We start from the raw sequence: 72,089 nt of genomic DNA, 5'->3' as shown, positions 1-72,089 counted from the left end.
CCCCCTTGAGGATGTGAGGATAGGAACTCCAAAAGTACCAAAGGTTTAGTACCTCTAAGTCTCCACAAGGTTGATGGTGTGAAGATGAAATGGATTACCTAGAAAGAACATGATGCTAGTAAATCCTATAGGTAGGCTGGCTTCTTTGTAGAGAGAAAGAGAGAAAATGTTTCACTCTTTTACCTCAAAGAAACCCTAAAGAGGTTAAAGCTATAAAGATGCTTTTATACCCCTTTCTTAGGTGAATGGCAAACTTCCAATTAAGCCAAACTCACCATTTCCCTCACTATGGCTGGCCATATTTAATTGATTGGGGTATTTTTCCTATTTTGTTTTAGCTGTCATACAACTTAAACATAATGAGCCTAATGGACCAAAACCTTTTTGGGCCTCGAAGCCCGAAACTAACTTAAAAAGCCCAACACGAACCTTTTGTATAATTAATTTACTAATTAATTAATCTTGACCATTCTCAACTAAGCTATTTAATTACTTATCCATCTCATTCATATCTTCACATTCATCGTTACTTAGTGTATGATCCATTAGGTTCCAATTAGCGAGGCAGCGAGCGATTCTTACTCTTAACGATCAATTGTGAATTGAAATCACATTTCAATTCTCCCTTTGATGAAGATTAGTAATTGCTAATCTTCAGGGCTTCCACAAATCACAAGTGACACCTAATAGTATGTCATGGCTACCCAAGCTAAGTAGAAGTGGTTGGAGAACCTATCCAATTACAACTACAATGTAATACGATCATTCTCTAATACGATACTCTTGAACAAATTGTTTAAGTGATAGTTTGTTTCATGTATACTATCCAATGTGATACTTCTCTATATGATTCACTTGAATATGGTTTGGAACATGTTTTCTAAGTCATATTCATATGCTTTGGCCAAAGACTCCCGAATCATATCTTAAAGCATTCTCCTTCCTCCATGGAAAGTTAGAAATCCCTTGTTGTGCATTCACATGCCTACCTGACTAGATAGCTTGACCCCAACAATGCCATGGACACTCTCAATGGAATGCCTTTGACATAGTCAAAGATCAAGGACCTAACCATTAGACAAATGTGATACCTTAGGTCAAATGGCTACTTTGCATATTGCAACTTATAGGTTCTTACATGGCATGTATTTTCTGTACAATGTACTCAATTACCCTTTCAAGAACTTATGTGTTTGTCTTAGTGTCCAACACTCTTGAGACTGTCATACTCACGCTTGAGTCAACATAATACATACTAACCTTAGCGGATTGTCAATGCCCAATTGGCAATCTTATGGCTAGGAATGTTTTAGGAATGAACATAAGAGAAAGGTCTCGTTAATCTAACTTACTTAAATCACTTCTCTCTTAGAATGAATACATTCATTAGATTCCCTTATTGTTTAAACACATGATACAATAAAATAGTGATTGACAACACGTTTTACCCTTCATGAAACAACTAACAGTTTAATGATAAAATGGGAGTTTTTAAGAACCCATTCCCTAGTCACGCTCTAGTCTCAACATGCTAGGCCGAGGAAGTGTCTGATTTCCAACAGCCCCCCAAAATAAAACCTTTTTAGCCTCAGCAATAATCAGGGAATCTAAAGTGACCGGAGTGGCTTTTTTGCTGGATTTCTTTACTTAGAAATAGATCATTTGTATTCTAAAACACATTCTCTCACCAACATCTATGCTATGCCCAAAGCGCCAAAAAGGGATGATTCTCACCATCCAGGATTCCTGGTCTAGGATTGATCCCTCCAAAAGCTATTACATCAAATAAGTAGCTTTATAGGCATACTTCCAACAATCTGCCACTTGCACTTGAAGCCAACTTCTCATGTATCTAATACCTATTTTTTCCATATGGCGGTCAAGTTGGATTTAAGTGATTGGATTTGTCAGCGGATCTGCTACGTTATCGGTTAAGGCAACCTTGAGGATGTTGATTTTCCCCTCAACAACATATTTGTGAACACGAAAGTTCCTTGAAACAAGAAACAAGAATAACGTGTGCAACAATAATATTTTTGTGTTTAATGATTTTGGGGTTACGATCTCTCTCAAATTTGGTCCTCTGATTCTATCTCCGTAAGATGTAGATTTGTTGATCCAAGGGCCGTCGAGGCTTGATCTTGGATGAACAGTTGTAAGTTTCTTCAAGGGCCTTCGTGGCTTTGATCTTGAAGGTTGATGGAAGTTTCTTCAAGGGTCTTCGGGGCTTGATCTTGAAGGTTGATGGATGAGCGTTTCTTCAAGGGCTTTGGGCTTGATCTTGAAGAATGGATGTGTGGATTTGTTTGTTGATCCAAGGGCCGTTGGGGCTTGATCTTAGGATGAACGGATGATGAATGATGAACACTTTCTTCAAGGGGCCGTCGAGGCTTGATCTTGAAGGTTGATGGATGAGCGGATCTTCAAGAGCTTTTGGGCTTGATCTTGAAGAACGATTGGATGTGTGGATTTGTTGATGTTGTTGATCCAAAGGGCCGTTGGGGCTTGATCTTAGGATGAACGATGAACACTTTCTTCAAGGGCCGTCGGGGCTTGATCTTGAGTTGGTGGAAGTTCTTCAAGGGCCGTCGGGGCTTGATCTTGAAGGAGGATTTGACGAAGAACGAAGAGAGCTTTCTTGATCCTTCGAAATTCTTGGGAATTTGGATGGTTGGAAGCTTTGGAGTTTCAAAGCTTCAAGGATTTGGGGAATTCCTCTTCTAATTTTGGAGTAGAGAAATGTATTTGTGAATTCCTTGATGCTTGATACCTTGATGGAGAAGCCTATTTATAGGCTTTGAGAATGAATCACCACCACAAAATATTTTTTTCCTTTCCAAGCACCATTGCCTAATTTTCCCACTTAATGCAATATTGAAATTGAAGTGGTGTAACTTATGGCCTAATTTCCCACTTAATACCATTTTAAACTTGAAGTGGTGTAACTTATGGCCTAATTTCCCACTTAACACCATTTTAAACTTGAAATGTGTATGCTTTGTCATTGCCCAAATGAGAAAAACTTGCTTTGATCCGTAATGGATTGAAGTGTGCTTGCCTTGTCATTGCCCAACATGAGAAGAAAAACTTGTTTTGATCCTCAATGGATTGAAATGTACTTGCCTTGTCATTGCCCAAAATGAGAAGAAAAACTTGTTTAATCCTTCAAGGGTATTTCTTCCTATTTTGTTGAGTCACACGCCATGTGTACAATTTGTACAACACGTGGCGTATGCCATGTATGCCTTGACACGCCAAAACTTTAATGCATTGGTGAACATTTGTTTTACTGAAATTTCGATGTCTACAAATGCCCCCACTTCAAGGCGCGTCGTAGACATGTGCTTGACACGTGTAGAAGATGCGTTTTGAAGTCCCTTAATGTAGATGTCAACCCAAGGGCCGTCGAGGCTTGATCTTGAATTGGGCTGGAAATTTCTTCAAGGGCCATTGAGGCTTGATCTTGAGTTCGACTGGAAGATTTTCTGGTTTCCTTCAATCGTTGATTTTCCGCAGGCTTACTCTTGAACTGGGTGCAGGATTCTTTTGGTCTCCTCCAGTCGTTGATTTTCCTTTGTGCTACTCTTGAACTGGGCAGCAGGATTCTTTTGGTCTCCTCCGAAGGTCTGAGCTTACTCCTTTTTTTCTGTTTCTTTGTTCAATCTCTCCAATTCGTATTGAAGAGGGTTAGAGGATAGCTCAGCATATGCAGTTGTAGCTTGTCTCCACATGCTTCAATGTATCATTTTCACTTGCCTTACTTGCTCCCCTTTGCAGAAGTGGTATTTCCTTATGCAGGTTTAGCATCTTCTCTTGTAGTATTTGTTCCTGATGCAGGAGTTGAATGCAAACCTTGCATTTGAATGGACCATCACTTCTTGGTGGCAGCGCAAGTTTGAGTGGAGGTTCCGACATATTGCTTTCTCTGTCCTTGTCTTGGCAGGTGAGAACAAGGGCAAAGGAAAAGACAGGGAAAAAGCATGATATGAGATACCTTTGCTTTCGCCCTTGATGATATGAGATACTTTTGCTTTTGAAGAAGCAGCGAATGAATCAGCACATATATTTGTTGTACTTGTCTCCACATGCTTCGATTTACCGTTTCCTCCTGCCTCATCTGTATTCCAGGCATCTGGTATCTTCTTTGGGGGTACATCAATAGTTGAAGATGAGTACTTGAGAGCAGGGCTGGGAGTGCACCCTCAGAGGTGAGGAAGAGTTGGGCATTTTTTTTTTCAGGTCTGCCTTGCCATAAAAGATGAAGGTTGACATATATAGGGATTTCCCAATAGCAAGTGGTGGTACTGTTCCTTTACCATTGTCGACAACTGTTGGGTAATTGAACAGTAAGATTCACGCGTTCTCAACTTTGTCAGAAATCTTTGACAAAGTTGCCCGTGATTTCTGCAAAGCTGGGGTTGCATATGAAGGGTGATGACAAATCTGGAAGAGCCCAGTTTTTGAAATTCAGAGAGTGATGACTCTTCGATCCTTGAATAAGCGGCCCAGCTTTTGAGGTTCGGAGGGTGTTACCTCTTTGATTTCTGAACAAACGCTTCTTCGATTTTTGAGCAAGCGTCTCTTCGATTTCTGAATGGCAAACAGTAGTGCGGATGCGGCTTTGTCAGAGATGTTTTGACAAAGTTGAACGCGTTTTCTGAAAAGCCGAGAAAGCGTCGCCTAACTTACGCCTTTTATCTGGCTTTTGAGATTTTGAAGAGTGGTGTCTCTTCCATTTTTGAATCGGTGGTCGTATCGCCTCTCCTCTTTATAGAGGCATCGATTACCTCCAACATGCACATCTTGAAGGTTGCTCATTCCTGAAAATCATCTCCGGTGTATTTTGTTTTAACAGCCCCTTGAGACTTTTCTCCATCCGACCCTTCTCTTTTAACACCCTTTGAAAAATGGCCAACCCATCTAACATTTGCTTAGATTTGAGTCTCAGCAGTGCGCCACGTCAGGGTAAGGTATGGTGCCCGTCTTTTTTATCTTCTAATGGCCCTCTTACAGGGGAAGACTCCGTGATGACGGATGCAACAACAGCTACGATAGTAGCTAGGAACCTCCTTACTCCCAAAGATAGTAGGCTGCTTTCAGGACGGTCCGATGAGTTGGCCGTTCAAGAGTCCCTCGCTCTCAGTGTTCAGTGTGCGGGCTCTGTGTCCAACATGGGCCAACGCCTGCTTGCTCGATCCCGTCAAGTGGAATCATTGATGGCAGAAGTGGAAAATCTTAAGCAAGAGATCAAACAGCTTAAGTATGAAAATAGAAGTTTGCATGTGCTTGCAAATAACTATTCGACGGGCATGAAGAGGAAGCTTGATGAGCTGCAAGAATCTGAAGGTCGAATTCAAAGTGACCGTCAAAGGCTTGCGACTTATCTCCAGAGGCACCTTTTTCCTGGGTCATCTAGCGTTCCACCCAGTATTGAGGCCTCGAATGCTCTATCTTCAATGCCTCCCGCTCCGATGCCTTCTGCTCCGATGCCTTCCGCTTCTAGAGTTTTGCCACATAGTGGGTCTTCACATGAACAACCTTTGTGAAAGCTTCATCTTTTTTTTTTTTTTTTTTTTTTTTTTTTGTACGCACTTGTAATTTCTCGGAGATCAATGAACATGCTTTATTTTATCAGTGTATTGTGCTAAATACAGATAAAACATATACATCACCAAGATGTGTTATTTCCCCTTTTTTTTCCTTTTTTTTTTTTTTAATTTTTTATTTTGATGATGTGACTGTACTTGAAGTGTTGAAGTTTCAAATTGCCTACGTACCCTTGGTTGAGGAGGGATCAAGTCATGACGTAGTTCAAATGAGTGATGGTTTTGATGATGATTTTGCCGTACACAGTTTATGCTCTTGCAGGCCAGGAGCGTTTGGTGCCATTTGCAGTTTCAACTCGTGCAGGCAAGGAGCGTTTGGTTGTCACCTTTTAGGCTCGTGCGAACGAGGAACTTTTGTTGTCACCTTTTAGGCTCGTGCGAACGAGGAGCTTGTGGTGTCGTTTGCAGTTTTAGCTCGTGCAGACAAGGAGCTTTGGTTGTCGCCTTTTAGGCTCGTGCGAACGAGGAGCTTTGGTTGTCGCCTTTTAGGCTCGTGCGAACGAGGAGCTTGTGGTGTCGTTTGCAGTTTTAGCTCGTGCAGACAAGGAGCTTTGGTTGTCGCCTTTTAGGCTCGTGCGAACGAGGAGCTTTGGTTGTGAATTTGTCAAATGATCTTAGAGAAGCATTCCTTGCAATCTTTATAGCAAGGAATCTTGACTGAGTGATTGAAGAAGTCTTTGGGGAAGAAATCGCGCATCGTGATGGCAACGGACGATCTTTGTGTCATAACTTCATCATCCTCAACACTTTCATGTAGCTTTGAAGGTTGACGATAGCTGCTTTGCCCCCTTTCCGATTGGTGAACTTGTGGAGGAGACCTATGTTTCTTGTGCATTTTCTTTGGAGTGACATAAGTCCATCCTTCAACTTCACTTGACTTGATTGACATGGTTTTGGAGCATGCCCCCAGCGGTTGAGGTGAAGATTTTGAGTTCAAAGAACAAGAAGTGACGGTGGTATAGTTTGACTTCACCACATCATTAAGATCTAGCTCGATGATCCCTTTCTGAGCCAACTTCATGATGAGATCTTTTAGCACAAAGCACTTTTCCGTCGGATGACTAATGAAGCGGTGGAATTTACAGTACCTTGGACTGTCAGTACGGTTCATATCTTCTGGCCGTCTGCACTCAGGTAGGTCGATCACCTTTTTGTCAAGCAAGTCTTTCAACATGGCAACCACGTCAGAGTCGGGGAATGGATAAGTCTTCTCCTCAAGCTCCTTCAAAGTGCGTCTACGTATCTCTTGATCACGAAAAGCTTCGGTTTGAATCGCCTTGCTTCGTGTATGGATTTTGACTGGAGTTGTGTTGACCGTCATTGCTTCCTTGGTGGGTTTCCACGTAGCCTTATCCACCTTTGGCCCCAAAACTTTGTCATTCTTGTAGTCAGCGATCTGTTCTTTCTTCCCAAGACGGGTGATGCTTAACTCCATATCATGGGCGCGGGTGGCTAACTCCTCAAATGTCCGTGGTTTGATGCCTTGAAGGATGTAGTGTAGTCCCCACTGCATGCCTTGAACGCACATCTCAATGGCAGAGGTTTCAAAAAGCCGATCTTTGCAATCCAGACTTAAAGAACGCCATCTATTTATGTAGTCGATGACAGGTTCATCATTCCACTGTTTCGTATTGGTCAGCTCCAGCATGCTCACAGTATGACGAGTGCTGTAGAAACTGTTGAGGAATTCCCTTTCTAGCTGGTCCCAACTGTTGATAGACTCAGGTTCGAGGTCAGTGTACCAGTCAAAAGCGTTACTTTTCAGCGAACGCACGAACTGTTTGACGAGGTAGTCTCCCTCTGTCCCAGCATTGTTGCAAGTTTCAATGAAATGGGCGATATGTTGCTTCGGGTTGCCTTTTCCATCGAACTGCATGAACTTTGGGGGCTGATAACCCCTTGGCATTTTCAAAGCATCAATCTTCTTGGAGTAAGGCTTTGAGTACAGTACGGAGTCATGCGAGCTTCCTTCGTACTGTGTCTTGATAGTGCTTGCGATCATCTCCTGTAGCTGCTGGATAGAGAGAGATCCCATGAATGCCGTTGCTTGGTCTAGCTTCGGCTTCTCTTCAACTTTCTCCGCTGGAGGCTCTTCTTCTTCGTCGACTTCTTTCTTTAATGGACCAACATTTGGGTCGACTTTCACGTCGAGCCGCGCATCTAGTTGGTTGATGAGTGCGGCGATCTGCAAATCCTTCTCTTCCACAGTCCGTGTAAGCTTTGCAATTGCTTCGCTCATTTGAGCAAGTTGTTCTTCAACAGAGGTGACGCCGATGGTCATGACTTGTGCAACCAATAGACACGACTTTCCTTCAGACATCCATAGTGCTGATGAAGAACCCCATTGGCCATTTTGGGGTGTCATCTTGTGCGCCTCAATAGCATGCTTTGGTGCCCCCAGCATGGTCAGGTTGATGACCGACTCGCGCCTTTGGTGCTGCTCTTGCTTGCTTAGCGGTATCAACTTTGCAGCAGCATGTTGAGGAGTGGTTGTGGCACCAATGGATGCTCTATTCGTGGCGGAAGTGCTCATGCTTCTTCCCTTGGTGGTTGCAAGAATGACTTGTCCCTTGCTTGATGCCATTGATTTTGGAGGTGTGCTTTGGTTTTCTTGAACGGAGACAGAGATGAGAGGTAGAGATTGTCCCACTGGGCGTGCCAAATTTGTGAACACGAAAGTTCCTTGAAACAAGAAACAAGAATAACGTGTGCAACAATAATATTTTTGTGTTTAATGATTTTGGGGTTACGATCTCTCTCAAATTTGGTCCTCTGATTCTATCTCCGTAAGATGTAGATTTGTTGATCCAAGGGCCGTCGAGGCTTGATCTTGGATGAACAGTTGTAAGTTTCTTCAAGGGCCTTCGTGGCTTTGATCTTGAAGGTTGATGGAAGTTTCTTCAAGGGCCTTCGGGGCTTGATCTTGAAGGTTGATGGATGAGCGTTTCTTCAAAGGCTTTGGGCTTGATCTTGAAGAATGGATGTGTGGATTTGTTTGTTGATCCAAGGGCCGTTGGGGCTTGATCTTAGGATGAACGGATGATGAATGATGAACACTTTCTTCAAGGGGCCGTCGAGGCTTGATCTTGAAGGTTGATGGATGAGCGGATCTTCAAGAGCTTTTGGGCTTGATCTTGAAGAACGATTGGATGTGTGGATTTGTTGATGTTGTTGATCCAAAGGGTCGTTGGGGCTTGATCTTAGGATGAACGATGAACACTTTCTTCAAGGGCCGTCGGGGCTTGATCTTGAGTTGGTGGAAGTTCTTCAAGGGCCGTCGGGGCTTGATCTTGAAGGAGGATTTGACGAAGAACGAAGAGAGCTTTCTTGATCCTTCGGAATTCTTGGGAATTTGGATGGTTGGAAGCTTTGGAGTTTCAAAGCTTCAAGGATTTGGGGAATTCCTCTTCTAATTTTGGAGTAGAGAAATGTATTTGTGAATTCCTTGATGCTTGATACCTTGATGGAGAAGCCTATTTATAGGCTTTGAGAATGAATCACCACCACAAAATATTTTTTTCCTTTCCAAGCACCATTGCCTAATTTTCCCACTTAATGCAATATTGAAATTGAAGTGGTGTAACTTATGGCCTAATTTCCCACTTAATACCATTTTAAACTTGAAGTGGTGTAACTTATGGCCTAATTTCCCACTTAATACCATTTTAAACTTGAAGTGGTGTAACTTATGGCCTAATTTCCCACTTAACACCATTTTAAACTTGAAATGTGTATGCTTTGTCATTGCCCAAATGAGAAAAACTTGCTTTGATCCGTAATGGATTGAAGTGTGCTTGCCTTGTCATTGCCCAACATGAGAAGAAAAACTTGTTTTGATCCTCAATGGATTGAAATGTACTTGCCTTGTCATTGCCCAAAATGAGAAGAAAAACTTGTTTAATCCTTCAAGGGTATTTCTTCCTATTTTGTTGAGTCACACGCCATGTGTACAATTTGTACAACACGTGGCGTATGCCATGTATGCCTTGACACGCCAAAACTTTAATGCATTGGTGAACATTTGTTTTACTGAAATTTCGATGTCTACAATATTGTCTAATGATATTGAAGCGTCTATCAAAATGCTTGTTCTTTTGATGAGTCCTGGGTTCCCTGGCTTAAGCTATCCCCCCACTATTATCACAGTACAAGGTTATTGGTGATGTAATGGTTGGAATCACTCCAAGTACAGTGATGAACTTCTTTATCCAGAACGCTTCTTTGCTAGCTTCAACTATAGCGACATATTCCGCCTCTATCGTGGAATCCACAATTGCATCTTATTTCTTGCTCTTCCAGCTGACAGCTCTACCATTCAAAATGAATATATATCCGGAGTTGGAACTTATTTCATAGACATCAGATTGAAAATATGAGTCAATATAGCCTTCCACTCATAACTCTGATGCTCTTCCATAAACGAGGGACTTATCCTTAGTTTTTCTTAAGTACTTAAGGATTGTCTTGATGGTTGCTCAGTGTTTTGATCCTGGGTTAGATTGATAACGACTAGTAATGCTCACAACATAAGCGATATCAGACCTTGTGCATATCATGGCATACATGAGACTTCCTATTGTAGAAGCATAAGTGTCACGCCCTAAAAAATTTTTTTTTATTTTTTTATTTTTTTTAGAGCATGAATAAAAAGGGTAACTTAAGGGTAATAACAGGTGATTGTGTTGAACTAAAACATTTCATTAAACAAAATAATTTACATAGCCATTACACATAAAAGAAAACGACAACAACTCCTTAAAAAGTTTAAAACTATTTATAAGCAGTCTTTTTCTTTCAAGTCAGCCACTAGATTCCTGTCTCAGCTCCTGTAACACAACTAATAAGGGGTGAGCTAAAAGCTTAGTAGGGGCTTAAGGTCTCAAGTGATTAATATTATTAATGTTATGAATGTTTTATGAGCAATGTAATGCAAGAACAAAACTTCTTTTCTACCCAACCCGTTAATCTATATATTGAAGCAACCAGACCTGCATGTCCCATACCATGCATTTTACCACTGTGGTCCTGAGTGCTTTAATATATAGAATAACCCTCATCAACTAACCCAAGTTCATAACCCTTTTTGCTAGTCATCTCATCTGATTCATTGATCTCCAACCCAAATCACCCACATCGACAATTCCCATCTTTATCCTATTCTACTGTGCACGTTGGGCTCGCCTAGAACTGGTTTCACAATGAATATACTCAACTACACAAAAGCTAATTTCCACATTGATAGGAGCATATTTAGGCGACTTACTTAGCTTGTTTTCGTGCATCTATGTTGTTAATTCATAGTTGTTTTAGTAGTTTAAGCCATTTTCGTGTGTTTTTAGATTCATATGGCTAAGGGAGCAAAAAGATGCATTTTGGAGCATTTTGGAGCAAAATTGGGCTTGGAATGGATAGCATATGATTGGAGCCAAAGTGTTGGACGAATTTGAAGGCCTTGTATTCACTTTGGACATAAAACAAAGGGCCTAGCCCATTCTCTCTTAAACCAACCCCAAGGCCATGCATTTCCTTCCAATTCCAAAACCCACAATCACTTCAAAAGCCATGCAAATCCATATTCAACACCCTAAACTACAACCATGCATCATTACACCACCTTCTCCATCTTTATTCCACATGCATTCATCATCATAACCTAGCTATCATTCCACTCCTACCCATGCCATGCATAACCCACCTTCATCCCTTTAATTCACATGATTTCCCAACACACAAATCAGCCACTCACATGCATTCACACACACTTCACACAAACAACAAGTTTAATTCGTGCATTTCCCTTGCATTTCCAAGTTGTCCAATTCATCATTTCAGCCACATATCCACCCACATGCACCCTTTAATCATTCAACCATAAAGCCACATGCAATCTCATTCATCCACCACACATTGCACATGCTTTCACAAGCTTTAACCAACAACAACACACTACACAACACAAAGACCCATCTTGAAAACTCAATGCCGTGCACTTCACATTGACATTCCAACATCTTCACATGCCTTTCCAGCTTTCCCTTTCATTTCCAACCATCATTCTTCATCATTGCAGCCACCTACATGCATTATTCATTAACCTTTCATCATGTAGCCAGAAAATAAGCAAGAAAACATCAATGCCGTGGCATTCATTCCCATTTCCAGCACCTTCACATGCAATTCCAGCTTTCACATGCTTTCCTAGCTGTTTTTCCATCATTAATTAGCCACTTGCATCCTAAACAAACAGCCATATACACCTCCATTCCTCCTATAAAAACCCTTGCATTCTCATTCATTTGGCATTCAATTCACATCTCATTTCATACACAAACACACATCATCTTCACATCCTGAAATTCCCTTCCTTGCCGTGGGTTTCTTTCCATTTTCTATCTACCCTCTTCCATTTCCATCCCTCTCCACTCCATTCCACACTTCCATTCCACCCCAAACCAACTATTCTTAGACCTTGTGCCACAATAAAGAGGAAGAGAAGAGGGCCTAAACGTTCATACAATTCAAGTTTGAGTTGTTGGAATGTTTAGATGTTTCTTTGATTTCAATGTTTAATTTCAATTCTCTTTGTTTTGTAAGTATGAGGAACTAAACCCCCCTTAGCTAGGGGGTGATTCAAAATATATGTTTATGCTTGCAATATGATTTGATTACTTCTAATTACGTTTCATAAGTTGTGAATCCAATTTGTTTAACTGTTTGATTGATAACCTATTTATGTATGTTTATTGAGAATGAACGCTTAATTTTCATGCATGAATATGACGCTAGAATATAAGTGAGTTTCACGTAATAGTTATGAACTTATATTCACAAGTAGTGGAGGTTGCTTATAAACAATCGCGTTAAACAAATTCTTGGCATAAGTTTCACGCAGTCATAGTAACGAATGCCTCGTCAACACTTATAGTTTTCATGATGCTTAATGATTCTTGCTTGTATCTCTATTATGCAATTCATGTAGGGAACTTGTGAGGAATGTTTTGGGTTGTCGTATGCAATCATCCAATTCATTAACTTAAGGAAAACTTGACGGTTAATTTAAACGAACCTAATTAACCCGGGGTGTTGAGAATTCATGGTTTATTGAAAAGCAATTATAAATCGTTTTGTATGCAAGTATAACATGTGTGGAGATGAACCCCTTAGCTAGCTTCTCATCCATTCATTTCCGTCAAATTCGTATTCACAATTTGTTTTCTTTGCAATCTATCCATTTTAGTTTAATCTCGTCCAAACCTAAATTCCCCCCCCCCCCCAAATTTTGTTTAAGTCTTAGTCTTAATCTTTCTTACTTTTAGTTTTGCATTCTTCGAGTGAGTATAATGTTTTAAACTCGTTTTTACGTTTTTGAGTCAAATCCAAGTGATTAACAATCCCTCCTAATCCCCGGTCCAGAACGATCCCTACTTATACTTATACTACAGTTGACAAAAAGAGGGTTTAATTTGTGTGCGTATAATTCTCGCATCACACATTTTGCGACAACATAAGTAACTCCTTTACTTCGTTGACAAATGATAATGATCATGCCAGTATATAATATACCACATAATAAAGCACATCTAAGTCAATAGTTGAATATATCTCAAGTTCACATAACAATATTTCACATAATACAAGTAACAAATGTAATCAATTAATTCCCCAAATTCCCCACCTCGAATCCTCTCTTCTTACTCCACGAGTACTTCTTTTGCTTATCTCCTTCAACACTCTCTTACACACTTTCTACGTAGAGTACGTATTGCATTTTGCAAGAGGAAAAAACACACAAATGGAGCATTGCTCCTATTGATACCATAAGTAAGGCGGCAAAAGTTTTTCTCATTGGTTATAAGTTTCAACTTCACTTGCTAATCCACCATTCCACGTTAGCTATAGGCTTGATTAGTCATCAACCTAGGCTTTAATAGTCATCACCTTAAAGTGCTTACTAAGCACTCTAAAAGCCCTACGTGATAACACCTAAGCTACATACTTTTCACCACACAAGCTAATGATCAGATTAGTGTCCTTAGGTCGGCATGGTAAGTGAACTACATGGCAAACTTTGCCACTCCAAGAAAGCCATTTGACCTCACTTTCCTAGTTCAAATGGGTTAATAAAAATTGTATAAGGTTCGTAGTCAATTAATTTCAACCCAAACTTAGCTAACCTAAGCTAAATAAAAAAGTTCCCCTTTAAGCAAGACTAAATAAAAAGAGAAGTCTAAAAGTTTAACCTAATGAGCACGACTAGAAAAAGGTGTATAAAATTTAGAAATTATGGGACTCCACAATAAGGGACTCATATTCTGTATCTCTTCAAGAGTTTTCAATCCCATGGACTTAGAAAGGTGAATTCCATATCTTACAGGAAGAAGACATTTCTTCGATTGTTCTACATGGAACCTACTTAGCACCTTATCTATGTACATAGATTGGGATAATCCAATTAATTTTCTAGATCTACCACGATAAAGCTTTATCCCCAGTACATAAGATGCATCTCCCAAATCTTTCATATGGAAGGTTTTGGACAACCATTCTTTTACAAAAGAAAACATTGCAGTGTCATTCTCGAACAGTAATATGTCATCTACATATAACACTAGGAATACAACAGCATCCCAACAACCTTTAGATAAACACAATTGTCATCTTCGTTTTGAGTAAAACCAAACAATTTGATTTCAGTATCAAAACGAATGTTCTAGCTCCTCGAGGCTTGCTTAAGTCTATAAATAGACCTCTGAAGCTTGCATACCTTAGTCTTTTCAGACTTGGGGATGTAAAAATTAACTTGACACACAAATTAAACCCCTAATGTTAACAATTGTAGTATATATGTAAGTAGAGATCATTCTAGACCGGGGATTAACTAGGGATGTTAATTAACACAAATAAGACTTAAAAACACTAAATTAGACTCTATAGACTCAAAATTGACTCCAAACACTCAAAACAACAATAAACAATAAAAAAGACTCGATTCTAGACCTAACAATTTACAAAAATAAGACTTAACTTGACTTTTCAGACTAAAAGAAAATAAATTTTGACTCAAATAACAAGACTCAATGGAAGGGGAATTGTTTTTGACGAATTTAAAACTTAAAATAGAAACTTTGCATAAAACACTTTATAAAAATGAATTTGGTGAATTGAAAAGGGTGAAAGGCTAGTTAGAGGGTCTTTCTCCACACATGACATATGCATACAAACCAATTTCCAGTTATTATTCCTTTAGACTATGAATGACAACACCCCAAGTTAACCGTGATAGCACAAATTAACCATCAGATTTTCCTTAACTCATTGAATTGGATGGAATACGCATCGCAACCAAATTATCCTTATCAAGTTCCCTAACTATGAAAAGCATGATAGAAAGACATATCAAAGGTCATTAAGTTCTTTGAAAACCATAAGCATTGACGAGGCATTCGTAACTATGAAAAGCATGATACTCATGCCAAGAATTTACTTAACACAATCATGACTAGTGACTTCCACTACTTGTGAATATAAGTTCATAATGATTAGGTGAAACTCCCTTATACTCTAGCATCAAATTCATGCATGTGAATTAAGTGTCGACCCTCAATCAGCATACATAAACAAGTTTTGATTACTCAGATAAGCAAATCACATTCAAGACTCAAGAAACAATACCTGGACGTAATCAATTCATATAAAACATATAATCATGGCTTCTAATTCACCTCCAACTATAAAGAAATTAGTTCCTCATGTTCATCATAATTGAAAACCAAATTAAAATAAACATCAAACTAAAACTAAGGATAGAAAGAACTCAGAAACGCTCCAACACTCCAAAGTGGGCTGTGACACTCCTTTGGATGGTAGCAGGTGCGGCTCCAATCCTTCTTCTCCTTCCTTCCTTGCTACGGCACTAAAGAGAATTATATGTATGTGGTGTGAATTGTGGTGTGAATATATGGGTGGTGGTGGTTTGATATATGCGGCAAAGACATGTATTTATAGGCTAGGGTTTTGCACAATTTCTGAAGGGAAAAGGATTGCACAGTCCTAGGGGAAAATGACTAGGGTTACCCGGTAGAGACCAAGGAGGAAAGGGATTCAAAACCTACAGCAGAGAATAGGCCTTCTAGAAAGGGTATTGTGGTAGATTTTTAGAAGGAAAGGGATGAAAGGTGCGGCATCAATGTAGGAGAAGGATAGGGCTTCTAGAAACCTGATATTTAGGTGTTCTAATATCATTTGGATGTCCTCCTTGCTGCATGAATTAAGGTAGCAAAAGATTAGGATAGGATAAGATAAGACAAGGTTGGATAAGGTTTGGATAAGATAAGGTAGTTTGGATAATGTTCCATATTTCTTGCTCTTTCCTTATCTTCTTTGTCTTGAACTTGTTTCTCCAGATTTGTAGCATGTTCCTAGCCTCTTTTGACTTCAAATTCATCCATCCACCTTGCTCCATATGCAAGCTATCGATTCCAGCCCAAAATTGCACCAAAATGCATTTTCTTGCCTCTTTTGCCATTTAAACCTACAAACACACGAAAATAGCTTAAATCACTATAATAAATAGAAACTAACTATGTAAATGCAAGAAAATAAGCTAACTAAGTCACATAAATATGCTCATATCACTTGGACATAAAGCCTTCGGGTTGTGCCATATAGAGATCTTCCTCTAAGTAGCCATTTAGAAATGTTGTCTTCATATCCATATGACATATCTTATAATCGTGGTATCCAGCTATAACAAGCAAAATCCGAATGAACTTAATCATGGCTACAGAAGAGAAGGTTTTTTCATAGTCAATCCATTATCGTTGCCTACAACCCTTAGGTACTATTCTAGCCTTATAAGTCTCCACATTCCCATCAGCGCCTATCTTTCTCCTGAAAACCCATTTGTTTCCAACAGGTATTATACCTTTTGAAGGGTCTATAAGAGTCTAAACTTAATTTTGATACATAGAATCCATCTCGAATTTCATGCCCTTTTGCCATCCCTTTGAATTAATGTCAGACATTGCTTCACTGTAGTCTCTAAGGTCCTCATTTATGTCATTGCCACCTAGAAGGTGCAGTTCCTCAAAGTTATTTTCCAAGCCATACCGCTGAGGTAGCTTGCTAACCCTTTCAGATCTATGTGGAGCTAAGGGTTTAGGAACATGGTTGTCTAATTGTTGATTGCTTATTTGTGGTTCATTAGGAATTTCCTTTAATTCTATCGTTTTCTTACCAGTTCCATTGGGAATGAATTCATCCTCAAAGAACATGGCAGTTCTAGCAACAAAGACTTTCTGGTCGTCAAGGTGATATAACTCGTATCCTAAAGTCTGTTTGGAATACCCCATAAAATAGCACTTAACAAACGTTACTTCAAGCTTGTCAGCTTTAAGCTTCCTCACGTAAGCTGGGCAACCCCAAATCTTAATATGATTAATATTTGTTCTTTTGCCATGCCATATCTCATATGGCGCCTGTGGAAATGACTTGGAATGCATTTTATTTAGTAAATAAGCTATTGTTTGTAATGCATATCCCCATAACAAAACTGGTAAGTTAGCGGAACTCATCATAGAATGAACCATGTTCATCAAGGTTCAATTTTTCCATTTAGAAACTTCGTTATGTTAAAGGGTTCTTGGTGGAGTCCATTGTGATACTATTCCACACTCTTTGAGGTAACCTAGGAATTCATTATTCAAATATTCACCCCCTTGATCTAATCTTAGGGTCTTTATCTATTTCCCAGTTTAGTTCTCTACTTCATTCTTGAACTCTCTGAACTTTTCAAAGGATTCTGACTAGTACTTCATAAGATGCACAAGCCAATCCGAGAATGATCATCGGTGAATGATAAAGTAGGAGAACCTTTCTCGTGTTGTAGTGGACATAGGTCCATATACATCTATGTTGATTAACCCTAGTAGTTCTTTGGCTCGCTCTCCTTTCCCAGTGAATGGAGATTTATACATCTTCCTCAGTAAATAAGATTCACAAGTGCCCATTTGGTCGTTACCTAATCAGCCGAAATATCGATCTTTCAACATCAGCGAATCTTATCTTGCTTTACATGTCTAAGTTTAAGATGCCAAAGCTTAACTTGGTTAACTTATTTTCTAGCCCTTTTGGATTTTAAGGTATTCCCACTATCAATACAGTGTAAACATCTATTAGTCTCTAGGTGAAAAAGTCCCTCGATTGTATTATGATGAGAGATAATATGACCATTCAAGTATAAAGTGCAACTCATTTTGTCAAACAACACTGAAGGCCCATCTCATAAAAGCATAGAGATGGAAATCAAATTTTTTATACATGAAGGAAAATATAAACAATTTTTAAGTTCCATCATTTCCCTAGAGGGCAATTTGAGCATGTAGGTGCCTACTACTTTTGCATAGATTTTAGTGTTGTTCCTAACCTGCATAATCATTTCCCCATTGCGTAGTGTTATGCTTCCTATTAGTCCTTACAACTAATTGCAAATATGTTAACTAACGCATAAATCAAATATTTAGGAATTGGAGCTTACTATAAAAGAGCTCTCTATGAGAGAAATAATCCATTCGAAAGGGTCGTGTCATAAGGCTCATAATGTGCACCCTATATTTCTTCTTCCAACGTTCATCATTTCCACAATGAAAGCATGTTCCCTTGGATTTTCTTTACTTCTTCTTATGCAATCTTTTCCTTGTGATTGCATTCTCACTCTCACTGTCTATTTTGAAACTACGTTCAAACTCACAACACATGTCAAATCATCTCGAAAAGAGTATGATCAAATCTATTCACTTTATAGTTTACTATAAACTTAGTGAAATCATTCGAGAGAGATGCAAGGAAAAAGTCTTGGGCCATTTTCCCATGATGGGAGTTCCTAAACTCTCAAGATCTTGGAAGATCTTTTCCATCTTTTGTCCATCTGGTCCGATGTCCCCTTTGCAATTTTGGCATTCAACATACCACAAATATTTGAGAATTGTACATTACTAGTTTCAATGTCATGCATCTTATGCAAATTATCAACCATGGCACAACAAGAGAAGTGAGGATTAAGCATTTGGCTTGTAAGTCATCCTATAGTGTCTATCATAACTTTGACTATCCTCTTTTGAAGTAGTTTCGTAGGAGGTACATGAGGAGAGGATTGCTTTAGCACGTACGATATGTCATTCACCTTTGAGACATTCTTAATGTGACGATACCAAGTAAGGAAATGTTGGCCCCTAAGGCCTTCTTTCTCAAGTATAATGGTAGATGTTATTTTAGGCATGTCAATAACTACATAACACAACATAAATCATATTAGATTGTTGATTTTAAAACTACTTGATTGGGTCTTAAATCAAATAGTACCACCCACTATTTTTGGCAAATTCCACATCTTTCTAAATGGAATCCGAGAGTTATGTTGAACTCTTAGCGGGGTATGGGAGACTCACCATTACCAAGCCCACCTCAGAAGAATATCATATTGACTAGCAACAATAATGATGAGAGGATAACGCTTTAGCCATTTACAACTTTTGTAGTTACCCATCTAGTTTGGTCTCTAGAGGATGATGCCTCAGAAGAATATCATATTGGCACCATTGCACTTAGTTAAGTCATTCCCACCATGCTAGTTCGAGTAGGCGCTCAAGAATGGACCTCAAAAGAATATCACATTAACCATACTTTTTGCCTACCTTCACTTCATCATATGTTTATAGGTTGTTCCTGAATGTAAGCACATACTTTGTATACCCCAAAACTAGACGAATACGGTGCATAAGCACAAATGATTAGAGCCCACCATGGTGGAAGGCCCACGAAAACATGTTCAAAGCACCTCTCATTTATCAACTAAATATTTGTTTTGTTGAGGGAGTAGTGTTGGGCTACATCAATTCATTTTAATCTTATTACAAGGACTTGGGCCTATCACAACCCTTAGTCTAAGTTTGTATGAATTCCTAGTATGTAATACTCCCACTATTTTGATGAAACAAGTGAGACTATATGGAACTACTAACAAATGCATAACATCCTCATATGGACCATATAGTCATCTTAGGTTTTATGATGATTATGAACTGGTTGATTTGATCCAATACGATCCTTGTGTTGGACCTTGGGTCTAAGGTAGGTAGTTGTTGACTTTAGTTACACGTTTAATCTAATTAAACCTTTATTTCCTATTGCACGTTGGACCAAACTATTCCAATTTACATGCAAACAAACTAAAAGGAATACTTGAAATAAAGAGAAGGGCTTATGCCCTTTTACAACACATTTGAACTTATCAAATTACATTCAAATCTAAACTACTTAACCCATTCATTCATAATGTAAAGCGGTCAATCACATAGCTCAATTGTCAAGGCATTTGGTTCATGATCACCCTTTTCTTAATCAATCACATTAAATAACAAAGCAACTTAAACAATTGGTTTTCGGATTCATAGAATTGATTTAAATGGAGCTAAATGAAATGAAAATCAAGTTCTCATTAAAGAGACAACTATTTTGCGCTCTAGCTAATTTGGGCCTAAATGCAATAACCTCAACTATTGGGCTATTATGCAAAACACAAACTTTTGGGGTCACTTTGTAAAAGCACAAAAGTCCACAACTTCATGTAATTACAGCTTACAACCCAAAAAATTTCAACAATTACAAAACCTTCATTGAAGGAGCAAAACAATTTGTCCTTCAATGATTTTGAGCCTTTACGTAAAAATGTAAACTATTGGGTCAAAGTGCAAATATTCAAAAGTATCAAAACTTTCTGTAATTACATAAAAGCCCCAAAAGTACCTTACTTGTAGGGTGGCCGGTTTTGGGAAGAGCGATGGTGTCAAAAACTTTTGTAAATTTCAAAAACAAAAGTGATGTCCATGAAATAAGGTCCAATGAAACATGGAAAAAGTTTTTATATGAATAGTGATGTGTATAGTGCAAATCATCTCACATCAACTATTACAAACAAATCTTTAAACAATTCAAAAAAACAATTTCAAATCAAACACCCAAACTTTATGTTCTTCTTATGACCATGAAGAACACATCAAGAACAATGAAGAACATCCATGAAAACCCATAAGCTCCATGAACATTTTTGACCTAAAGACACCCCAAAACCCCCTCAAACTTAAGGTAAAAAACATATTAGCATACTATGGTACTTAGGGGTTCTTAATGTCACTTTAAAACAATTTTCACAAGATAAACATGAAACAAAATCCACCCTTTGGATTTGGCCGAATTTCCCCACAAACTGAAGGATATATTTGTGAAAATTAGTTCATTTGAGCAATATTTGTGTATGCAATTAATAATTAAAAGGCGGAATCATTCTTGTATGCACTCAAAAACAAAACTTTACCCATGAAATTCAAGGCCTAGTGAGTGTGGTGAACCAAGACTCACCACAAGAACAAAGTGAGTTGAGAAATATTATACCTTTGTTGATTCCTCTTTGCATAAGTAAAGGCTAATCACCTAAGAGATATGGCCTTCATTCCTTACTTCTTAGCTTCATGGATTTCTTGGATGAGGATGGTAGAATGAATTCTCCAAGTTCCCAAAATAGAGAACCTCTAAGTCTCCACACCAAGGAGAGCATTGATGAAGAGATGAGTGACCTAGAAGAAGGAAGATTGCTAGCTAAGTTCCTCTAGGGTGGCCGGCCTTCATTAGAGAAGAGAGAGCTTCGTGTTCTCTTTTCTTCCCTTAGAAAACCCTAAGGATGAAATGGCTATAAAGTTGCCTTTATACCATCTCACAATGGAGTGGCAAACTTGCAATTAAGGTAAGTTCACTATCCCTCTCTATATGGCTGGCCATTAAGGGTTCAATGGGCTTTCAAGCCCTTTTTCAAGCTATCATACAACTTGAGGTAATGGACTTGACATTCAAATCTCATTGGGCCTTGTGGCCCAAAACTAACCCGAGGTCTATAATGGACATATTCGTTTGATTAATTAACATATTAATTAATCCTAGCCATAAATAATTAAACTACTTAATTATCCTTACTCATCTCCGTTGTTTCTTCAATCTTTACCTTACTCGATGTACGATCCATTAGGTTCCTTTTAGTGAGGCAGTGGGCAATTAGAACTCTTCAAATCGATTGTGAATTGAAACTTACTTTCAAATTCTCCCTTTAGTGACTACTCACTTTTAGGGCTTGCACAAACCATGAGTGACACCTAACAGTATATCATGACTACCCAAGCTAATCAGAATAGGTGGAGAACATATTCAGTTTAGGATTACAATGCAATACGGTTTTTCTCTAACACAATACTCTTGACCACATTGTTTGGTTTGATAGTTTATTCATGTCTACTATCCAATGTGATTCTCTTACTTATATGATTACCTTAAATGTAATTTGGAACGACTTCCTAAATCTCATTCATACTATGGCCAGAGATTCTTAATCATATCATAGAGTATTCTCCATCAAACGGTTTGAAGGCTAGAGATCCCTTGTTGCGCATTCACTTGCCTCCGTGGCTAAGTGGCTTAACCCCAACTATGTCGTGGACAAACTCTAAGGGAGTGACTTTGACATAGTTAAAGATCAAGGACCTAACCACAAGACAACTATTATGCCTCAAGTCAAATGACTACTTTGCATTATCTCAACCATGAGTTCTCATGTGACATGAGTATGAGAACTCCTCATTGATCGTGTTCGGTAGACTCATTCCCTATTGAGCACCTACATGCTTGTCTTGGTGTCGGTCACACCAATGACTCGAGACCAGTCACTCTCCCTAAGAGAAGACATAGCACATACTAATCTTAACGGACTATCAATGCCCAATTGGCAATCTTATGATTAAGAACGTTTAGGATATGTATAAGAAAGAGAATGGTCTCTTGAATCTAACTTCTTTGGATCACATTCTCCCAATTACATATTCCTTGGACTTATCATTTAAGCATATAACATTTATATGAGACGGCTTAAAACAATAATCTTTGCCCCTTATATTAAACTAGATTAGTTTAACATGTGAAATGTCCGTAAAGTATCATCATATGATTGCTTTTAGGGCACATTTCCAACACAAGCATGGCACCAAATTTTATCTCCAAAATTCATGCTTAAATGAACTACATCTACAATATTTGAGATGGCAAATTTTCAAACAAAATTTACGTTCAAAGAAGCAAGAACAAAGCTATAACAATTACAACATTTAAATCACAAATCATGAAAAACACAAAACCCAAAAGGATTCACCATACACTAGACCTAGGCTCTAATACCACTTGAAGGAAAAATTTGTTCTAGCTAAAAACATGTCAAAATATTTGAACACCTAAGCAAACAAGTAACACTTTAAAGTAGGCATGCATTCAAAACAATTCCAAAAACCCATGACTTTCAAAGCCTAGTGAATGGTGAACCAGAAGACTCTTTAACAACATTAAAGAGAAGAAAGGATTTTGAGCTTCATTACATTTGAAACTCATCCTTGTTTATGCAAGGGATTCACCCAAGTTGATGGCCTTCAAGTCACCTGCCAACTCCTTGGATCTTCCTTGTAATTTTACTCCTTTTGATTCTCTTTTGCACCTTGAGGATGTGAGGAAAGGAACTCCAAAAGTACCAAAGGTTTGGTACCTCTAAGTCTCCACACCAAGGATGATGGTTTGAAGATGAAATGGATTACCTAGAAGGAATTTGATGCTAGTAAATCCTCCTAGGTAGGCCTGACCTCTTTGTAGAGTGAAAGAAAGAAAATGTTTCACTCTTTTGCCTCGAAGAAACCCTAAAGAGTTTAAAGCTATAAAGATGCTTTTATACCCCTTTCTTAGGTGAGTGGCAAACTTCCAATTAAGCCAAACTCACCATTTCCCTCACTATCGTCAGCCACCTTTAATTGCTTATCCATCTCATTCATATCTTCACATTCATCCTTACTCGGTGTATGATCCATTAGGTTCCAATTAGCGAGGCAATGGGCAATTGTTACTCTTAATGATTGATTTTTAATTGAAATCACATTTCAGTTCTCCTTTTGATAAAGATTAGTAATTGCTAATCTTCTGGGCTTCCACAAACAATAAATGACACCTAACAGTATGTCATGGCTACCCAAACTAAGTAGAAGTGGTTAGAGAACCTATCTAGTTACAACTACAATGCAATACGGTCATTCTCTAATACAATTCTCTTAATCACATTGTTTAAGTGATATTTTGTTTCGTGTCTACCATCCAATGTGATACTTTTCTATATGATTCACTTGAATATGATTTGGAACATGCTTCCTAGGTCATATTCGTATGCTTTGGCCAAAGACTCCCAAAGAGTATTCTCCTTCCACCATGGAAGGTTAGAGATCTCTTGTTGTACTTTCACATGCCTACATGACTAGATAGCTTGACCCCAACAATCTCGTCGACACTCTCAATGGAACACGTTTGACATAGCCAAAGATCAAAGACCTAATCATTAGACAACTATGATGCCTCAAGTCAAATGACCATTTTGCATATTGCAACTTATGAGTTCTTACATGACATGTATGTTCGAACTCTTTTTTGAACTCGTTTAGTATACTCGATTACCCTTTCCAGCACTTATGTGTTTGTTTTAGTGTCCAACACTAAATGAGTTGAGATTAGTTGTACTCACGCTTGAGTCAACATAACACATACTAACCTTAGCGGATTGTCAATGCTCAATTGGCAATCATATGGCTAACAACGTTTTAGGAATGAACATAAGAGAAAGCTCTCGGTAATCTAACTTACTTAGATCACTTCTCTCTTAGAATGAATACATTCATTGGATTCCCCTATTGCTTAAATACATGATACAATAAACAGTGATTAACAATAAGCTTTGCCCTTCTTTAGACAAATAATAATTTAACATAGTGAGTATTCCAAAAGCTATTACATCAAATAAGTGGCTTTGTGGGCATACTTCCAACAATTATTTTTTAGCACTGAAAGCAAAGAAACCAAATCTTTTCAATCCTCAAACTTATGCCACAAATGACTCTCACAATTCTAAAATGAGGAAGGAACTCTTAGTTAAAGATGATATTTTTACCTTTATTAAATTTTTTAATGTTTTTTTGTTTTTGAGTGGAGTGCATCAAAGGAAAACTAAGTCTAAAAAAGAAGGTTCCACATTAAGTAAACTCTTTTTGGAACTCGTTCATACACACATATGTAGTTCTTTTCCCAAGCAAACTACTAAAGGAAACAAATATTTCATCACCTTCATATATGTTATCTCAAGATTTTGTTATGTTTATTTGATCTCTGAAAAATCTAAAGTCCTAGAAGTTTTTTGAAATTTACATAAAGGAAGTTGAAAACCAATTAGAAAAGAGAATCAAGCTTGTAAGGTCCCAATAGGAGGTGAGTACTATGGAAGGCATGATCAAACAGGAAGACATCCAGGATCCTTTGCTTCTTTCTTGCAAAATCATAGTATAGTCTCCCAATATACTAATCCAGGAACATTCGAGCAAAATAGAGTGGCAAAGTGAAGAAATAGAACACTTCTTGACATGGTTCAAAGCATGATGAGTAAGGTAAAGCTCCTAGATTTTTTGTGGGAAGAAGCACTGAAGACGGCAAGCTATGTCCTTAATAGGGTTCCCACCAAAGCTGTGGAGGGAACTTCTTTCGAGTTATGGGCTGGGAGAAAGCCTAGCTTGAAACATATTCACGTTTGGAGTTTCCATGAAGAAGTAAAAGTCTACAATCCTAATGGTAAGAAATTAGATTCCAAGACCATTAGCTGTTACTTCGTGGGATATGCAGGTCAAAGGGCTACATATTATACTGCCCTAATTACAATATGAAAATTGTTGAGACTAGCCGAGCAATCTTCATGGAAAATATTCAAGGCAATGACGACTTTACTTCCAACCCAAGAAAGTTCGCATTTGAGGAAGGAAAAGATGCAGTTACTGAGAATGAAAATCAGAATGAGATGGTTGCTTTTTGGGGGCAAATGGACGATGTGGATGTTGATGACAATCATGAAGATCAGCTGCATGTTAATAATGAAGAAGGTGAATATGTACAAGTTCAACATGAGATTGAAGTGCATGCAGGTGTCACGAATGGAGCATACCCAATCATGCAGCAAGCACAACCTTAGTGCAGCATGCTAATGTTTCATTAAGAAAGTCAACTAGGGTAAGGAAGTCAAATACTATGGAAGATTTTGTATATCTTGCTGAAGGTGAGTCTTACTTGTAAAAGTTTGAAAACCCTATGTCATTTAAGAAGCTATGTCCAGTGACAATTGAAAAAAATGAATAGAAGCAATGAGAAACGAGTTGAGTTCTATGGAGGATAACAATGTATGGGAACTTATGGAACCACTTCAGGGAGTTTAACCAATAGGGTGTAAGTGGGTGTTGAAGACAAAAAGAGATTCGAAATGAAGCATTGAGAGGCATAAGGCGAGGTTAGTTGCAATGAATTTACCCAGAGGGAAGGGGATTGATTTCAAAGTTATTTTTAGTCTAGTATCAACAAAGGATGCATTTAGAGAGATCATGGCGTTGATGGCACATTTTGACTTGTTTTTAAATCAAATGATCGTCTCGAAAATGATTTAGAAGAAGACATATACATGCATGGCTCAACCAGAAGGTTTCAAGGAAGAAGGGGTGAAGGGATAGAACATTTGGTATGTATATTGAAGAAATCCATCTATGGATTGAAACAGGTATCAAGATCAATGATTGTGACAACAATGCAGCCATATTCTTTACCAAGAACAACAAAAGGGTCCAATGCTACCAAAAATTTGGATATCAAGTTCCTTGTTGCTCGTGAAAAGGTGGTGGAGGGTTTAGTTAAAATGGATTACATGGATACATCTCCTATGATAGTTGACCTCTTAACCAAAGCAGTCCTAGTAATGGTCTTTAAGAAGTATATGCATAAAATGGGGGTTTTACAGAATTTTGATTTCATGGAATAGTGGGAGCTTATGGTATGATTACATTATTTGTTTATCAACCATGTTTGTGTTTTATTCATGCATTAAGTTATTTGTTTTCAGTTTTCCGTAGCTAATAAAGAAATAAACTGCTGGTCGCACAAGTTTCTCATGTTTTTAGTTTATAGTTATGATACAATAGATTTTCAATGTGCTATTGGGAAAATCAATTCATGTTAATTGTTATTACAGGAGGCAACTTAAAGGTCTCAATGTGAGACAATGAAGAAGACTAGTTTACTAGTTTTATTAATGATGGACAATAGCACAAGGTGCATTACAGAAACATTCAAGTGTGCATGTTGTATTAATTGTTCACGTCTTGTTGGGGTTTCATGTCTATGACAGTTTCATGAAAGTGATTATGGGGATAGTGTTTATGAATTTTAAGGACCTGATTCCCTTTAGTCCTCCATGAATACTAGCTTATGACATAAACTTGTTGGGATTTTGTTGTTCCTATGCTCATGGCCACTCAAGTATGATTTCTTATATGGTGGCCTGTGTGAAAAGCGTTGGCTCTAGTGGGAGAATGTAAACTAATTGGAGCTGCACACTTAGTTTATCACATGCTTAAAGGATTGAAGTCATAAGAGATTAGGATAGACTAGTAAAGCTATCAGGGAATGTATTTGGACTAATATAAAGCTGAGAGTAATCCTAGTACGAATAGGTTTAACTATTTTGATATGAACACTTTGGTTTGTGGTGATAAGGTAATCTGTTTGGATGATTTGATTAGGACTACATGATGGAAGTAACCTAATCAAATACCACCACTAAGGATATATAATAGAGGTCCCTGTGTTCACACTAAATATGCAAAAGCAAAAGAACAAGCCCCATTGTTTGTTAATTGCATACAGTAGTGGCGGGTGTAGAAGAGCTCTATCTTTGCAGCAACAATGAGTTCTCAAGGTGAGTGGTTATTGGATTTGTGATTTATTTATTCTGCTATTAATTATCTTACACACGCTTCTAATTAATTGGTGTGTATTTGTATTAGTTTACCATCATATGACGGATGTATAAATCGCTTCAAACTTGGCATAATTTTTTTTTATTTTTTATTTTTACAAACTTGCATAGTAGTTATGAACAATGGTTGTGTGGAGATCTATACAATTACGCTGATCGAAATAAAGATAGTCTTATACTCTCACAAAACTGGATGCTTATGCTTTCAATAGGACTCAGCACACTATTAAGCTTATATTTGGAGAGCAAGGACCAACCTTTTATAGTCACATAAGGCCAATTGATATCCACCTATTAGGAACAATAGGTCTCTCAATAACTCATAATTAACTGCAATAAGTCCACTACATTATTATTTTGAATGTTTCATATAACCTACCGTTACAAAACTCTATTAACTTAATCAATACACTTCTATCAAAATAATGATTATGTCTACTCAAATTCTTATATTCTCCCACTTGAGTATGCATAATCACATAGTATTGAACTGTATAGAATTAAGTTAACAATGATCACTGAATTTATATAACAAGATTATCAACTTAAACATAGATGTAATCAACTAAATCAAACCTAGAACTATAGAAATGTTGATGCATATCAGCTGCATCATTACTCTATAATCACCGAAGCTTAACTCAACTGATCACAAAGCTACATGCCAAATAATGTAGTATTGGAAGTGTCATATCTTAATACTCACATACATGATTATCAACTAAAACATAAAATCACAATTAACCAGAATCAATACTAACACACAAAAATTGGACACACACGTGACTTGAGGATGAAGAAGACATGATGCTCAAAATAAAGATAATCTTCTACTCTCACAAAACTGGATGCTTATGCTTTCAATAGGACTCAGCACACTATTAAGCTTATATTTGGAGAGCATGGACCAGCCCTTTTATAGTCACATAAGGCCTATTGATATCCACCTATTAGGAAAACAATAGGTCTCTCAATAACTCGTAATTAACTGCAAATAAGTCCACTACATTTTTGTTTAGAATGTTTCATATAACCTACCGTTACAAAACTCTAGTAACTTAATCAATACACTTCTATCAAAAAAATGATTATGTCTACTCAAATTCTTACACTAAAAGATTGCAATTTAAGGTAAACAAATAGAAACTAGTAAACTAATTAATTTTGATTCAAATATTGGATATTTTTCTAGAATTTTGTTATTGTGATGTTGATTCTTGGAACAACATAAGAGGACCAGGTTATTGAATTTAATTACATTCAACAGTCAAGTTCTATTGTTCTTACTCCCTTAAAATCTTAAATACGAACTTTTTCATCAACAAGGAAAATAATTGAGCTTAAGACTGGAGTTGACAAATAAGGCGACGCACTAAGTTTTTTATTTCGAAATTTATAGAAAAGGAAAAGTACTTTTCAATTACTTATAAAAAAAAAAAAAGTAAGCTTAAATTATTAGGACATGTGCGCACAATCCTTTTGTTCTCTTTTCAAGTCTAAGAACAAGTTTTCGCTGATGCTGCAGGTCATCTGCTCCATGGTAACCCCATAATTGCACATGTTGGCAATAATTCTTGTGTATTGCATTCCATAATTTGAGAGTACTCCACAATATTTCTCGTAAGTTTTCACCTGCATGGAAGACGATCTCATTAACTAGCTAGCATCAAACTAGTTGGTTTTAACTAGGGTTTAGGTATTTGCTTAAACAAATAGATCATGTACTTGTAGTTCATAACTTTTCATATTACGTGTATATATAGTTGTTACTATACTAATTCGTAAAAGAAAGACTTACAAAAGTCTTAAAGCAGTTCCAGTCATCCACAAGAGCTTGCCTGTTACGCCAAATATTTTTCATTTTTGAGCTAGAATCAAATTGAAACACTAGTTGCGCGATTTGATTTATATTGTCGTCGATGCGCTCCCGACGATATATTTCACGAGATAGTTTCTGTTTAGCTTCATACTTCTCATGAGAGCCATCAGGAGCTTTACGTACCTGGATGAATATATGATATATGCTCAAAAATCACATTTTAAGATTTAGAACTAATCCCAAGTTTAAGAAACAATATTTATAAAGAAAAATTACGTTGAACAATTTTGTTCTACCTAGCTATCATTTAGGGTTTCTATAAGACCGACCAAAAAAGTTGATCAAAGAAATTAATAAATTTAAATTACAAAAACACTAAGGACTAGTTTGACATTGCTGAAATTATTTTAAAAGCAGCTTTTTAATAAAGTTGAGGTTAAAATTGTGTTTGGTAAATGAAACAAAAAAGTGTTTTTTTGGTCAAAATCATGAATCCAAAATAGTAGAAACAGAAGCAACTCTACCCCTACTTCTAAAAACATCATTTTTTTTTTTTTTTCACAGCATAACAACCCCAAACTAGAAGAGAGAGAGAGAGATCACAGACCTTGTACAAAAAGTGGAGGAGGTCTGCATCACGTTGGTTAAAAACTGGCCCTAAGAATGATGGTGAGGATTTAGTGTTGGTGTAAGTAGTAGAGTTGTCATCTGAACCCAAGTAAGAGAAGAGTAAATCCTTGGCTTGGTTCAAATTTCCGTATTGAGTAACATGAGACCCAAATCCTTCACTAGTATTTGCGGTTCTATTTCTAACCTGTAAAAATGTAGCCCACAAATTAATATATGGTTCAAATAATCAAGTTTTTTTTTTTTTTTAACAAACGATTTTATTTACATTAAAGGAGAAGGGGACTTAGCCTCACAATAGGCTAGTAATAATGTAGTTTAAATTCGTCTTTGGCAAGAATCGAACCTAAGACCTCTCACTTACAAATGAAAAGGAATACTATTAGACCGTAATACTAAGTGACGACTCAAACAAACAAGTTAGAGTTCAAATAATGGAAGTTGACAAGGCATATTAATAAATATAGTTTTTTTTTATAAATAAGTATTGATAAATAAATATAGTTAACTAGTCTGGTTTATAGTTTGTGTGCTCAATCTCAAGATATTATATATAAGCTTTTCTTGGTAAATAATTACAAGGCAAAAGTTTCGATTTCTTACCGTTTCATATTGGTCTGCAAAAGTTTCTCTTCGTAAATCTTTGACATCGCTGCTCCCCAATTTACACAAAAACAGCAACAGAAAATTATGTCAAAAAATCTTCACACTTTCAAATTAACGGTACGTATTTAATTAGTACTAGGGCCTGAAAATATTTTCAATGATATTTTAAATATAGAAAGAAATGTTTAAGGAATAATTGAGAACACTTCAAATGCATAAACGTATCCGGTGCGCATTAGAACAAAGAAAGTGAGATTATTGAGCAAAGTACAAAGCACATCCAAAGGTCTAGGGTCACTTTCAAAAAGGGACCTAAATTTTCATTTTTTTAGTATTTATATACCAATGACTCTAGATGTGTATTAAATTTCGTATTTAAATTTTATTGTTCTTTTATGTTAGCTAAACAACAAAATCACATAATCTAAAAAATCAAATTCCATCATTTTATCGTTGCTCTCTTAAATTTCCTAATCCAAACGCAAGGTTAATTCTTAACAGTATAAAAGAGAAAGGTTGAATCCGTTTTTAAAAGTGACTTCAAACTTCTATAATTAGCTCGAGATCAGTTAATGTTCTCAAAATAGTACTGAATATCACATGCGTTATGCGTACCAATCTTCCATCCAAGAAATACTATACAAGTCTCCCAAACAAGTGTCATATCCTGCAGGAGGAGCAGGATCAAAACCAGGACAATATGTTGCCCAACTATCTTGAGTTGCATTTGCCGCTGTAGTCGCATAGATACTTATATTACTTGGAAGCAGACCCTCGAACATGCTCCCAGATTCACAAGATTCTAGGTAAAATACCTGATTAATTTTGGTAATTACATAAAATCATTAATTTGAATTTACAAATCTACAAAGCAAGAAACCTTTTCTTTTAGCAAGTTATATATTATACAGCTATCACTATTGTTCTGCTTAACAAAAATTCAAGGACAAAAAAAAAATACAATGACGACTTATTTACCATATTTTTGTAACCCTTAGCTTCATGCTTTTGTTTCAGAACGTCCACGAGATCGTTAGCATAAACATAATCGCCTTCAGGCATTCCTAATTAATCAGCATCCAATACTGATCAGGTAATCTATATTATGTCCAGGTTTACACACACACACACACACACACACACACACACACTTGATAAACAGTTAACCAGTAGTATACAAAATACTGCTATAGAAAATACATTTTATCAAGTAATTAAAGTTACAAACCAATTATCCCAGAGGCGCCATGGTCGGTATAATATATAAAAACATTGTCATTTGGACCGCTGTCCAGAATCTTGCCACTGCCCCCGCTGAGAGCTGTTTTATTTCCAAGAATAACAGCATAAAGATTGGCAGCAGTAACATTTTCTCCAGTGTAATCCTACCAAAATAAAGAATAAACATATGAAACATAATATGTGGCGCATACTTGAAATATCATATTAAGCAGAAATTTCGTAACACCAAATCAGTATGTCACATGTGTTACGATGGTCCTCCTCCATAATAAGATAGTAAAGAACCTTGGGAACCCCTTTGTAAACATCAGGACCATCTGGCTTATTGATGATGACACCAGGTCTAGGGTTCTCAACGTTGTTTGCGATATCATCGTACATAAAAACAATGATGTTTTCATCTTTTAGTCCACCTTTCTTCAATATTTGATATGCATGACACACATCGGCCTGTCATATTGTGAGACATCATGTTAGAAAAATAATACATAATTTAAGAGATGAAAAGAAACAAAAACAAGAAGAAAAAAATTGCATTTTCCATTACATATTTCCATATATTTTCTTGACAAACTTATATATCATACAAATGCTTATATATATGTCGCTTTCGACAAAAAAAAATGCATATGTAGTCTGATTCTGAATTGAGACAAAAATCAATGATCTGATATATAGCATGTAGACAGAGTAGTAAGGACATATACATGATTGATTAATGTTTTTTTTTTTTTTTTTTTTTTTAACCGATCGATTAATGGTTTAAGATGCACTGTAGTATACAAGAGAACATTTCTCATATATTTAATAGTCCTCTTCCATTGAGGCATCTCTTGTAGGGCCTAATTCCTAATTAATGTATTTCAGGGATCCAACCGTTTATGTTACGGTCTTCCCTTAAATACAATTATTATCAAAAATCGCTAAAATCTGCAACCATATGATTGTTTAATTAAATGGTAATCATTTTAGTGTTTCTTTGAAGAACTTTATTTGTCTATTTTCTTTACTATGGATCTTAGTGATTTTGAACTTGTGTAACTTATTACAAAAATAATCTATGAATGATGAATTAAAATATAAACATTTGACTTGTTAAGAAAAAGTTATGCAATCAGCACCATAAGTTGCCCCTCAAATAAACTTATTTGAAGGATCCTCAACGTAATTAAAGGAATTCTACTCATATATATACTCATAAATAATTACCATATATTTGAAAGTGATTATATATATACACCTGATGCCTATAGTTGCCATAACCAAACGACCCAGCAACTAAGACTGCCCATCTGGTTCCATTTTGCTGATCAGCCACAGTAGAAGAAGATGATGAGGCAGTATTAACATGAATGATGAAATCCTCCGGAAATTCTGATGGCATCAACTTGAATCCATTTACGACGCTTTCACAACTCAAACTTAACAAAATCGCAATCAATATTAAAAATGTTCTCATTGTTTAAGCTCAAACTAATTAAGTGTTGTGTGCTCTAAATAACAAGAGTAAAAGCAACCAACTATTTATAGGGGATTTGAATTCTTTTTTGAAAAATTGATTAATGGTCCGGATTGAAACTTCGATACGATTAGATATATGTGCAGGCTACGACAACTGGGTTAATTAACTTGTATGCCACGCAAGTAAATTAAATATAATTGTTGATATGTAACTGGGTTTTGTAACTCTTCATCTTTTTATGGCAATGAATCCATCGACTTTTCTTAAAATAAAATAAAAATATAATTGTTTTCTAGTGGAAAGTTTGTCACGACTAACATCACAACATGTTCTTCGATGACAACAATAATTGGGAAGCTGGCAAATTATTCATTCTTTTTCCTCTATCGATCAGGACAGCAGACTAACCTTTTCTAATATAAGTAGATACTAGGCCATTTAGTATTACGGTATAATGGTTTTTTTCTCTTTACTTATAAGTGAGATGTTTTAGGTTTGATTCTCATCAAAGGTAAATTTGAACCACTTTATGACAAGCTTATTGTGAGGCTTAGCCCACCATCCTTCCTCTTAATGTAGATCGTTCGTTCAAAAAAATATATATATATATGTGTGTGTGTGTGTGTGTAGACATTGAAATTTTGGTGAAATAAATTTTTACTAATAAATTAAATTTTGATTCGCTAGGGCTTATGTAGCGCATGTTATAGGTCTCGTCAAATTGCACACATTGCATGTGACTCATCAAAGCTGAACGAGTCATCAAGAGTGACACAAGTCGACATTTGAGTCTTCTGTCAAACAAATCAAATCAAGTAAAAAAGAACAAGTTAACCCTAATTGATCAAATCCCTCAATTATGGTTTAATTCCTTAAACTCTTGATTTAGATTTAATTAATGACTATATTAAATCAATTACTTTCAATTAAATCAAATCAAAAAATCAATCCCACAAATAGGTAAACATTTACATAACGATATTTAAATTGATTGATTTTAAACTATTTGGTTCGGGTCTTTAAATCAAATAGCATCATCCACTATTTTTGGCAAATTCTATATCCTCAGTTGGATTCGAGAGTTTTGGACAAAACTCTTAGTAAGGTATGAGAGACCACCTTTACTAAGCCCACCTCACATGACATGATGTTGGGTAGCATTAATAATAATGAGAGAGTAACTCTTGCTCATTTACATCTCTTGTAAGTGCCCATCTTATTTGGCCTCCAAAGAATGTCACCCTCACAATGATATGATATTGGGGCCATGGCATTAGTTAAGTCTTTCCCACCATACAAGTTCGTGTGGGGTTCAAGAATAACCTCAAAATGATATGATGTTGCCACTCTCGTTGCCTACCTTCACAACATCATGTATGCATATAGAACTCCTCCTGAGTGTAAGCACATACTTTGTACTCCCCCTGATAAAATGACATCGGTGTATGAGTCACAAACGATTAGAGCCTACCACGGTGGAAAGCCACGAAAGAGTGTTCAAAGAACCCTCATGCTTGTCAACTTAATATTGGTTTGATCGAGGGTTTTTGGAGTAATTTTAATCTAATTAAAATTATTTGGTCCTATCACAACTATTATCCGTGTGATTTATTTAGCGGCATATGTCCCACTATATTTATATAAAACGGTTTTTGAAGTAAGAGTGTATGGTACTACTAACGAAAGCTTTGCATTCTTTGATGGACTTTATAGTTGTATTAGGCCTTAGGATGATTATGAACCTTCAATTTGATCCAACACGAGCCTAGTGTTGGATTTCGGGCTAGGGAGGGTGACTAATTTTATTTACGCGTTTAATCAAATTAAGGCATGTTTTCGTATTGGGCATTGGACACAACTACTCCAATTTGCATGCATATCAAATAAAACATAAAAGAAGTACTTCAAAGAAAGAGGATTTTATGCTCTTTTACAATACATTTGATCTAATCAAATCTACAAATTCTCACGGTTTAAACAAATTTGATAGATGGTCAAAGCTCAATCAGCGTAGACTTAGATTCATAATCACTTTTTCTTTAGTTAACCAATCACATTATCTAATTAAACTAGAACGCAACAATATTATTTGGTTTTTGTATTCATAGAACTGATTTAAATGAAGCTAAATAAAATGAAAGTCTAATTCTCATTTAAAGAGGGAAAGTTATTTTATCTGCTAGCTAATTTGAGCCAAAATGCAATAACATCAATTTTTTGGCCATTATGCAAAACACAAACTTTTGGGGTTACTTTCTAAATACACAAATATTCACAACTTCATGGTATTATAGCTAGAACCCAAAAATTTCAACAATTACAAAAAACTTCATTAAAGGAACAAAACTATTTAGTGAATTTGAGCCTTTGTGCAAAAACATAAACTTTTGGGTCAAAGTGAAAAACACAAAAGTATCAAAACTTTAAGTAATTGCAAGAAAGACCCAAAAGACCCCACTTGTATAGGGTGGCCGGTTTTGGTAGAGAGAAAGTGAGTGAAAATTTCATAATAATCAAAGTGTGAGGAAAGAGAGGAAAGTGTGATGAGTAGAAAAGTACCATTCAAATCACACAAACAAAGACAAACGAAGACTAAACAAAAAACAAAGTAATTTTGCATTAGAACTCCCCAACTTTTTGTTCTTGCTGTAAACATGAAGAACAGAACAATAACCCATAACGAGCTTTATGGACATTTTTCATCCAAAGAAACCCAAAACTCTCTCAAACAAAAGGGGTTTCTAATGTCACTTTAAAACTCTTAAAACTCTTTTAACAAGACAAATATGAACCCAAATTCCACACCATGTATTTGGCCAAATTTCCCCACAAACATGGCTCCAAATTTTAGTTCCAAAATTATTGCTCAAATGAACTACAACTACTACTTTTGAGATGGCAAATTTTCAAACAAAATTTACATTCAAAGAAGCAAGAATAAGCGTGTAACTATTACAACATTCAAATCACAAGCTATGAATAGCAAAAGCCAAAAAGTTCACCAACTACTAGGCCTAGGTTCTTGATACCACTTGAAGGAAATTTTTCTGATAAATTAAGTTTATTGAGCAACATATTACATGCATTTAACTATTAATTGGCAGAAGCATGCTTGTATGCACTCTAGAACAGAACTTAAACCATGAAATTCAAAACCTAGTATATTGGTGAACCGAAGACTCAACTCATGAGACAAAGAGAGATAAGATTGCTTTATACCTTTGAAGTTCCTCTTTGCATAAGCAAAGGCTAATCACCATGAGAGGGCCTTCATTCCTCTCCTTGAGTTGAACTCCTTAGCCTTCATCTTCATGTTTTTGCCTCCTTGAATGCTAGGATTTGGTTGCCCGAATGATTCTCCAAAAGCCCCCAAAGTAGAGGCTCTAAGTTCCAACACCAAGGATGGTTGAGGAAGAAGATGAGTAACCATGGAAGAAAAGATTGGTAGCTAAATCTTCCATGGTGGCCAGCCTCCTAGAGAGAAAGAAGGAGTTTGTGTTCTCTCATATTCTTTTTTAAAGATAACCCTAATGAGGCTAAAGGTATAAAGTTGCCTTTAAAGCTGCCTTTATACCTCTTTCAAAGTGAGTGGCAAGCTTGTAATAAGTCAACCATCATTCTCCCTCTAGCATGGTTGGTTTTGGTGTTTGTGTTTTGGTTAATTCCTATTCTGTTTTAGTTGACATACAACTTAAACTCAATGGACCTTGTGGACCCCAAACTCATTTGAGCCCTTAAACCCAAAACTAATTAAACCCTAATACGAACTTTTCGTATGATTAATTAACCAATTAATTAATCTTGACCATATACAATTAACCTATTTTATTGTCCTTACTCAACTTTGTTATATCCTTCAATCATTCCCTTACTCAGTGTGCGATATATTTGTGACATCCCACATCGCCCAGAGGTGTGATCCTTATATGTATATTCCCATCTCTACCTAGCACGAGGCCTTTTAGGAGCTCACTGGCTTCGGGTTCCGTAGGAACTCCGAAGTTAAGCGAGAAGGGGGCTAGAGCAATTCCATGATGGGTGACCCACTGGGAAGTTGCTCGTGAGTTCCCAAAAACAAAACCGTGAGGGAATGGTAAGCCCAAAGCGGACAATATCGTGCTACGGTGGTGGAGCGGGCTCGGGAAGTGATCCGTCCTGGGCCGGGATATGACAATTTGGTATCAGAGCCTAACCCTGGTCGCGTGTGTGCCAACGAGGACGTCGGACCCCTAAGGGGGGTGGATTGTGACATTCCACATCGCCTAGGGGTGTGATCCTTATATGTATATTCCCATCTCTACCTAGCATGAGGCCTTTTGGGAGCTCACTGGCTTCAGGTTCCGTAGGAACTCCGAAGTTAAGCGAGAAGGGGGCTAGAGCAATCCCATGATAGGTGACCCACTGGGAAGTTGCTCGTGAGTTCCCAAAAACAAAACCGTGAGGGAATGGTAAGCGCAAAGCAGACAATATCGTGCTACGGTAGTGGAGTGAGCCCGGGAAGTGATTCGCCCCGGGCCGGGATGTGACAATATTAGTTTTCCTTATAAAGAGGCAGTAGGCAATTAGATCTCTTAATAATTGATGGTGAATTGAAACTTACTTTCAATTCTCCCTTTGTGATTATTTATCTTCAAGGCTTCCACAAACCATGAGTAACACCTTAATCAAAAGAGGTTGGGCTATCAATGTAATTGACCTTCTCTAATATAATACTCTTGATTACATTGTTTGATTGATAGTTTGTTCATGTCTACTATGCAATGTGATTCTCCTGTCGACATGATTACCTTGAAAGTGATTTGGAACGGCTTCCTAAATCTCATTCATACTTTGGCCAGAGATTGTTAATCATATCAAAGAGTATTCTCCCTCAACAGTTGAAAGGTTAAAGATCCCTTATTGTACATTCACGTGCCCACGTGATTAAGTAGGTTAGCCCCAACAATGTCGTAGACACTCGCAAATGGAAGTCCTTTAACATAATCAAAGACTATTGACCTAATCACAAGACAACTAGTGTCCTTAGGTCAAATAACTACTTTGCATTATCCAACTATAAGTTCTCATGTGACATTAAGGCTGGGTTCAGTACCATTCGGTTCGGTTTTTTACCGAAACTAAAAATCAAACCGAAGTTACTATTTAGTCCGGTTCGGTTCAATTTTTTGTCCTTTTCTTCACTTCGTATTTCGTTCGGTTTGGTTTTTTCCAATTCAATTTCAGTTTGGTTCGGTTTTTTTTTTTAAATAATACAAATAATGCCAAATACAATGAAAGTTGAAGAAACTAGAAGAAAAACAAATCTTTAGCTAAAAATAACACTTCAAATCCATTCAAATCTAACATAATTTTTAAAATCAAAAAGACCAAATTCCATATCAATAAAATTGCAGACCCAGGTCATTCATATCTATCAAAATTAAGCCATATTAAAGAATAAAATCGACAAGAATTATATACAATTTGCACCACACTTAGTCGAATGTTCTAGATCAAAACTCAATGACCGAGGAGAACAAGTCCATCAGAACAATTGCGGTGAAAGGTGGCCAGATCTGGTGCATTTCAACAATGGCGAGCGAAAACCACCTTGTTGTCGACAATGGTGGAAGCCATGGCTAACTTCGGCAGAGGTATGAGTTGGACAATGGGATAAAGAGAGATGCAATAGGGAGAAAAAAAAAAGAAAGGGAAAGAAATGGGTGAGAGGGAGATGAAGGTGGCGGCATGAGAGCAAAAAAGGGAAGAAAAAAATGGAGAGAAAGAACACGGTTGGGGAGAAGAAAAGAAGGAATAATTAGTATGCTAGGGTTTCTAACTTTCTAATAGGAGGCCTAACATTTTATTTGGGCTTGAAAGGTTTGAAGTTTGGGCTTGGAATTAGTTTGGAAATAAATACTCATTATATATAATAATTAAAAATTAAAATTAATATATATTTATTCAGTTCGTTAGGTTTTGTACTTTTGGTTGGGTTTTTTTTTCGGTTCGGTTTTCAGTCCCATTTTTCTCAATTTACGGTTTTTTCAACCCACCCTATGTGACATGCATGTGAGAACTCTTGTTGATCACATTCATTGGACTCAATCTCTATTGAGCACATACGTGCTTGTCTTGGTGTTGTTTATACCATTGACTCGAAACCAATCACTCTCCCATGAGAGAAGACATAGTACTATACGAATCTATCTGGATTGTCAATGCCCAATTGTCGATTCTATAATCAGAAACGTTTAGGATATGTGTATAAAAGAAAAAGGATTCATGAATATAACTTCTTTAGAACATATTCTTTCCCTTAAACTAAACTAGTTCAATTTATCATGTGAAATATTCATAAAATATCATTTTACGATTAACTTTAGGGCACATTACACGATCAGATCTTGATTGCTATGAATTTGACCAAGGATTTGGCCGTTATAATCCATGTAACATCCAGTACTCCAAAATATCGTAGAAATTTACCAAGTTCAAAATCCGAATGACAAGTTATGATTGGCCTTGTGCTTCAACAGAGTCGACAAATGGTACATGTATAGACAAGAATCCTTGTCCGAAAAATATAGACATGCAGTTGCGGATTCATTGTCAACGAGGACATAGACTACATATAAATTTGAGTCTTCCATCCAACATAGAACATTGAATCCTCCCACAAAGTAAAAGGTGCACAATAGACCAGAAACTGAAACAATTAAAAGGGAGCATAAAAAAAATTAAAAAAAAAGAACTGCCAAACCATTGTCAAAGGACCACAACATGAGTCTACTACTTTCTTTCAAGGCTTGATTACAAAAACCATAACATAAAAATGGAAGCTAGGATTCCCAAATTAAAATTAAGCCCTCATCCCTTTTTTTTTTCCCTTTTCTTTGGTTCTCAAGTGAGTTGGGATTTTGACAAGAGTATCACTTAGCCATCATCACCTTGACGAACTCCTCGTAATTTATCTGGCCATCGCCATCAACATCAGCCTCCCGGATCATCTCATCAACTTCCTCATCAGTGAGCTTCTCCCCAAGATTGGTCATCACATGGCGGAGCTCCGCAGCGGAAATGAAGCCATTCTGATCCTTGTCAAAAACTCTGAAAGCCTCTTTCAGCTCCTCCTCAGAGTCAGTGTCCTTCATCTTCCTGGCCATGAGGTTTAAGAACTCAGGAAAGTCAATGGTCCCATTACCATCAGCGTCGACTTCATTGATCATGTCCTGGAGCTCTGCCTCAGTTGGGTTCTGCCCCAATGATCTCATGACAGTGCCAAGCTCCTTTGTGGTGATACAACCTGCATAACAAAATTATTAGAAACAACAATAAGTCGCTTCTTTTTCTTCTGGGTGCTTATGTTTGCTTATGAGGAACACAAGATATGCGGATATCGGGACTACATACTAGATACCGAAAAGTATTGGCATTCCATAAACCAGCGCCCATTTTGCATTAGTTCACCATGCAAACATAACACCGTTTGTCCAATACACACACGAGCGCAAACAAACATTTGAAAGCATGGTATTGGCAACTATGAAAACCTAATCCAAAACAGCGCACATGAATTTTAAATTTCCTAGCATCGAGAGTAATAAAGAACGCACACGACAAGAACCATACCAGCCTATCATGGACATTCTAAGAAACTAACCCATCAAGCATTCAACAAATATCATACAACGATAATCCTTGAATCTCATATTTTCTGCAAGAGAAAAATAAATCTCAAATTTCTTACACATGCTTGACAGGTTCAGATTTATGTCAACAATCACAAAGTTCCGGAATTAATTTTCCTTTTTTTTCAAATCACTAACCCTAATAACACTCAAACACAAGATTAAACCTATTTGAAATTTGAAAATTTGAATCGATCAATCGCAACCCCCTTTCAATCTGTTTTCGATTTTCACAAACGCAAGTAATAATTCCACGAAACAAAATATAAAAAGCAAAAGCCGAATTTAAAAATCAAAATCGAGGATCTACAATTCTCCAATCATAAATCGAAGATCCAAAACCAGAAATACAAGATGCAGATCTGACATAGATAAAGGAATCAAAACATGCAAATAACATGCATAATATAATTGTAAAAAATGGATGGAAATTCGGAAGAGAGAGATCTGAGTCTAACCATCGCCATCCTTGTCGAAAAGGCTGAAGGCCTCCTTGAACTCAGAGATCTGATCGTCAGTCAGCTGATCCGCCATCGATCCCCCTTGATTTCTTCTCTGTGTTTTCCTTTTCTCTTGGAAATTAGGGAGCAGAGAGAGTGGAGGAGAGTTTCAGACAAACAAGGGAAAGTTGTGGGTATAACGCGTTAAGCTGACACTTTTATATCGGCTTCCAGCGCATCCAATGCATCCCCTCCCATGTCCCATCCAATCATATCCCTTCCCGTCTCACTTTTACTATTTTACCCTTACTAACCTTTATACTCTTCCCAAGTTGTGCATCTCCCAAATTACCATATTGCTCATGTACGACGACTGCTACTCTTCTAGTGACTTCTAAATCCAAATTGCGAGTTCAAATTTCAGGCTATAATTAGTTGAACCAAAAATATATATTTATGTCTTCATTTAATACTATAGTATAGTGATATTTTTTTTACTTATAAGTGAAGTGAGAGATTTTATGTTCGATTCTCGCTAAAGAAAATTTGAACCATATTATTACTAGCTCGTTGTGAGACTAAGCTCAACTCCCCTCCTTTTTTGTATAGAAAATATCATTTGTTCAAAAAAAAAAAAATTTATCTATACCATCGTCTCTCTTTTTAATCAAGTGACTTTAGTATTAATTTATATAAATAATGGACTAAAAAATGCTAAGAAGATTCTCTGCTACTTCATGTTTTGACATAATATTTTATAATGTTAGCACGAAAATTGACGTTAAATTACAAAATTGCAGAACTTCCTAGTTAGAGAAAGTCCTTCTAGTATTTCTCTTAATATTTATATCTATATGTAATATCCATCTAAAGAACTAGTAGAATAAAAACTTCTCAACATCAGGTATGAAGAGAGAGTCAATTCAAGTATATTGTTAATAAATTCAATTCTAATTTATGAATCTGAATATTAAATATATGATTTTCCTTACTAAAAAACTATAATTTACATTAATTTATAAGGAAGGGGAGTCCAACATATAATTTCGGATACAAGAACGAATGCTTTTAAACAATGAAGCCACATACCACTTGCTAAAAAATATAACATTGAGTTATTATTAACCCTTTAAAATCTTCCTCAATCAGCCCCCATACCTACAGTTACCACAATCTTCAAAGATGGGACTTGCAAAATGTGCAGCAAACCAAGGTTTCATGTCATGAAAGCCATTATGCTAGAATTGGAAAATGTAGAAAACTAACCAAAAGCCGCAAACACACACCAGTGTGTGCTCGATGAAAGAACTTTAGATTTTTCAATGTCTTAAAATCAAGCCCAGAACGGTCGATGCTCTATATTAAACCTTATATCAAACTAGCTTTCCCGTTGAAAAAAAAAAAAAAAAAAAAAAAAAGAAAAAACTTCGTTTTGGCATGATTGCTTAAAAAATGAAACAGCACCGCAGCAGCATAGCAGCCTAGCAAAGGGGTGGAAATCAGGTTCTTATGAACAAATTCCGACCGAATGTGCGGCGCCACCTCCCTGCGCTTGTTGCTTTTGTTTTTAAAGGACATGGGATGTATCAAGTGGATGATTTTTAGCTGTTTTACTGCTGAAGTTAAATTTTCATTGGTACTTGATTACAAATGATATCAATTTATCATTTGAAAAGAATTAAAAAAAGCCTTCTTAGACTAAAAGAAGAAATAAATACTGAAACCTTTATTTATGTCAACCTATAGCTCATTTGCTTTTTATTATTACAATGTTTTTTTTTTTTTTTTTTTGTCAAACAATAGATTTTGTTAGATTAGATGCCAAATTAGCTACTGACAGAGTTTGAACCCACTCTGTTATGCAAAGGCTCAACACATTTCCTACGATTGTGGTAAAGAGTCATTTGCTTATTATTATTACAATGCTATGTAGATTAAATTTGTAACTAACTCTCTAAACTAAATGGTGTGTCACAATAAAAAATAAGTACGTTAATCAACACTTAAGTAATAATCTAATTATTGACTTTCTTGTCATTTAATTTATAAAAGAGTGTCAATAAAGCAATCGTACTATCTTATTTCCCCACCTACCTTTTACTATAAATTTTAATAGCAATTTACTCTCTTGTAAAATAACATCCAAGACCAAAGAAGAGAAAAACCTTGCTCTCTAGGTTGACAGGTTCGTTCTTCCCCATCTTATAGAACAACCCACCTCTCTAAATATTCAAAAAATCAAGTCCCTAGTACCTTTGGCCCTTTTAATTTAATATGTTTGTTTTTGGTGTCAATACCAGCAAACAGCCTTGAAGACTAAGATAAAAGCTTGTCCATAAAAGATATCAACTTGAAAAATAAGAAGACTTGAACACAATGCAATTTGTAGGCTCAACTCAGTTAACAATGAGTGATGCCAATGTATTCCATTTATAGAGAATACAAGGTATTCAGTTGCAAGGAGATTTATTTCCTATATCAAGACATTTACAAGATAAACATATTGGATAAATAAAGCTATTCATAAGCTATGCAACAGACTTGATCTTGAAGAGGTTTCTGTTTATCCAAACACTACTTGCAGGTTCGAATGTTAAGCCTGGGAAATACATTTGCTAAATTCAAGTTTTGCTTACTGGAATACTGATGTGGCTGACATGGTTTATCAGTCTGTCCACAATCAACAAATCGATTGCGGTGGGAGGCGCAGATAAAGTGGAACACAGAGTGCATAGGGCGGGTGGCGTGCTGGAGGATGGAGAAGGAGTCAAAAATTGTGTAAAATGTAAGTAAAATTGTATAGATGGATCCTCGTTGTGTATCTTGATTAATTGAATCGTTTCTTTCTAGATTTCGTTTTACTAAATAAAAAAAGAAGTTTCAATATAAAGGTTATTTGGAAATAATAGTTGGTAGAAAAATAAAATTTTAATTTTTTAACTTTTTATACTGAGTGGGATTATAACGTGAGCGGAAAAGTAAAACACTAAGATAAGTGTGACATCACACATCGCCAATGGAAGTGGTTTCGTCCGGGCCGAGATGTGACAATTTGGTATCAGGGCCTAACCCTGGCCATGGTGTGCCAACGAAGATGTCGGGCCCCTAAGGAGGGTGGATTGTGACATCCCACATCGTCCAGGGGAATGATCTTATATGTATATTCTCATCTCTATCTAGCACGAGGCCTTTTAGGAGCTCGTTGGCTTTGGGTTCCATGGGAACTTCAAAGTTAAGCGAGTAGCGCACGAGAGCACTCCCATGATGGATGACCCACTGGAAAGTTCTCGTGTGAATTCCCAGAAATAAAACCTGTGAGGATGTGCTGGGGATCCAAAGCGAATAATATCGTGTTATGGTGGAGTTGGGCCCAGAAAATAGTCCCGTCTGGACGGGATGTGACAATAAGTCTAGTAAAACTCTTTATAAAATTTAGTCTCACATTTAATCACTCTAACATTATCTTTTGAAATTTTTTTCAAAATGATCATAACGGTAAGAAAAATATGAATAACTCGAAATTTGAAATTAGAGACTTGAATTGACCAAAAGAAATAGAGGGAGAGTTATGGGGTTGGGCTTTCAAAATTAGCCACGTAGGAATACATGCCAGATTAAAAGACAAATCAGAGTCTGGAGCTCATGTAGTCCCGACTGTATCCAAGCAATTCCTTAAGTCCATATATGTGATATTTAATTTTACGCGTATGCAACGAGAGTTTTCAACCTTTTTTTAATTTTTTTTTTCTTTATTTTTTTTTTTTAACACGGTTTCTACGCGTACGCGGGATGTGAGCTCAGCCTCTCACACGTTGGCTGCCACGTACCTCCGTACCATCTTAAATTATGGGAGGACTAATGTAAGGTCATAATCTATTCAATTTTGACGTATTTGGTATCAAAGTACATGATGATGATTATATTTTTATAGTAAATTACATTTTAACCTCAGATTTAGGATCGATTTCAATTCTTTACAATATCTTTAAAATATTTCACTTTCAAACATCAAGTAATATTTTATTTCAATTTCATACATCCGTTATATTTTTCATCCATTAGTCCGTTAAAAGATGATGTGACTGCCACATTTGTGTTGACGTGGCTACTAAATTTATGTTGCGTGGCAAAAAAATATTTTTTTATGTATTTAAAATATTATAATAATTTACCCTATTAAAAAAAAAAACAAACAAACTTGAAACCATCTTCACCAATCCTTTCTCCCTCTCCTCCGCTCTCTTCACGACCCCTTCCCTGCAACCCAAATCCCCCATCCCACCCCACCACTACCTCCCTGATCTCTCCGAAACCCCACCCCCCCCCCCCAACAAAAAAAAAACCTAGATTATTTGTATGAAACCTACAAAAAAAACCCATCAGTGCTCTTTCAGCAGTGCTTGGAGAGAAGGGCTGACATTCCCCACTTGTCAACGGCGCAGACAGTGATGGTGGTGTGGTCATGATGTCGGTGGCAAGGTGGGTGAGGCTGAGGTTGTGGTTGAAGGTCGAGAACTGGGTTGGATCTGGGAATTTTGGGTTTTGGATTAGGGGATTTTGGGGGGTTCGGGGTTCAAGAGAGAGAATAAGGAGAGTGGAGGAGGGTCGGCATGTGTGTTGTGCGCTTCAGTGAGGGTGGTGAGGAGTGTGAGCGTGAGGGGGATTCTGGGATGGGGGTGTCCTCGGGTGGGGAGAAGGGGTGGGGAAGACGAACTGGGTTTTGGCTTTTTTTTTCTTTTTTTAATTAATTATTTAAAATTTTTATTAAGTGTTTAGCCACTTGGCACAAATGTGGCAGCCACGTCAGCACAAATGGAGACCCCTTATTTGCCACGTCATCACTTAACGGTTTACTTAACATATTTTCTAACGGATATATGAAATTGAAATAAAATAGTACTTGAGATATGAAAGTGAAATGTTTTAAAGATGTTGTAAGAAATTGAAATCAACCCCAAACCTGAGGGGGTAAAATGTAATTTACCCATATTTTTGTTTAATGTTTTGAATTATTGTATGTTGATGTGAAAATTAACTTGACACACAAATTAAACCATATTTGTGACAATTGTAGTATATATGTAAGTAGAGATCGTTCTAAACCGGGGATTAACTAGAGATGCTAATCAACACAAATAAGACTCAAAAACACTAGACTAGACTCTATAGACTCAAAACTAACTTAAAACACTCAAAACAACAACAAACAATCAAAAAGACTCAATTCTAGACCTAACAAGTGATTTTGATGAAAATAAGACTTAACTTGACTCAAAAGACTAAAAGAAAACAGATTTTGACTCAAATAACAAGACTAAATGAAAGGGGGATTGTTTTTGATGAATTTAAAACTTAAAACAGAAACTTTGTAGAAAAGACTTTGTAAAAACGAATTTGTGTGAAATAAATGGGTGAAAGGCTAGTTAGAGGATCCTTCTCCACATATGATATATGCATATGAACCAATTTCCAGTTATTATTCCTTTAGACTATGAATGACAACGCCCCAAGTTAGTTGCATCTCACAACCAACCATCAGATTTTCCTTATTTCATTGAATTGAATGAATACACATTACAACCAAATTATCTTTCTCAAGTTCCCTATATGAAACGCATGATAGAGATATATATCAAAAGTGATTAAGTTCATAAGCATTGACAAGGCATTCATCACTATAAAACGCATGAGACTCCTGCCAAGGATTCACTTAACACAATCATGACTAGTGACTTCCACTGCTTGTGAATATAAGTGAATAACTATTACGTGAAACTCCTTTATATTCTAGCATCAAATTCATGCATGCAAACTAAGTAGGCCTCCTTAATCAACATACAAGAATAAGTTAGCAACCAAACAGATAAGTAAATCGCATTCATGATTTATGAAACAATAATTGGATGAAATCAATTCATATCACATATATGTTCATGGCTTTGAATTCACCTCTAACTAAAACGAATTTAGTTCCTCATGTTTGCAAAACAAAGATAATTAAACTTAAACATTAAAAACAAAGATAGAATACACCTAGAAACACTCCAGGTGGCTCCTCCTTCCTTCCTTGCTACGCACAATGGGTATTTGTGTGAATTTAGGCTCTTGAGGTGTGGTGGATGGTGTGGTGTGAAAAAATGGTACAGGGTGGTGGTTTATGAGTGTTGCAGCATCATGTATTTAGAGGGTGAAGGGAAGGCACAAAATTGGGCTGAAAAGAGAGGAACTAGGACTCCAAATCACCAAAGAACAAGGACACTTTCAATCAGATTCCAAGGAGGACAAGGAATGGTCCTTGTGGCAGATTCTAGAACTTCTAGAAGGGTTACATGTAGCATAAACTTAGGGCATGGAAATAGGGCTTCTAGAACCTGATATTTAGGTGATTTAATGTGAAAATGAGTCCTCTTTGAAGTTGGAATGAAGGTAGGAAAAGATTAGGATATGATAAGACAATATAAGGTTGGATAAGGTTTGGATAAGATAAGAAAATTTGGATAATATTCCTTCTTTGTAGCTGATTCCTTATCTTCCAAGTCTTCAATTTAATTCTTCCAGATCTTAATCACATTCCTAGCCTCTCTTGATCGTCAAATTCGTCCATCCACCTTGCTCCATGCATGTCCAATCCATTCCAAGCCCAAAACTGTTCTAAAATGCTCTAAATTGCACTTTCTTGCCAACTTTGTCAATTGAACCTAAAAACACACGAAAATAGCTTAAAACACTCTAACAAGTAGAAATTAGCTATTTAAATGCAAGAAAACAAGCTAACTAAGTCGCATAATTATGCTCCTATCATATGTAGTTTGCATGATGTTGCTGTGAAATATTCTCCAGTTATTGTATTCTTGTAGTGTTTTTCATCTTTTACTTATTTGTCACTAGCTCTTCTATATTTCTATCATGTTGTCGATGTTGGAAATGTGCCCTAAAATCAATCATATGATGATACTTTATGGACATTTCACATGTTAAACTAATCTAGTTTAATATTAAGGGCAAACATTATTGTTTGAGCCGTCTCATATAAATGTTATATGCTTAAACGATAAGTCCAAGGAATATGTGATTGGAAGAATGCGATCTAAAGAAGTTAGATTCATGAGACCATTCTTTCGTTGACACATCCTAAACGTTCCTGATCATAGGATTGTCAATGGGGCATTAACAGTTCGTTAAGATCAGTACGTGCTATGTCTTCTCTCAGGGAGAGTGACTAGTCTCGAGTCATTGGTGTGTGTGACATCAAGACAAGTACGTAGTTGCTCAATAGAGAATGAGTTCACTGAACACGATCAACAAAGAGTTTTCATATTCATGTCACATGAAAACTCATGGTTGGGATAATGCAAATTAGTCTTTTGACCTGAGGCATCACAGTTGTCTTGTGGTTAGGTCCTTAATCTTTGATTATGTCAAAGTCACTCCATCATGAGGGTGTCCATGGCATCGTTGGGGTTAAGCCACTTAGCCATGGAGGCAAGTGAATGCGCAACAAGGGATCTCTAACCTTCAAACTATTTGAGGGAGAATACTCTATGATATGATTTAGAATCTCTGGCCAGAGTATGAATGAGATGTTGGAATGCGTTCCAGATCACATTCAAGGTAATCATATAAGTACAAGATTCACATTGGATAGTAGACATGAATAAACTATCAAACCAAACAATGTGGTTAAGAGTATTGTATTAGAGAAAGACCGTATTGCATTTGTAATCCTAAACTGAATAGGTTCTCCACCTCTTCTGATTAACTTGGGTAACCATGACATGCTGCTAGGCGTCAACCATGGTTTGTGGAAGCCCTAAAAGTGTATTATCACTAACGGGAGAATTGAAAGTAAGTTTCAATTCACAATCGATTAGAAAGAGTTTTAATCGCCCACTGCCTCGCTAAAAGGAACCTAATGGATCGTTCACCGAGTAAGGTAGAGTTTGAAGAAACAACGGAGATGAGTAAGAATAATTAAATGGTTTAATTATTTATCTAAGGCTAGGATTAATTAATATGTTAATTAATCAAACGAATAAGTTCGTTAAAGACCTCGGGTTAGTTTTGGGCCGCAAGGCCCAATGGGATTTGAATGTCAAGCCCATTAACTCAAGTTGTATGACAACTTGAATAAAACAAAGGGCTTGAAAGCCCAATAAACCTATAGGCCGGCCATGTGTAAAAGAATAGGGCTTTTGGTCCATTAGGTCACTTATTTGAAGGGACTATATAAAGGACTTTATAGCCTAAAATTTACTAAGGGTTATTTTTGGGGAAAGGATGAGAACACAAGCTCTCCTTTCTCTCAAAAATTTCGGCCACCTTGGAGGGATCATCTAGCAATCAAACTCCTCCAAGGTCACTCATTTCTTCTTCATTATGCCTTGGTGATGAATCATTAGAGGTTCTCAATTTTGGGAACTTGGAGAAACCTTTTCATCCATCCAAATCCATGGATCTAAGATGCAAGGAATGAAGGCCCTCTCTTTGGGTGATTAGCCTTTGCTTATGCAAAGAGGAATCTACAAAGGTATTGATTTCTCAACTCACTTTGTTTTGAGTTGAGTCTTGGTTCACCTATCTACTAGGCTTTGAATTTCATGGGTAAATGTTTTGTTTTAAGTGCATACAAGCATGATTCCGCCTTTAATTGTTAATTGCATGCTATTGATGTTGCTTAAATGAACATGTTTTTCACAAATCTTCCTTCAAGTGGTATCAAGAGCCTAAGTCTAGTAGTTGGTGAATCCTTTTGGGTTTTGTAGTTCATAGTTTGTGATTTGAATGTTGTAATTGTTACAAGCTTTATTCTTGCTTCTTTGAATGTAAATTTTGTTAGAAAATTTGCCATCTCAAATGTTGTAGATGTAGTTCATATGAGCATGAATTTTGGAGCTAAAATTTGGTGCCATGTTTTTGGGGAAATTCGGCCAAATCCAAAGGGTGGATTTTTGGGTTCTTGTTTGACTTGTTAAAAGTGTTTAAAGTGACTTTTGGAACCCCTATGTACCCTAGTATGGTTGTATGTTATTTCCCTTAAGTTTGAGTGGTTTTGGTATGTTTTTGGGTGAAGAATGTTCATGGAGCTCTTATGGGTTTTCATGGATGTTCTTCATTGTTCTTGATATGTTCTTGCCAAGAACAAAAGGTTTGGTGTTTTGATTCAAAGTTTTGATTTATTTCATAAAGTTTTTGTTTTGAAATATTTCTTATGTTTAAATATATTAGATATTTATTTTGAAAAATTAAAGAAATTTTAGTGGGTTGGTGTGTAATGATTTATTCCATTACACACACCCCACTTACAAAAAACTTTGAAATTTTTATACACTTTGTTTCAAGTGGCCGGCCACCCTACTAAATTAGGGTCCTTGTGGGGCTTTTATGCAATTATATAAAGTTTTGATACTTTTGTGTATTTGCATTTTGACCCAAAAGTTTACGTTTTTACGTAAAGGTCCAAAATCACTAAAAGGACAAATTGTTTTGCTCCTTTAATGAAGTTTTATTTTTTGTGGAAATTTTTGGGTTCTAGTTGTAATTACATGAAGTAGTGGACTTTTGTGTTTTTACAAAGTGACCCCAAAAGTTTAAGTTTTTGCAAAATAGCCCAAAAGTTGAGGTTAATTGCACTATGGCCCAAACAAGTTGAGGTCATAGCATTTTGGCCCAAATTAGTTAGAGAACAAAATTGTTTTGTCTCTTTAAATGAGAATTGGATTTTCATTTCATTTAGCTCCATTTAAACCAATTCTATGGATACAAAAACCAAATGAAAATGTTGCATTCAAGTTTAATTAGTTAAAGCGTTAATTAATTAAAGAAAGGGTGATTATGAACCTAAGCCTACTATAATTGAGCTATGTGAAAGGCCGTTTCAAATTTGTTTGAACCATGGGAATGTGTAGATTAAATTTTGGTTGTAATTTGATATGATCAATTGTTGTAAAAGAGCATAAGCTCTTCTTTACTTTAAAGTAATTTGATTTGATCAATTGTTGTAAAAGAGCATAAGCTCTTATTTACTTTGAAGTACTCCTTTCTTGTTTTATTCGATATGTATGAAATTGGAGTAGTTGGGTCCAACGCCCAATAAGACAACACGCCTTAATGTGATTAAACGCGTAACTAAAATCAATCACCATCCCTAGACCGAGATTCAACACTAGGCTCGTGTTGAATCGAATCAAAGGTTCATAGTCATCCTAAGGCCCTAAGGCAACTATATAGTCCATCAATGAATGCAAATCTTGTGTTAGTAGTACCATATAGTCTTGCTTTAAAAACCGTTTTAAAAGCATAGTGGGAGTATTATATACTACTAAATCAATCATATGGACCAATAGTTGTAATAGGACCAAAATGTTTTAATTGGATTAAAATGTATGTTTATATGTGATGAGACCTAAAAACCCTCAACCAAATCAATATTAAGTTGATAAGCGAGAGATGCTTTGAATATCTCTTCGTGGCCTTCCACCGTGGTAGGCTCCAATCGTTTGTGACTTGTACACCGGCTTCACCCTATCATGGGGGAGTACAAAGTGCATGCTTACATTCAGGAGGAGTCTATACGCATATGATGAGGTGAGTGTAGGCAACGAGGATGGCCAAGATCATATCATTGTGAGGCTATTCTTGAACCCCTTCATGAACTAAGCATGGTGGGAATAACTTAACTAAGTGCAATGGCGCCGATATCATATCATTGTGAGGCAACATCCTCTAGAGGCCAAATAAGATGGGTACTTGCAAGAGATGCAAATGAGTAAGCGTACTCTCTCATTATTATTATTGCTAACCGACATCGTATCATCGTGAGGTGGGCTTGGTAATAGTGAGCCTCCCATACCCTACTAAGAGTTTCCTCCAAAACTCTCGAATTCCGATGAGGGATATGGAATTTGCTAAAAATAGTGGGTGGTGCTATTTGATTTAAAGACCCGAATCAAATGGCTTAAAATCAATCAATTTATATTCGTTATGTATTTGTTTACCAATATATTTGCAAACGCTATCCAAAACTTGACAAAGAAAAGCCAAATGCTTTAATTTCCGGACTTAGTTCTACAATCCCATAGATTGTCTTTAATGGCTTGTAGATGTAACTAAGTAGTCTCATCCTCACAATCTTCCTATTGATAATGTATCATTGGAAGAATATGTTAGATAAGTCTAACATGAGAAGGACAACACTTTTAATGTCATAATTCTTCAAATACAAATTGTTGTATGAAGAAATAAGAGTTTCTTTGAACAACCCTTAATCAACACAAACTTTAGTGCTTGTCTCTTTGTTACACGAACAAGGAACTTGAGAAGTAAGCACAAGGGCATGGACACTTTATGTGCCATGATTCTTCACTTACAAATTGTTGTATGAAGAAATGAGAGTTGCCTTGAACAACTCTTGAGAGTATGTTGTTATGTTTAGAACATAATGGTTGGTTAACAAAAATAGTCCATTTATATGGACTTATGATGATTTTGAATCATTGAGTGTTGAAGTGTTAAACCACTTAACGAGACGGAAACTAGGCAAGGACTTCACCTTTGTGTCCCTATCCTAATGGTTCACTAAGTTTATTGTAAACTATATAGTGAACAATAACCGCACACTCTCCAAATTGTTTGATGTGTATAACACAATTGAAATAAGTTTCAAGAGAGATAGTGGGAGTTTAGGGACCATGACTATTGTAGTCAAAGGAGAAGTCAAATGAAGAAGGCAAAATAACTCCAAGGGAACAAACTTTCTTTATGAAAGGATGGACATTGGAAGGGGTATTTGCAAGAAATGTCTTGCAAGTGTCAAGAACACACCTTTCGAAGGTGTTGTAAAATGTTCTTGAATAATTCAAAACAGTTGGTTCTTCTACTTGAATGTATGATTCTGTATTAGTAACTATGTTTTACAATTGTTGTCAAAGTGTGCTAATAAAAAAGTAGAAGATTAATGAGAGAAGAGAAAGTACTTCACATTCGGAAAGTGAATAAAATATAGATCTCTGCGAAAGCGGATTGTACTTACTTCCTCATATGAACTACCAAAGAAATTGGAAAATACTAAAGATTGTCTTTACATTCCAATTTTAAGGAACTTAAATCCGTCACTATAGTAGAGATGGATAAATGTTTTGTTTGACAAAACATTGTTCTTTATTAATCAATAATTAGATTATTGTAATTTAATTGGTTGTCTCTATAGTAGAGATGATGTGGTAGTTTAACTGTTTAGAATACGATGATGCTTAAAACCCAAAAGGTTGCAAGGTAGTGACTAATCCCAACTGAGTTGTGATACCTCTAAAACATAAGTTACGAGTTGGTCATAGATGGATGCTTTGGATCGTTAGATCCGGATCCAATACCTTCTTGTTAAAATTGTATAGAGGCGAAATGTTCGAATCTTTATTCTTTTGGAAAGAAGAAAGAATCACAAAGTTGTTGAGGTTAATTCACTTAGATGTTAGTGGCACTTGTCCACAACATAATACTACTCATGTTGTATGACATTCACCGAAGATCACTCTCGGTTGGATTATAGTTTATTTTGAATAAACACAAGTCCGAATACTTTGCAAAAGGTTTCAAAGAATTCAAGAAATGTAAGTAGATGAGTAAGACGTCTAAAGTATTTACCTCCTTAGATTTGATCCAAGGAAAAAGTAACACTTTAGATTAATTTCCTTGAAAAATATCAAGGAAAGTAGCATCGTAAGATAATGAATTTCTCCATTAGGAGAAGAATGAACATGAATAAGATTTAGTTCGTTGGACATTATCAATTACCCTTATATATATGATATATACTTCTAAGACAACCTAGTTCCTATACCACAAGCTCCAAGGTAGTCCAGAAGGATTTATAAACCGTCTCAGTTGAATGGTTTGGACATAATATGGGTTTCCGAAACCATTATTAAGATAGTCTTGATAATATATGTCTAAAACTATAAATCACAAGACAGGTTAGTTGTAGAGATCCATCCATCATGGATCTTAGCAAGCTAGTGGGAGCTATAAGCGTCTTATGAGAAAAGATCAATTGTTTGATTTCTCATAAAGATGTAAATGAATCTTTTGTTTACTAGGTTTACAAAAGATTAGTGGGAGTTGATCATATTCCTAAATTTGAATATATATACATGATATATAAAATGAAAGGAATTCTTCATCGTTAAAGTTATGACTTTAAACATTCTATAATGATAGAATGTATATGGGAGACATAGTCTATATACATGGGATGGAAATCTATAATGATAGATTTCAAGATATAATTGGATTATATCAATCCCTAAAATAGACAAGAGATGCTAGGAAGTTTCTCATATGATGATAAACTTCAATTAGAATGACAATTCTAGTGAGACTAGGAAGTTGTTCTTCTCAAAGGGAATATACCCTTTGACTCCCAAAGAAATAATGCGTAAATAGAATCCTTTATGCATACGCGGAAAGGTGATTTATGTATTTCATATTGTATGAAAACATTGATATAAGTTGTACCTAGAACGGTACAAGATGATATCAGTGCAAGCCCAGGATCAGAACCATGGCAACTGTCAAGTGAATCCTTAGGTATTTAAGAAATATTAAGGATGGATTCCTCAAGAATGAGGAAGAATTAGAGTAACGTAATGGAAGCGTAAATGTATTAGATTATGAATCTAATCCATCATAGAATATCTCTTCATTATGAATGAAGTGATAATGAGATATCTCTTTATTATGACTAAAGAGATATTTGGGTAGAAATGTTAAAAGTAAATGACTTTAATGTGTTCCATCATGTATGCAAAATATATTGCCATATAGAAGCTTACAACATTGTTGTTTGGATGGGAAAGTTCATTCATGAACTCTCCATTCGGTTCCAACCAGAAAGTGTATGACACTAATGGGGCGATAGCTCAAGCCAGGGAATCAAGGTCTTATCAAGGTCCGAACTCAAATGAGAGACTGAACCACATGATTGAGAATCATGTATAATGGTGACGTCGTTATTCTCAAGGTTGCTTCTATGGATAACATATAGATATCCATTGTCTAGGCCTACTACTCAGCCATTTATGAAATGACTACAGAAGAGGTATCATCACTGATGACTAAGCTGATTGGCTCTAGTGCAAGTGGGAGATTGTTGGAAATGTGCCCTAAAACCAATCATAATGATACTTTATGGACATTTCACATGTTAAACTAATCTAGTTTAATATTAAGGGCAAACATTATTTTTTGAGCCGTCTCATATAAATGTTATATGCTTAAACGATAAGTCCAAGGAATATGTGATTGGAAGAATGCGATCTAAAGAAGTTAGATTCATGAGACCATTCTTTCGTTGACACATCCTAAACGTTCCTGATCATAGGATTGTCAATTGGGCACTAACAGTCCGTTAAGATCAGTACGTGCTATGTCTTCTCTCAGGGAGAGTGACTAGTCTCGAGTCATTGGTGTGTGTGACATCAAGACAAGTACGTAGGTGCTCAATAGAGAATGAGTTCACTGAACACGATCAACAAAGAGTTTTCATATTCATGTCACATGAGAACTCATGGTTGGGATAATGCAAATTAGTCTTTTGACCTGAGGCATCACAGTTGTCTTGTGGTTAGGTCCTTAATCTTTGATTATGTCAAAGTCACTCCATCATGAGGGTGTCCATGGCATCGTTGGGGTTAAGCCACTTAGCCATGGAGGCAAGTGAATGCGCAACAAGGGATCTCTAACCTTCAAACTGTTTGAGGGAGAATACTCTATGATATGATTTAGAATCTCTGGCCAGAGTATGAATGAGATGTTGGAATGCGTTCCAGATCACATTCAAGGTAATCATATAAGTACAAGATTCACATTGGATAGTAGACATGAATAAACTATCAAACCAAACAATGTGGTTAAGAGTATTGTATTAGAGAAAGACCGTATTGCATTTGTAATCCTAAACTGAATAGGTTCTCCACCTCTTCTGATTAACTTGGGTAACCATGACATGCTGCTAGGCGTCAACCATGGTTTGTGGAAGCCCTAAAAGTGTATTATCACTAACGGGAGAATTGAAAGTAAGTTTCAATTCACAATCGATTAGAAAGAGTTTTAATCGCCCACTGCCTCGCTAAAAGGAACCTAATGGATCGTTCACCGAGTAAGGTAGAGTTTGAAGAAACAACGGAGATGAGTAAGAATAATTAAATGGTTTAATTATTTATCTAAGGCTAGGATTAATTAATATGTTAATTAATCAAACGAATAAGTTCGTTAAAGACCTCGGGTTAGTTTTGGGCCGCAAGGCCCAATGGGATTTGAATGTCAAGCCCATTAACTCAAGTTGTATGACAACTTGAATAAAACAAAGGGCTTGAAAGCCCAATAAACCTATAGGCCGGCCATGTGTAAAAGAATAGGGCTTTTGGTCCATTAGGTCACTTATTTGAAGGGACTATATAAAGGACTTTATAGCCTAAAATTTACTAAGGGTTATTTTTGGGGAAAGGATGAGAACACAAGCTCTCCTTTCTCTCAAAAATTTCGGCCACCTTGGAGGGATCATCTAGCAATCAAACTCCTCCAAGGTCACTCATTTCTTCTTCATTATGCCTTGGTGATGAATCATTAGAGGTTCTCAATTTTGGGAACTTGGAGAAACCTTTTCATCCATCCAAATCCATGGATCTAAGATGCAAGGAATGAAGGCCCTCTCTTTGGGTGATTAGCCTTTGCTTATGCAAAGAGGAATCTACAAAGGTATTGATTTCTCAACTCACTTTGTTTTGAGTTGAGTCTTGGTTCACCTATCTACTAGGCTTTGAATTTCATGGGTAAATGTTTTGTTTTAAGTGCATACAAGCATGATTCCGCCTTTAATTGTTAATTGCATGCTATTGATGTTGCTTAAATGAACATGTTTTTCACAAATCTTCCTTCAGTCGATATTGTGCAGTTCTTCTTCTTTCATATTATTCTAGTATTGTTCATCTCTATCTTCTTGTTCTACTTCTCTTTCGTTGTCTTCTTTGATCTTGTAGTCGGTTAATGAAATTTTTTTTCTTGAAATTTTGAGGCTTCCAATATGGTTGATGAGGATTTTTTGTTTTGATGTAAATGTATATTTGTTCATCATCTGGTACCAATAACATATCATACTTAAAGTCTTAAAACTCATATGAAGCTAAAATTTGAGATTCTCGATATCTTAGACAAATTTCCATCCACTCTTCTAAGTAATCTTCTACTACTTTCTTAAGCTTATCAGAAAATGATTCTAATTCGGAATATGGTTAATAAATATTTTGTCAAGATAGTCAAACTTTAAGTTCTACTACATTATATTTTTTCTTATGCTCTCTCACATTAATTCTGGCCAAAACTATATTAATCTCTGGTTTACAATTACAACTCTATGTACTATCACAAAGGCATGATAATATATCTTTATAAGAATATCCATTCATGGTTTTGGATCAAAGATGTACTGATACAAAGCAGATTGTAATTGTAATTCTTAAGTGGACTATGACGCTCTGTTTAGGATTTCATATTGCATATCCATTTGATATGTTGTTAATTTTGCTTTTTAGATTTCTTCATGTTATCATTTATTAAATCTAATGGTACAGTCCTAAGAATTCCTTCATACTTTTGTTGTTTTTCTTCTTTGGTCTGATGCTGCTCCATTTCAATATTACTATAGTCTAGAGATAAGGAGGGATTAAACTGTAGCTTAGCTACAGTAACATCATTGACCCTTGATTTTGCTTTATTTACACCAGTACCATCAAAATTGCACTATTCATGTTGCCTATGGAATGGGGCCTTAATTTTGTTGTAACAACAATTGTGCCATTTGTGGTAATATCAATGGTGATTATTGCCTGTTTCTAAACGGGTTAGTGCAACAATTAGATAAAGATACTCTTTAAGAATTCATCTAATTTTAGGCATAATTACTTCTTATCAAGAGATTAAAGTTCTAGAGGATGGATAACTTTAGTTTAGGTGCAGCAAAAATATGGAAGATTTTGCAGTTCTGGATTCTACGTACAGTTTTTACTGTCTTTTGTCGGTTTTCATTTGCAATTGCATGCAAGTTTTTCGCGTGGTTTTACTTCATGTTTTCGATGAATTCGGTGTTTAGTAGCTTTGTAAGTTTGTAACTATGATATCCGAAGTACATGTAGTAATTATGTTAGTAGATGCAAAATATTGCTGTTATTGTCCGTGGATGAGGATACGAAATACCGCTTTTCGATTTTTTGGGGTGAATTCAGGCCAAGCTGACAGCAGCAAAAGAAAAGTTCGGGAGAGAAATCCGTGTTTTTCGAAACAACATCAGCATCTTCTTCTTCACAAAGTAAGCACATTTAGTGCGCTGCTCTTCTTTGCCGACCTAGGTAGTTCAGAACTGTCCGCGCAGCATCTTGCTACTGTAAAACAACTCAATCAAAACTTCAGAGCATGCAGAGTTTTTTGACGCAATTACGGTCTCAGATACTGTTTGCTATTCTTTTGTCCCCTCCCTTAAAGTTTATGCATGCATTCATGTTAATCCCTAAAAGAAGACATATTATTATTAGGGTTCTGCTTATGTCCCCAATTAGATTTGACTAATTGGGACCACTGTTCTAAAAATTTCCGCCTAGCGCCGCCTATGCGCTATGTAATACCCTGAAAGATTTAAGTATATGAGTTGATATTCATAATTATGAATATGTGGAGAAAATCGAAAATAAATCAATTTATGATTATGAAAAATTTAATTGAAAAATTTTAAAATTTTATTATCGAAAATTATTATAATTTACGTCGTAAAATGTATCGATAAGTGAAAATGATGAAAATGCTCCAAGTTGACTAAACGTAATTTTACAAGGACGTATTTTATCCTCATATATTTTACCATATTTCTTGATATATTTGGTAAAGGACAATTCCATGAGCATGTAGGCGAAAACCGTTCGTGAAATAGAGTTATAACGAAGGAGATATTAACGTTTAAAGTCGAGGACAAAATTGTCAATTGATCATTTTCTAGAAGGCTCTAGATTTTTAGAGCAAAATCTGGGAAGCCACGTGTGTGGCCAAGATTGAAGGAAAAAGATGAGTGGATGATTGAGATGGAAAAGAACAGAGAAATGAGGGAGAAGTGAGGCCCAATCGGAAAGAGGAGGAGGGGAACTAACCAATGAGAAGGAAGGGAAGGGAGAGAAAGGAGGGAAGGAAGGTGTAGCCAACCCGGACCTTAACCCGTTTATAGTCAAGACCCGGTCTCTGACCAGGTTTTTTGTAGCCTTTCTGATGCTTTTCACGGGATTTTTCCGATGAACCACCACGATCTACCACTTGTATACAACTCAGCGACCTTCCAGCTTATATCTTCACCCAAATTTGATGGGTTTTGACTCCCGTTTCACCGAGAACGAGCTTGTCGGGTTTCTGATGTACACGACAGTGATTCCGCTGATCCTGAAGCAAATTTCGTCGACCACCACCATGGGTTGACTCCTCTTAAACCTAGGAACAAGTCCCAAGCCTTGGTTGGTGTGATAGAGCACTTGAGAGGTCGAATCGAAGGCTACCCTTTTTAGGGTTTTCAGCAGCTTCGAGGAAAATTGGGGATTTCCCAGTGAAATTGGCTTTGGTCACAAGTATGAAACTTGCTCCACTCATCGAGATCTTCATTCCTGTAAAATTTGGTAATTTTTAGAGTTAGTTAGAAAATTGGGCTTCCGTTCACTGGAAACCACCACCGGCGGCGGCGCTTGGCCAGTGGGCCGACCCTGCATTTTCATGAAAATTTTGATATTTTAAGTAGTAATTAGTACCCAATTGATGTGATTCGATTATGAAAGCTAATGTTGAATATTCCCGTTACTAGAATATTTTCGTAATTGGATAAAAGAATGAATGGTGAACTACGAGAGGCTTGATCCCGCTCAAGGGTACGTAGGCAGTCTAACAGAGGTTAGATGCAGCCTTAAATAATCGAGATTAATCTTTTGTTGGGAATTTGTTTTAAGAAAAGAGATTTGGTGATTAATTTGAAAATTTAACCTTATGTTTTTGGTAAGTAAATTTTGGTAATAGATTTTGTGAGTGATTAAGAAATTTAATTAAAGAAATTTGGTTAACGGTAGTTAGTTAAACAAGAGTTTAATTTTGGCCTATCACCGAAATTAGTTTCTGAAATAAAATTTTCGGGTCGGGGTGTTACACGCTAGGTGGCTGGCCACCGTTCCAATTAATGTCTAGGCATTTGAAAATTAAGAAAGGGTGCCTAGACCGCCTAGGCACCTGCCTAGGTTGCGACTCACTTAGGAATAAAATAGATAACTTTCATTTTGCGTTTTATTTTTTTTCAATAAATTGTAAGAGACTTTTGACAAAAAAAAAAAAATTAAGAGAATTGTTGAATACTTAAATGAGCACACATTATATACTTGTTCCCCATGTTTTCATTATGTTCCAATACTTCATAATATATGTGTCATTCTATTTTGTAGTTTATGATGAAATTATATGTATTTTATGTCACGCCCTGACCCAAAAATATTTATTTTTGGGAATTAGTTTTGTTGATAGGCTCAAATTAAAATCATAGTTAATTTATTTTTATTAATCTTAATCCTCTAAGTCAAACATTCAAATCCTTACAAGCGATCCATATTTTCTTAATGTCAAAATCATATCCTTAAATTAACAATTGAAATCACTATCATCAGTTATCATTCACCAAATAATTTCCTTCATCCCATGTGTAATTCATAACCATTGTTCATTTACCAAACATACAATTCATACTTCCAATTTAAAACCATTTCCTTCTCTTAGGTCAAAATTTCATCTAAATATCAATTCTCAATTATTAAATCCCACTTATTTTATGGCTGCATCTAATATCTCGTTAGACTGCTTACGTACCCCAAACAGGGATCAAGCCATTTGTAGTTCACATTTTCAAAATTTTAAACCCAAAACTGAAAATATCCAACATATACCACAATCATATTAGCATTCAAACCACATCAATTTAGATCTCAAAAGCATGATTCAAATAATGAAATTCATATAAAAACACCATGTCGGCTCCCTGGCCGTGCGCCGCCGCACCCGCCGCCGCCAATGGTGGCTGACTGCCTCGGCTAATGATAGGAGCATATTTAGGCGATTTAGTTGGCTTGTTTTCGTGCATTTACGTTGTTAGTCCATAGTTATTTTAGTAGTTTAAGCTATTTTTGTGTGTTTTTAGGTTCATATGGCTAAGGGAGCAAAAAGGTGCATTTTGGAACATTTTGGAGCAAAATTGGACTTGGAGTGGATAGCATATGCTTGGAGCAAAAGGAATGGACGAAATTGAAGACCTAAAGGTGTTAGGATTCCTAATCACAAGAGGATTCCTAATCAAAAGAGGAATCCTAGTCAAAGAAGGTTTCCTACTTGAAGTAGAAAAGTTAAGCCAAGGTTTCCTATTTTGGTTTAACCTTTCCTAATCCTTAAAGACCTCATGTTTCAGCAACATTGAAGACTCCTATGCATTCTAGGACACAAACCAAGCTTTCCTTGCAACTTAACAATCCTTGCCATGCACCCCATTGACTTTCCCTTCCTTGCCGTGCAAGGGAGGTCCTTGTTGCCTATTCTATGTCATTAAATTACATTCCTTTTCACCTCAATCTCAGCCACACCTCACATTCCTTTTCTTACAATTCAATGCCGCAAGTTACCTTCCTTTTCCCCTTTGATTTCTGATTTCATACCTCATTTTCCTTATGGATTTGGGGTTAAAACCTTTCTTAAACTATGTAATAAACTTTAGGGATTCTTTCTCCCAAATAAATACCAAAGCCGCACCCCTCATTGAACCCTAATCACTTTCATACACAATCTGCCATCATTCACAGAAACAAACCCATTTGCTGCAGCCTTCTAACCCTTCTTCCACCATTCTCCTACTTCAATACCTTCATCCAAGCATCCATACACCATCCCCAACCTTTGCCGCACCACCCTACCATCCTAAATCCATTCACAACCCAGAAATTCATCCAAACTCACCCTAGACCTCTTGTGCCGCACCCTTGCAAGGAAGAAGAGAAGAAGAATGAGCCTTGGACGTTTGTGCATTCAAGTTGGAGTGTTGAAGTGTTTTTAGGTGTAATCTATCTTTTGTTTTCAATGTTTATTTCAACTCTCCTTTGTTTTGTTGTGAAGATGAGAGGCTAAACTCGTTTTAGCTAGGGGAGGCTTTGAAGCCATGATTATATTTATGATATGAATTGATTAAGTCCAGTTGTGATTTCATAACTTGTGAATGCAATTTACTTAACCATTTGATGGATAACTTATTCTTGTATGTTGATTAGGGAGGCCTACTTAATTTACATGCTTGAATTTGGTGCTAGAATATAAGGGAGTTTCAAATAATCGTCACAAACTTATATTCACAAGTAGTTAAGGTTGTTTTCACAATCATGTTAAGTAAATTCCTAGCATGAGTATCATGATGTCATAGTTACAAGTGCTTTGTCAATACTTATGATTTTCATCGAACGTAATGATCTTTGATTGTATCTCTATTATGATGTCATGTAGGGAACTTTTGAAGAATGCTTTGGGTTGTCGTATGATGTCATCCAATCCAATAACTTAAGGGAAATCTGAGGGTTAATTAGTGATGTCACGGTTAATCTGGGGTGTTGAGGTTCATGGTTTATCGGAAAAGTAACTGGAAATCAATTTGTGTTTGAATATGTCATGTGTGGAAAAGTGTTCCCTAGCTATCTAATCATCCATTGGTTTTCCCAAATTCGTCCAAATCCCTTTTAAGTATTTTAATTACTTGTTTTTCTTTTAAATTCGTCCAAAACCAAATCCCCTTTACTTACTTGTTTCAAATCTGTCCTAAAGAGTGTTTTTGAGTCAAAACCAATTGCATTTTCGTCCAAATTGAGTCCTAGAGTCTAGTTTGAGTCTTTTTGATCGTTTTGTGTTGTTTTAAGTCTTTAAAGTTTGTTTTGAGTCATATAAGTTTAGTTAAGAGTCTTTGAGTTTGTTTAAGCATTTTTAAGCATATTTTCCTAATTTTGAGTCAGTTTTCATTAGGTTAGCAATCCCTCCTAATCCCCCGTCTAGAACGATCCCTACTTATATCTATACTATAATTGTCAAAAAGAGGGTTTAATTTGTGTGCTATCTTTTATCACATCAGCTAACCGGAAAATTCAACTATTTCTAAAAATTCCCAAATTTTACAGAAATGAAGATCTCAAAGAGTATAGCAAACTTTATACATGAGGCTAGGTCCAATTTGGCCTGGAAAGGCTCCAATTTGCCTCGAACCCGCCGCAAACCCTATAAATGGGTGGCCTTGATTCGTCACCTCCGGTGCTCCGCCGCCCCTACAATTGTTTGGGCTTTGTTTCAGACCTCTAGGGAAGTCTATTGGTGATAGTAATTTGATGGAATTGTTTCAGAATTGGGGAATCAAAGACACGGACGCATCGCACCCACTGGTGCGGGTTACACTAAATCAAAGCCAATTCCCCAATATTTTAAGTTGAAATTGGAAGAAGGAGAGTCACTGAGTCGAGTGAAGGAGGTGACGATGTCCAACTTGCCAGAAAAATGCCGGAATTGGCGTTGGAGCTTGATATCTCGGACTGGGTCACGCGGGTCAAAGGGGAGACCCCGTTTCCTTCTCTCCCCCTCCTCCTTTCGCTCCTTTCCTTTTTTTCTGATTGGGCCGTGCCCAATTCCTTCTCTCATAGCCCGCCACGTGGCTCCACTCCTCTCTACTCCAGAAGATTTGGAGTCCTCCAGAAATTGATCAAATGACCATTTCACCCTTTTCTTTGCTCGTTTATATCTTCTTCATTATAACTCCGTTTCACGAACGGTTTGCGCTCATGTGTCCTTAAGGTCGAGCTCTATTCAAAAATATAAATTGTGATCTAAACAGGTCAATAGATTTTAAATAATTAATTTCCAACTTCAAACTTCGTAACTAGTTTAATTTAAAATTAGATTCAAATAAATTAATATAATTTCTCAAAAAAATAACATAAAATCTGGATAACACATTACGTAACTTATAATAATTTTTAGAAACAAAACTTTAAAATTTCCCAATTCTATTTCCATAATCATAAATCGATTTATTTTCGATTTTCTCCACATATTCATACTTATGAATATCTATTTCATATATTTAAATTTTTTTCCAGGGTATTACATTTTAAGTATAAACATATACTTATTTACCTGAAATATAATGGATTTTGTTAAATCTGTCTAGTCCGCCTAGGCGCTAGGCTCCAGCTCACCACCGAGCCTAGCGCCTTTTAGAACCTTGATTGGGGCACATACCTTGATTACTGTAGAGATATATTTTGACTTGAAATTAAGAGATGATGGAGAAATGATTAGGAATGCTACTGGCAGCAAAACATCACAACTAATCAAAACCAATTTTAGTAATTAGGACAGTTTCTATCACCAAAACAAGTAATGCTGCCTTGCTTTCTTTTTCTCCCTCCCTCCTTTAACCATTTTTATTTAATTTGATCAACTATGTTATTGATTGATTCTGTGTTTCCAGCATTTGGATGGTTTTTTTTTTTTTTTTTTTTTTTTGTGAGAAGGGCCTAAGTGGCACTAATCCTATTTAATTATGTTAATTGTCGTCATTACATTCATTGAGTGTCCTTGCCATCTTTCGATCTTTCATTTTCATTTTCGTGATGCACATGTATGTTGAAAACTTTCCCAATTCATCTGTGCTTACACAATTATACAGTGTGTATGTACAACTTTATACATGCATCTGCGGAAATACATACGTTTGAGCTTGGTTTTTTTATGTGGTAGAAACTAACACACAAATTAAACCCTATAAATTATGCAATCGTAGCACGAGTAAGTAGGGATCGTTCTATTCTGGGGATTATAAGGGTTGCTAACCAACACAAATTAAACTTATAAAATTGAAAAATTGAAAACTAAGTTAAACTAACAACAAAACAATGAGGGGGGGGGGATATTTTGGACCAATTTAACTAAAACAAAATTAAATGACAGCAAGTAAATTAAGTTGTGAATGAAAATATGGATGAAAGGATAGCTAAAGGATTTTTCTCCACACATGAAACATATGCATACAAATCGATTACCAGTTATTCAACACATGCATACAAATCGATTACCAGTTATTCTTCCTATAAACCATGAATGACAATGCCCCAAATTAACTGTGAACAACACTAATTAACTCTCAGATTTTCCTAAGTTCGTTGAATTGGACTCAACAACGCAACCAAATTATTCTTTTCAAGTTCCCTAACTATGAAAAGCATGATAGAGATACATCTCAAAGATCATTAAGTTCTGTGAAAATCATAAGCATTGACAAAGCATGCATAACTATGAAAAGCATGATCCTCCTGCCAAGAATTTACTTAACTCAATCATGACTAGTGACTTTTACTACTTACAAATATAAGTTCATAACGATTAGGTGGAATTCCCTTATATTCTAGCATCAAATCCCTGCATACAAACTAAGTATGCATCCTTAATAAACATACAAGAATAAGTTTTCCATAAAGCATATAAGTAAATTGCATTCATGTTTTATGAAACAATAACTGGATGTAATCAATTTATATAAAACATATGATCATGGCTTCAAATTCACCTCTAGCTAAAAAGAAACTTAGTTACACATGTTCATCATAACTGAAAAGCAATCTAAAATAAACATTGAAGCTTAAAACAAAGATAGAAAGAACTTTGAAAATTCCAGCAACTTCAATGAACGAATGGTAGGAGCGGCACACCCTAAATCATTGTAGGAATTTCATTTATAGAGGGGAAACGGCTGAATCCAAGGAGGAAAGGGTTTTGGCGTTTTAAATTAGTTTAGAACTTTAAGAAACAGGTGGAAAGTGTTGGCATATGATCAGGATTCTTCCTTGCAGCTGGAGATAAGATAAGATAGAATAAGACAAATTTCCTCTCCAACTAGGATTCCTCTTTCTTGTGTAATTCCTTGTCTTCCAAGACTCAACTTTAATTTCTCCAGAGTTTAGCACATGTCTAACACCACAAAAAACGTCTAGCCCATATGCTATCCACGCATGTTATCCAATCGTAGTCCAAAATTGCTCCATTTAGCTATTTATTGTCATCTTTACCAATTGTACCTACAATAATATGAAAATAACTTAAATTAGCAAAATAAATGGAAATTAACTAAGTAAATGAAAAGAAATAAGATAACAAAGTCGGATAAATATGCTCTTATCATTTTTGTTTTGGATTTATATGCTGGTTGTGAGATTCTAGCTATTTGAAGTTTATGATTTTTATATTTATTTTTTATGAAAGTAACTTATGTTTGCTTACTCGACAGTGGTTATTCCGATGTAGTGGTTGTTGGGGAACTTTTAAGTCGAGGTGGACTTGGGCTTTGAGAATTTCCTCTTGTCTCCCTTGGTTCGGTTTCGTACCAAGTCCCGGAATACCTCGAAAGAGTTAGCCTTGTCTTAGGAAATATCCCGATTAGATCAAGAACTCGAAGATAGCATGATTTAGGCAAATCATGACTTGATTAAGAAAAGCATGGTGTGGAAGCTAGAAGTTCATCAATTTAGCATGTTTAAAGAGAGTTGGTGCGGTTGCATGGTGTATTCTGGTAGACAATCTAGATTTCCTAGGGTAACAACAAAGCTTATGATGGCTGCGATTTTAGTGGAAGGTTGTAAGAAATACTAAGGTTGCATGGATGATGATTCTTTAGGCTTGGAGTATGTTTCTGGGCTAAATATAACTCTCTGGCTTATTTCCTAGGTGGTTTTTTCTTCTTGCGTTTCTTCTATCTCTCTCTGTTACTTCTTGTGTGTTCTAACTCCCTTCTTTATGTAAGTGAGGGCTCTTCTCTAGGTTTCAAGGGAAATTCCCTTTATGGCTTGATCTTCCCCTTCTTTCTCCCTAGGCCTCATATTATTCTTTTTCTGGTGTAAGATAGCTGCACTGTTAAGACCTGCATTTTGCTTTTTCTTGAGACGCGTCTTTCCCAGGGCGACCTTCCGCATGAGCTAATTCTGGTAGGACGCTTCACGACTTTCTCGCATTGGTTGTTTGTGCAGGCTGGGAAGGGAAAGTTAGCATTAAATGCCTGACTTGCTAGGGTTAACATGCATTTAATGCAAGAATCTAGTTTAGTCATAACTAAAGGAGTTAGCTTGCTAGGGAAAGAGGTAAACTAGGCTAGTTTTCTCTCAAAGATGCTTGTGTGAAACAAGGTTCTAAAAAATGCTAGACGCTAGTCGGGTAGCGGGCTAGCACCAAGTGTCTAGGCGGCTAAGTGGGGTCTAGGCGGACGCCTAGGCAGATTTTGGTAATTTTTATGTATATCTTGTAAATAAGTGCATATTGACACTTACAAAAAATTATACTTGTATGAAATCCATGGATAAGATAATAAAAGAATGATAAAATGCTAAAAAAGTATCCAACAAGTCCAAAATTTAAAAACACATTAAGCATATATGCCATATAACCATAGTGAGGAGTATTATAGGATAACACATGTACAACAAACTCACAATTTAAAACCACATATTTAGCGGATTTAAGTAAATTTATTATATATTGTATAAATAAGTGTTTGTTCATATCTAAAATATACATAATTTTATTTAGAATGATAAGATTGTGACAACCCGTTCCAAATTTTACGTTTTTATTTTATTTTAAAAGCGTGAATTTACGAAAATGTCATAGAGGCAAAGATTTTGACTTATGTTGACCATCGTCTAGAGAGACGTATGACTTATTCTTTTAACATATTCTCGTAGTACTCGTGGAAGTGAACGCATAGGCGAAAGCCGTTTGCGAGTCCGGATTATAACGGTATAGTTATGGACGTTTGAAAATGGCTATTTAAAGTTTAGTTATAAATTATTTGAATTCCCACCTTATGGGAAAATGGCCAATCTGATTTTAGGCACAAATAGGAAGGAATCAATTAAATTAGAGGGAGAGGGTGAGACCCAATCAAAAAAAGAAAGGAAAAAAAAAAAAATTTCCCAGCTTTCCCGTGGGTTTTTCCAACTCGCGACCACCCATTTTTCAAGGTCGATTCCGGCCAACTCCGGTGGAGTTTTTCGATGCCACCACCACCATCTTGAAGCTCTCATTCACATCTACAAAACCCACCCAAGAACCATCTTGATTAACCATGGGATGTGGAGGTTTGAGGCCACGAAAGTTGACGAAAATCAATGGTGCTCCGGCCACCCTTTTCGATTTTCCGGCAAATCGGCAAAGCAATGGCCGATGCCACCACTTGGGCTTTGTAGCCCATCATCCCAGGAGCAAAACCCAACCAACCTTGACCCCGTTGGACCACCGTAGATGACGAATCGACGTCGGGAAGCTTTAGGCACCCGCCAGCTTTGTGGGCAAAATTGACCATCTTCTGTCCACTTATAGACTTCGTGGCAGGTATGAAAGTTGCTCCACTCACTGAGATCTTCATTTCTGTGAAGTTTGAGAATTTTTGGAAATAGTTGGATTTTCCGGCGAGTCGGGGCGGCCAACCGCCTCCCACGGCGGCGCGTGCAGCGGTGCGTGGCCAGTAAGCCGCCAATGCTATTTTTAGGCTATGTTGAATGTTTTGAATTCAGTTTTGTTATTTGAATGACATAGGTTGATCGTTGGAACCTAAATTCGTTACGATACGTTGCTTGATGAAAATGTGAATCGACGATCCGACCGTTAGATCGTCACCAAACTTGGATGCATTATAATACGTAATATTTAACGATCATAGGAATTTATGGATCGGGAATCTGATGCACGGATCTTCCCGAATTGAATTTGTAAGTTAGAAAAATAAATGTTCACGTCCACTTGGTTTTGGGCAAATGGTGGAGATCCAGCCGTTGGATCGTAATGAAATTTTAATATGTTGTTCTAGAAACATATTGTGGATCGTTGGGAGTTACGGATTGGAAATCTGATATGTGGATCTTCCGGGTCGAGTTATACAGGGTTGTAGACCCTACCGTCGATCTTTGATCGACTGTTGACATGTGGTTAATGGATCTCAACTATTTTAGAATGCTCTTAAGGTTGTGTTTTATGTGAATTACGTATTCTATGGATAAGAATTCTGAGATGTAATTTGATAATTGGTCACATGGACCAATCATTCAGGACGCCTCGATGCACACGCTAGAGAATCATAGCGTGGACTCTAGGTGAGTGCATCTTTTCCTTATTATCGGTCATATTATTGAGAGTTCTATCAACACTTTTAAATTGATTAGGTATATTACTTTCATATATAATTATTGTGAATGCTTGAAGTACTATATGAACTACGAATGGTTTGATCCCTGTTTAGGGTACGTAGGCAGTCTAACGAGACGTTAGATGCAGCCATAATATGTTTAAGACAAAAGCCTTATTTGGGAAATTGAGTAATGCGAAGGAAATTGGTAAAGACAAGTTTTAGTTTTGTGAATTAGTTAGTAATTAGTGTTAATTGGGTTGTCATGGATAATTAACCCTGAAAATAAGTAGTTCGGGAGTAGGGCGTTATGGATTGTACATTTCACACCGTATTGTTTATAATTGAAAATGCTACAACATGGTTGAGTATTAGATTGCATCATGGTATATCCATATGTATATTGCTTGCATATAATTATTGGGAATGCTTTCAAGTGCAAAGGTGAACGCAGGACACCCAGGTAAGCTTCAGGTGAGTACATGTTGATGTTAGTGATGGTAATGAGTACAATTGTGTTGAGATATAGTATAGCTCATAAACCTGCACCCCGGTGTTAGTGCTCCCACCCGTGGCCAGGGCACAGTCCTTCACGTGATGTTCACCTCCTGCACCTTACGCTCACCTTGGATCCAAGGTAAGTGCACAGTCCTGTCGTACAGACTACTTTAGGTGGTTCCGACTCGTAGGTGACCCGCGATTATTCGCCCAGCCTTCACGTGATCGTAGCACTTGAGCGTATTTATTTACACCCAGTCCTGTCGTACAGACCACTTTAGGCGGTTCCGACTCGTGTGCAGATATACTTATTGAGCTATTGATAGCCATGATTGATGAGATATGGATAAGTCGTACAGGTCACTATAGGTGACTCCGACTTATATGCTAGCCATGATTGATGAGATATGGATATGAGATATGGATAAGTCATACATGTCACTATAGGTGACTCCGACTTATATGCTAGCCATGATTGATGAGATATGGATAAGTTGTACATGTCATTTTAGATGACTCTGACTGACATATCATTTTGTATTGATTAAGTTCGCTTGGCCTACTTATTAATGCATGGTGGAGTTGATGGCAAGCCGTGGTTTTGGTCATTCCTAAGTATGTTTTGGATATATGTATATATGTTGTACTGTCCTATAGAAAACGATAAGGGAATTACAGTGAGGGGTTATTACTGTTTGAAAGGTAATAGTTTTGGGAAACTTGGTTTTACAGCTTACTCACACTTTCTGTTTTGTACCCCTTCAGGTTTTAATTGCTGAGTTCGTATCGACGAGGATATATATAGCTAATCTTAGTTTTGGTGGCTACTTTTAAGGGTATGATTCTTACCCACACTCATGTACCTTACTTATGCTCTAACATCGTGCGTGAAATGGGTTCACTCCCGCTCACAACGCACTCTGGTATTAAAAATTTTTATGTTCAAATTATTCACATTTTTCTACACTCTATCACATTTTATGGCTTCGTCACCTTCCAGGTGTCGGCCAGCACAACTCGATTCAAGGTCCAAGTGGACTTTCTGGGTCGGGGCGTGTCAAAGATAATCAAATTTAAACATTAAATAATATGTTCTTTTTTTAAGCAAGAGCTTTAGCATTTTAAGAACATAATAAAAATACATATGGTATGGTCTTAAAAAAAAATAATAAAACATTACAACAAAAAAATAAAAAAAGAATGAAAAGTAATAACAAGGTTAAGGTTGGAAAAAGAAAAGGGTATAAAATGTAGTAAAAAAAATGGTGAGGACCATTCAAAGAAAACATGCAGGCTGCAATAGATGCTATTCCTAGATGAAAGATGGTGGAACCATCTTAATTGAATCATGCAAATTGAATAATGATCCATGTTTACAACCAGACAAAAACATAAACAATATTAAAAACAAAATAAATATGTTATAATCATAATAAACAAATTAGACTTATGCAAAAACAAAGATAAAAAATAAATAAACAAGTTAAACAACGCAGGAAACAAGAAGAAAAAATAGATAAACTAATTAACTAGCACATGAACCAAGGAGAAAGAAAATAAAGTAAAGCATCATCTTCATCTTCCTCGTGCTGAGTTGCACAACGGCTCCGCAACAATTTTTTCCAATTTCCGGCGTGCTCTACATATGCTTGCCTAGCCTCCGCCTAACACTGCCCAGACCGGCATAACTCTGCCTAGTCCAGCCTAATCCCACCTAGGCGTCCGCCTAATATATTTCTGATTTTGTGCCCGACAGGGCCGGTCCTGAATTTTTTGGTGCCCAGTACAAAAGCTCAAAATGTGCCCTTTTTCAATACGGAAACATATGTTTTAAAAAAATATTTAACGAGATAATCAC

The 72,089-nt window shown here is 36.5% G+C and overlaps 1 protein-coding gene and 1 pseudogene across 1 annotated transcript; both read right to left on the bottom strand.

Annotated features, from left to right (window-relative positions):
* Positions 1–29,066: 29,066 nt before the first annotated feature.
* On the bottom strand, positions 29,067–33,413 carry LOC103936835 (annotated as a pseudogene).
* Positions 33,414–40,015: 6,602 nt separating this feature from the next.
* LOC103936833 (calmodulin-7) lies at positions 40,016–41,617 on the bottom strand. The gene is made up of 2 exons (XM_009346705.3): positions 41,455–41,617; positions 40,016–40,611 (listed from the first exon to the last, which is right to left on the bottom strand). Exons 1-2 carry the CDS (start codon positions 41,528–41,530, stop codon positions 40,238–40,240), a joined length of 450 nt encoding a protein of 149 aa, XP_009344980.1. The 5' UTR covers positions 41,531–41,617; the 3' UTR covers positions 40,016–40,237.
* Positions 41,618–72,089: the final 30,472 nt, after the last annotated feature.

The sequence above is a fragment of a genome, unplaced genomic scaffold (assembly GCF_019419815.1).
Source record: "Pyrus x bretschneideri cultivar Hongxiangsu unplaced genomic scaffold, Pyrus_bretschneideri_v1 Contig30, whole genome shotgun sequence".
NCBI lineage: Eukaryota > Viridiplantae > Streptophyta > Magnoliopsida > Rosales > Rosaceae > Pyrus > Pyrus x bretschneideri.
The sequence above is the reverse complement of the archived record's forward strand: the minus strand, read 5'-3'. Positions and strand labels throughout refer to the sequence as shown.

Coding starts and splice junctions, on each gene's coding strand:
- LOC103936833 (XM_009346705.3), bottom strand. CDS start 41,530: ATGGCGGATCAGCTGACTGACGATCAGATCTCTGAGTTCAAGGAGGCC. Junction 40,612..41,454: donor TTTCGACAAGGATGGCGATG/GTTAGACTCAGA, acceptor TTTGTTATGCAG/GTTGTATCACCACAAAGGAG.